Genomic DNA, 72,089 nt, shown 5'->3' with positions numbered 1-72,089 from the left:
GAAACAAATCGTTCCCAAATGAAAAGTAAAAGTCGTACTGACAAAATTCTTTCACTGTGAGCGACAGCAATGTCTAGTCTACCAAATTCTCAGTTTTCATGTCTGTGGAGTTTATTATATGGACGTGGTGACAGTGGAAAGACACCATGCTCTTCTGATTTTCAAACGAACCTTCTGAGCCATTTTAACATTAGAGTCTATGGAAGAGTTGGAGGGAGGAGGCTGTGCATTGGTGACATTTATGAAAGAACCATAACACCTAGGACAATAGTAAACACATTGGATGAAAGAGGACAGCCATGGCTACGTTTTGAGGGTAAAATCATACCTGTAGAGCAAACGCTGCGGACACAGCAGCAGTTTTAAAAAAGATTTTAAGATTATTTTTTTTGCTCCTCTCACTCTAGCAGTTGAGCTGCCTCACTCTAGCCCCAACATTCCGTCCCATACACACCCATTATAAACTCTGAAACGGGTGAAAAAACATCATGAAACTTAAACTGGAACTGAAGAAAAAGTATAATAGATATTGAAAAGATAAATACAAGTTGAATAGTTGAATGTCTTGTCTTCGTTTTAAAGTTTGAATGGTGGCTCTATGTGAACGTATGTTGAAGTAGTAAGAGTTTAAAAATGAGTAAGTTGAATGAGAATTTGAAGGGTCTCCCCATTGAAATACATGGGAAATTTTTGTTGAATAAAGTTGAATAAAATTAAAAATATAAATGTTAAAAATGAGAAAAATACAAGCAATCATGTCCAAAAGAATAGGAATCTAACGATGTTTGAATGGTTTTTCTAAGTTGAACGGTTTTGAAGGAGTAGGCTTTCAAAAAACGTACGGAATAGATAAAATATAATAACTAGAAAGTGCATTTTCTGAAGAAACTGCAGTGTGAATGCTTGAATCTGAATGTATGCATTGAAATGAAATAATTACTGAATTTAAGTTAAAAATTTTGAATGAGATAAAAAAAAAAAACCCGAATTTAACCTGAAAACAAAAGTGCTGAACTGCTAAGCTGAAGGTTACACAGAAGAAGAAGTTGGAAAAAAGCTGAAAATGTTTTAATTGTAAATTAGAAAAACCTAAGAAATGAGAAAAGAACATTTAGAGTCAGAAAACATCTGAATGAATATTAAAAGGTCATATTCTTTGAATCACTGAATGACTAAAATGTGATCCCTCCACTTGGACCCACACAGTTTAAAAAGTTTACATCTCTGAGCTTTGAAAGACAAGATGTTGGAAAAAGAACAACGATGGTGACGTTTTGAGGGTAAAATGATGGCTTTAACACTGTGGACACAGCAGCAGTTGAAAGAGAAGTGTTTAAGATTAATTTTGGCAGAGTGGCAGAGAGAGCTCGTTAAGCAGGCAGGTGTGAGCCTGGTTGCTATAGTGACCGCACCCAATGGCTCCATACACACGGACACAGACATGCACCTCACTTTTGCTGCTTAAAATGAACAGAAAAGTCAGGCCGAAACAAATCGTTCCCAAATGAAAAGTAAAAGTCGTATTGACAAAATTCTTTCACTGTGAGCGACAGCAATGTCTAGTCTACCAAATTCTCAGTTTTCATGTCTGTGGAGTTTATTATATGGACGTGGTGACAGTGGAAAGACACCATGCTCTTCTGATTTTCAAACGAACCTTCTGAGCCATTTTAACATTAGAGTCTATGGAAGAGTTGGAGGGAGGAGGCTGTGCATTGGTGACATTTATGAAAGAACCATAACACCTAGTACAATAGTAAACACATTGGATGAAAGAGGACAGCCATGGCTACGTTTTGAGGGTAAAATCATACCTGTAGAGCAAACGCTGCGGACACAGCAGCAGTTTTAAAAAAGATTTTAAGATTATTTTTTTTGCTCCTCTCACTCTAGCAGTTGAGCTGCCTCACTCTAGCCCCAACATTCCGTCCCATACACACCCATTATAAACTCTGAAACGGGTGAAAAAACATCATGAAACTTAAACTGGAACTGAAGAAAAAGTATAATAGATATTGAAAAGATAAATACAAGTTGAATAGTTGAATGTCTTGTCTTCGTTTTAAAGTTTGAATGGTGGCTCTATGTGAACGTATGTTGAAGTAGTAAGAGTTTAAAAATGAGTAAGTTGAATGAGAATTTGAAGGGTCTCCCCATTGAAATACATGGGAAATTTTTGTTGAATAAAGTTGAATAAAATTAAAAATATAAATGTTAAAAATGAGAAAAATACAAGCAATCATGTCCAAAAGAATAGGAATCTAATGGTGTTTGAATGGTTTTTCTAAGTTGAACGGTTTTGAAGGAGTAGGCTTTCAAAAAACGTACGGAATAGATAATAATAAAATAGAAGAATAAAGATTAGAAGAACAATACTGTGAATGCTTTTCAAGCATTCACACTAACTAGAAAGTGCATTTTCTGAAGAAACTGCAGTGTGAATGCTTGAATCTGAATGTATGCACTGAAATGAATTAGTTACTGAATTTAAGTTAAAAATCTTGAATGAGATAAAAAAAAAACCCCGAATTTAACCTAAAAACAAAAGTGCTGAACTGCTAAAAGCTGAAGGTTACACAGAAGAAGAAGTTGGAAAAAAGCTGAAAATGTTTTAATTGTAAATTAGAAAAACCTAAGAAATGAGAAAAGAACATTTAGAGTCAGAAAACATCTGAAAGAATATTAAAAGGTCATATTCTTTGAATCACTGAATGACTAAAATGTGATCCCTCCACTTGGACCCACACAGTTTAAAAAGTTTACATCTCTGAGCTTTGAAAGACAAGATGTTGGAAAAAGAACAACGATGGCGACGTTTTGAGGGTAAAATGATGGCTGTGACACTGTGGACACAGCAGCAGTTGAAAGAGAAGTGTTTAAGATGAATTTTGGCAGAGTGGCAGAGAGAGCTCGTTAAGCAGGCAGGTGTGAGCCTGGTTGCTATAGTGACCGCACCCAATGGCTCCATACACACGTACACAGACATGCACCTCACTTTTGCTGCTTAAAATGAACAGAAAAGTCAGGCCGAAACAAATCGCTCCCAAATGAAAAGTAAAAGTCGTATTGACAAAATTCTTTCACCGTGAGCGACAGCAATGTCTAGTCTACCTAATTCTCAGTTTTCATGCCTGTGGAGCTTATTATATGGACGTGGTGACAGTGGAAAGACACCATGCTCTTCTGATTTTCAAACGAACCTTCTGAGCCATTTTAACATTAGAGTCTATGGAAGAGTTGGAGGGAGGAGGCTGTGCATTGGTGACATTTATGAAAGAACCATAACACCTAGTACAATAGTAAACACATTGGATGAAAGAGGACAGCCATGGCTACGTTTTGAGGGTAAAATCATACCTGTAGAGCAAACGCTGCGGACACAGCAGCAGTTTTAAAAAAGATTTTAAGATTAATTTTTTTGCTCCTCTCACTCTAGCAGTTGAGCTGCCTCACTCTAGCCCCAACATTCCGTCCCATACACACCCATTATAAACTCTGAAACGGGTGAAAAAACATCATGAAACTTAAACTGGAACTGAAGAAAAAGTATAATAGATATTGAAAAGATAAATACAAGTTGAATAGTTGAATGTCTTGTCTTCGTTTTAAAGTTTGAATGGTGGCTCTATGTGAATGTATGTTGAAGTAGTAAGAGTTTAAAAATGAGTAAGTTGAATGAGAATTTGAAGGGTCTCCCCATTGAAATACATGGGAAATTTTTGTTGAATAAAGTTGAATAAAATTAAAAATATAAATGTTAAAAATGAGAAAAGTAGAAGCACACCATTCCAAAAGAAGAGGAATCTAATGGTGTTTGAATGGTTTTTCTAAGTTGAACGGTTTTGAAGGAGATAGTCGGCGAAAAACGTACGGAATAGGAAAAAATAATAATAAAGATTAGAAGAACAATACTGTGAATGCTTTTCAAGCATTCACACTAATAAAGATTAGAAGAACAATACTGTGAATGCTTTTCAAGCATTCACACTAATAATAAAGATTAGAAGAACAATACTGTGAATGCTTTTCAAGCATTCACACTAATTAGAAGAACAATACTGTGAATGCTTTTCAAGCATTCACACTAATAATAAAGATTAGAATAACAATACTGTGAATGCTTTTCAAGCATTCACACTAACTAGAAAGTGCATTTTCTGAAGAAACTGCAGTGTGAATGCTTGAATCTGAATGTATGCATTGAAATGAAATAATTACTGAATTTAAGTTAAAAATTTTGAATGAGATAAAAAAAAAAACCCGAATTTAACCTGAAAACAAAAGTGCTGAACTGCTAAAAGCTGAAGGTTACACAGAAGAAGAAGTTGGAAAAAAGCTGAAAATGTTTTAATTGTAAATTAGAAAAACCTAAGAAATGAGAAAAGAACATTTAGAGTCAGAAAACATGTGAAAGAATATTAAAAGGTCATATTCTTTGAATCACTGAATGACTAAAATGTGATCCCTCCACTTGGACCCACACAGTTTAAAAAGTTGACATCTCTGAGCTTTGAAAGACAAGATGTTGGAAAAAGAACAACGATGGCGACGTTTTGAGGGTAAAATGATGGCTTTAACACTGTGGACACAGCAGCAGTTGAAAGAGAAGTGTTTAAGATTAATTTTGGCAGAGTGGCAGAGAGAGCTCGTTAAGCAGGCAGGTGTGAGCCTGGTTGCTATAGTGACCGCACCCAATGGCTCCATACACACGGACACAGACATGCACCTCACTTTTGCTGCTTAAAATGAACAGAAAAGTCAGGCCGAAACAAATCGTTCCCAAATGAAAAGTAAAAGTCGTATTGACAAAATTCTTTCACTGTGAGCGACAGCAATGTCTAGTCTACCAAATTCTCAGTTTTCATGTCTGTGGAGTTTATTATATGGACGTGGTGACAGTGGAAAGACACCATGCTCTTCTGATTTTCAAACGAACCTTCTGAGCCATTTTAACATTAGAGTCTATGGAAGAGTTGGAGGGAGGAGGCTGTGCATTGGTGACATTTATGAAAGAACCATAACACCTAGTACAATAGTAAACACATTGGATGAAAGAGGACAGCCATGGCTACGTTTTGAGGGTAAAATCATACCTGTAGAGCAAACGCTGCGGACACAGCAGCAGTTTTAAAAAAGATTTTAAGATTAATTTTTTTGCTCCTCTCACTCTAGCAGTTGAGCTGCCTCACTCTAGCCCCAACATTCCGTCCCATACACACCCATTATAAACTCTGAAACGGGTGAAAAAACATCATGAAACTTAAACTGGAACTGAAGAAAAAGTATAATAGATATTGAAAAGATAAATACAAGTTGAATAGTTGAATGTCTTGTCTTCGTTTTAAAGTTTGAATGGTGGCTCTATGTGAACGTATGTTGAAGTAGTAAGAGTTTAAAAATGAGTAAGTTGAATGAGAATTTGAAGGGTCTCCCCATTGAAATACATGGGAAATTTTTGTTGAATAAAGTTGAATAAAATTAAAAATATAAATGTTAAAAATGAGAAAAATACAAGCAATCATGTCCAAAAGAATAGGAATCTAATGGTGTTTGAATGGTTTTTCTAAGTTGAACGGTTTTGAAGGAGTAGGCTTTCAAAAAACGTACGGAATAGATAATAAAATATTACTAGAAAGTGCATTTTCTGAAGAAACTGCAGTGTGAATGCTTGAATCTGAATGTATGCACTGAAATGAATTAATTGCTGAATTTTGAGTTAAAAATATTGAATGAGATAAAAAAACAAAAAAAAAACAAAACAAACGAATTTAACCTGAAAACAAAGGTGCTGAACTGCTAAAAGCTAAAGGTTACACAGAAGAAGGAGTTGGAAAAAAACTGAAAATGTTTTAAATGTAAATTAGAAAACCCTAAGAAATGAGAAAAGAACATTTAGAGTCAGAAAACATCTGAATGAATATTAAAAGGTCATATTCTTTGAATCACTGAATGACTAAAATGTGATCCCTCCACTTGGACCCACACAGTTTAAAAAGTTTACATCTCTGAGCTTTGAAAGACAAGATGTTGGAAAAAGAACAACGATGGCGACGTTTTGAGGGTAAAATGATGGCTTTAACACTGTGGACACAGCAGCAGTTGAAAGAGAAGTGTTTAAGATGAATCTTGGTACAGTGGCAGGCAGAGCTCGTTAAGCAGGCAGGTGTGAGCCTGGTTGCTATAGTGACCGCACCCAAGGGCTCCATACACACGTACACAGACATGCGCCTCACTTTTGCTGCTTAAAATGAACAGAAAAGTCAGGCCGAAACAAATCGTTCCCATATGAAAAGTACAAGTCGTATTGACAAAATTCTTTCACCGTGAGCGACAGCAATGTCTAGTCTACTGAATTCTCAGTTTTCATGCCTGTGGAGTTTATTGTATGGACGTGGTGACAGTGGAAAGACACCATGCTCTTCTGATTTTCAAAAGAACCTTCTGAGCCATTTTAACATTAGAGTCTATGGAAGAGTTGGAGGGAGGAGGCTGTGCATTGGTGACATTTATGAAAGAACCATAACACCTAGGACAATAGTAAACACATTGGATGAAAGAGGACAGCCATGGCTACGTTTTGATGGTAAAATCATACCTGTAGAGCAAACGCTGCGGACACAGCAGCAGTTTTAAAAAATATTTTAAGATTAATTTTTTTGCTCCTCTCACTCTAGCAGTTGAGCTGTCTCACTCTAGCCCCAACATTCCGTCCCATACACACCCATTATAAACTCTGAAACGGGTGAAAAAACATCATGAAACTTAAACTGGAACTGAAGACAAAGTATAATAGATATTGAAAAGATAAATACAAGTTGAATAGTTGAATATCTTGTCTTCGTTTTAAAGTTTGAATGGTGGCTCTATGTCAACGTATGTGGAAGTAGTAAGAGTTTAAAAATGAGTGAATTGAATGAGAATTTGAAGGGTCTCCCCATTGAAATACATGGGAAATTTTTGTTGAAAAAAGTTAAATAAAATTAAAAATATAAATGTTAAAAATGAGAAAAATAGAAGCACACCATTCCAAAAGAAGAGGAATCTAATGGTATTTGAATGGTTTTTCTAAGTTGAACGGTTTTGAAGGAGATAGTCGGCGAAAAACGTACGGAATAGGAAAAAATAACTAGAAAGTGCATTTTCTGAAGAAACTGCAGTGTGAATGCTTGAATCTGAATGTATGCACTGAAATGAATTAATTGCTGAATGTTAAGTTAAAAATCTGAATGAGCTGGAAAATACAGAATTTTTAACCTGAAAATAAAAGTGCAGAACTTTTGAAAGCTGATGTTTACACAGAAGAAGTTGGAAAAAGCTAAGCATGTTTAAAATGTAAATAATAAAAAGATGAGTAATGACAAAAGAAAATTTAGAGTCAGAAAACCTCTGAATGAATATTAAAAGTTCATATTCTTCTAATTGAAATGAACTTAAAAGATGAACAAACATTCTGCAGAAAATACAAACTTTAATATACAGCATGATGTTTTTCAGACATATACACATGTGTATATCATGTTTAATAGTATTACAAACATCAATTTGTTTTGTATGTCATAGAAAATAACATAAAAATCTTAAGTCATATTTTACAGCTTCTTTCTGAAAAGGACTGGTAGAATAAAGAAAAATAACTAAATTAAATAACTAAATAAAAAATAATGAGCAACATATGAAATACATGAAAATTCAACTTTTAAAACCACAATCCTGAACCTTTAAATTGTGTTGGTTTCTTAGAACATGGCTGAACAGCTTTTTCTATCGGTCTACTTAATCTTCTGATCTGTCTACACATCTTTTTATTACTCATTCTTTTTTATGTTTTAATGTAAACAGAGTCCACACAGTGGTAAAAGAGAACTGTATAGAGATTTGTGAGTAAACTCAAATGAAAGCCTAAGGTGGTGACACAGTTTAACACATGCAAATAATCAAATAAACACATTAGTCCTTTTTGTGAACATGGATAAATAAGTATCAATACAGCATTGTTCAGCCATGCCACTAAATGCTTTTTTACACATTGTTTTAACCTGGGCTCAGACACAAAGTCCCAAATTTAGTTAGTCCCTGACTTTGAGTTGTGGTTATGACTAATTATTATACACAAGGCTTTATCTATCTAAACTCTAAGGACACAAATATGAAAAAACCTATACTTACCAGCTGATACCCCACACTACACACTAGGTGTGCCATGTGACCTGAAACTTTGGTACAAAATCATCATAATCATTCTGTTAACACTGTTTTTTAACACTGTTTGTGTTGCTGTTCAGCAGTTTAAAATGTTTTAGATTGGATTACATGGAATGAATTTGAATTTTCTTGGGGGGTTTTTGTATGTGTTTCGTTCTCAGCAGATTTTTTCTTCCATACTGTTGAATTCCAGTTACCACATTTCTGGTCATATGACATCCCAAGTGCCCACTTAAAAAAATCCCCACAGTTAATTCAACATTAAAACAAAATAAAAAAAATGTTAAATAAATAAAGGTTTGCTCTGTGATGAAATATTAAATAAGCATACATTGTACAGAGCACTAACAATGAAAACAATCCTTTAGCCTGTTGATCAGAGAGAGGCAGTCATTATGTCCATTTAAAACCTGTAATCACAGAGCACAATGTTTCTGTGAAACTATGAAGTCCCATATGATCCTCATCACGTCCAGTGACTTCAGAGTGGATCCTCCCTGTCATCCGGCCAGTGTTTGATGTGTGGCAAGCAGCACAGAAGCAGGATAGCTGAGGACTTTAAAAGAAGAGCAGAAAACGGGAACATATGTAGTTGTAAATGTAAATATCAGTGATACTTGTCTTGTCAAAGGGAATAAAATAATGAAAATGTTAACTTACACACTCATTTAGAGAGGATCTTGACACTGCACAGAGGAGGCACAGTCAGTCTGACAATGATGGTGATCTCCAGGGATGCTTTCCTGCAGCAACATTCCTGCCAACTGGCCGTATGATCCAGAGTAGTTGGTTTGTAATGAACAGAAAGGTGTATATGTTAGGTAGTGTGCACTCAGAGCTGGTCCTAAGAAACAAACACATCCTGTAATAAACTGAATACCTGTAGTAGTGCTGCTGCAAATATGAAGCCCTTCTATCATGAGTGGTTTCAAAGAAGGTGTTTTGGAGGCTCAGTCACAGAAACTGTGCAGTCTGTTCAGTCCTGAGTGTCTCAGCTCTGATGGGGATGGATCACAGAGGGAAACACCTGAGTACAGACATTACAATACACTCTAACACTCCTAAGGTCAAGTGAAAACACAATTTAAACACTTCACAAAGAATGAATACATGTTTTCATGGAAATAATGTCATTAACCCTTTTTGTTGTGAGTAAATCTCACCGACTGCTTGTGGGACAAGCTAGAAGGAGGACTTATCACAGAATGTCTCCTGTGCTCCAGATGTGAAGTCTCACGCTCTGATCGTACGGCGATGAAGATGGTGATGATGAAGCCTCTCTGATCTGTGGCATTACAGTTTCTAGCTGCTATGTGCTTCACATTGTTGGATCTTACATGTGAAGCTTGGAGAAGACACAGGAGGACTGTGTCTCTCTTAAAAAAGAAAAAGAAAAAAGGAAACCTAACACCCCCCCCCCCCTCAGCTCCCACCGTAAACCCCCCCCCCCCCCCCCCCCCCCACTCAACTCCCCAACCTCACACTATCCAATGTCTATACAAATGTAGGGTATCAGCTGGTAACAGAAAGCAAGTGTTACATATGTACTACTTATGTAACACTGCTGAAACATTTCTGGCCAGAAATGTGCAGTTATCAACCCAGACCCACCCTGATGATTGCACTGGCCAGAAACATGATAAAAGCTCATAAAAATTTATGTTTCATAGAAAAATTTGTCCAAAAATATAATCGTATACTTTTGAAAAAGTTTAAAGTTTATAACAAACCAAAATAATAACATTTTTGTAAATAGTATTTCAAAATAGAGGCACACATAAAGTGGCTTAACTGTCATTATTGCTGTAATTAGGTTTGTTTGTTTTTTTAAAAAGCAACCTTTAGTCATTGTTGTTCTCTCAGAAACAATGAAGAAGCTGTTGAACATTTGTGTTGTGTAGGCAATCCTCTGGTCCACCCTCCCTCCCTCCCAGCCACAGTGAGACTGGGGCAGCCTGGCAGGATGTTGAAGCCTGGCTGCAGAGAGGATATGCCTACACTATTCATTTTAAACTGCTATATTTGATTTTTCTGACATTTATAGGTTACTGTTAGTGAATTTTAGATTTTCTGTGATAAATAAAATTGTCATCTTTTACTGATATCATTACTTAATTCATGTAATTGTATTTTATGTAAACAATTCAAACATTATACTGCAATGCAGGGCGTCAACTTTTAAATATCGCTCTACTTTCTTAAGTCATTCAAAAATATAGAAATTACTTACTGTATTCAAAGATCTAGATCATGAATCATCACAGGACAATACACAGTATACTGGGTCATGGTAACTATGGTATGTCTTCATGACTCCAGAATGGAGACATCGATCTGACTGAGAAATGAAAATTAGGTCAAGCAGTGTGTTCTTCTCTGTGGTAGGGGCAGTGATGACCTGTGCGTATCCCCTAGACTCAAACAGCTCCAGGATTGGTTTGTTTGCACTGGATAAAACATTCTCATTAAAATCACCACAAACTATGATGGGATGACAGTCCATGATCTCCAATGAGTCTAATAGGCTTACCAGGTTTTTCAGGAATGGCCTCAGAGTGTAGTCTGGAGGTCTGTATACAACTGCAATCAGAGCACTGACTGGTGCTTCAACCTTTAAAGCCAGAAATTCAAGGTCAGTTACATTATGGATGTACTGTTTTTCATGCACTTGAATGTCACTTTTCACATAAACAGCAACTCCACCACCACTTCTGTTTGCCATCTGGGGAAAGTTTGTGTAGGACAGGTGTCTGTTGCGTTTGAACAAATTGTAATTTTCCAAGTGGAGACTCTCTGCGACAAAAGAGCCCCGCAGGTGTGTTTCTGTTAGGCACAAAACATCTGCTAGACACAATTCATGGTGACTTTTGATGTCATTAATGTGAGCTGGCAGTCCCTCTGTATTATGATGAACAATGGTGAAAACCTCTGACCTGCTCAGTGTTTGCCTCACGTGTAGAAGAGGCATCATGTCATCAAGGTTGGCTTGTCTCATGTTCTCAAGCGCTGCAGTGATTTCTGGGTTGGTGAATATTTTTTTCTCTTCCATATCAAGAAGATACAGTCCACTGAGAGACGTCACTCTACTGACAGCTACGTAGGCCATGCCGGGCTCAAAAATGCTCTTAAGAGAGACAACAGCTGATGTAGTTGTCATACCCTGTACCTTATGTATTGTACATGCAAAGGCCAGCTTCACTGGGAACTGTCTTCGTACCACTCCTTTCTGCTTCAGATTCTCCTCTGCTCTCTCAATGTACACCATGTCGTCTGCTGGTGTGCGGTTATTCTTTCCAGATGTCTCATTATCCATTTTAAGTCCAAGCTTGATGATGTGTTGGTCGTTTTCAGAGTGAACTACTCTAAGTAGTATTCCAAAAGCTCCATTAACCAAACCATTTTGTATGTCAATGTTTCTGGTGAGCATGACACGAGCTCCTTCTGCAACTTTCAGTGTGTCTGGTAACTCGTTTTTACCTCCTTTCAACGGTCTGTCTTGAAGTGCCATTCTGCCAGTTCTAGGATCTTTTCTATAATCATCTGCATGGATGTCAATGATATGAGTGTGGAGCAGAGCCAGTGTTGCAGAGTTGTGTGCATCCACTTCTTTATTAGTTGCAAAAATGTGCAACGCATCAGTTGGACAATGGGCTGGTTCAGTTATGGCCTGTGACAACAAATTTCTATCTGCTTCGCAAAGCTCATCCAACTTTCCTTTCACACGAATTCTGTTCAGCATCTCTGCAAAGACAACATCATCTTTCTGACGCATAATCTCAGTCAGAGTGATCATCTGAAAATGCTCCCGCCACAGGTCGATCTCAGACGGGTCGTGCACACAGAGAGGTTTAGACTGTCGCACTGGGGGTAGCTGATAGAAGTCTCCGACAGCAATGACTGACATGCCTCCAAAGGGTCTCCGAGTCCCTTTGATCTGTTTGAGTCTTGCATCTACATATGCAAACAGATGTCTTGACACCATAGACACTTCGTCAATGACGATTATTTCAGCATTCAAAAGTTCTGATCTGACTTCATCCAGCTGATTGCCAAGTCCCTGAATGGGAGGTTTTAAGCTTCTAGGCAGCTTGAGAAGAGAATGCAGTGTTGTTCCAGAAATGTTAAAAGCTGCAGTCCCAGTGAAAGCAGTTAACAGGACAGTGGGTTTTGATATGTCAACGTCGTCTGCATATCTGGGCACTTTGCTCAGTATCTTAGATGCTTCTGAGTAGATGCATTTGATAAGATGTGATTTTCCTGTTCCAGCACCACCATTAATATAAAAGAAAAACTGCTCTGGATTTAGAGCACAGACTCTTTTAATGCACCAGTCTCTAACTGCATAAAATATGCAGGCTTGCTTCTTGTTCAGATTCTGAAACATCTGACGTAACAATGTGGGATCAATAGCAGGGGGTTCCCTGATGGCTCTGACTTCTGTTGAAGCATCAGCCTGACGGCTGTAGTCGGGCACATCTTCCTGTTCATTTTCATTGTCTCGCTCTCTTTCTTGTTCAACAAGTGGCAACCTTACGAGATCTGATTCAGGTGCCAGATTACACCATTCGTCAGTCACACCTCTGTTCTGCTCATATTCCTCAACAGCGCTCTCGATCTCCTCACTGTTTTTCTCATATTTTTCTCTGTTTCTTTTGACAATGTGTTGCACGTACTCAAGACGGTCAGTACCTGGCAGCTGTACACAGCCAGCACCATAGAAAGCCTGATAGGTTGGCAACGATGGTGTTTTCAGTTCGTGGTCTGAACGATGAGGAAGGTACAGTTTAAGCAGTCTTCCGTAATATTGCTCTGGATGTTTTTCTTGTGAGCAGCGGTGAAATCTGATGATAGCAGGCTTATTGTTTTTGCGCCTTTGCACAAACCCCATCTCATTGAGAAGGGGCAAAACATCTTTACCTTTTTTCTGTTGGCCATAGACAATCCTGCAAGTAGCAGCAAAGTCTGCCATGCACATCTCCTCATACTCTGGTGTTTCAGGTCTGGCTTTGTATTTGTCATTCAAAGATGTCATCCAAACATTGGAAGACTCAGGTGTTGTGTTGTCCAGAACTGACAGGGGACGACTCATTTTCACAGGATTATCATCAGTTGGAATGAATATTACAGCACGTGAGCATTGCTTCATGTGAAGACCACATGCACGAGCAACACACTCCTGTGCACTGATCTCTCGCTTCTTTGAATATGCCTGCATGACGGCTCTCATTTCATCGCACTCATTTACACTGTCCTTATGGGAGTTCTCAATGACAGTTTTCAGGTACTCAGATAGCCCGCCCTCTTTTTTTGATATATATTTCATTAAATAATTTGCAGCACCAAAAGCATCTAAAACAAAGCTTATGTCAATATTACTGTTCCAGGCTTCAAGCAGATGTGGATTATAGCCGTTTATCCAAGAGTCTTTTGGATCACGCTTTAGTATGATCGTACTCCTCATGTTCATTTTATTCAGGTATCTCTGATATTCTGCATGTGTCAACTTGCATCTTTCCAAGAGCTGCTCTAAACTCATGGAAGCAGTTTCAGGTTCATTCAGCAGCTGGTTCAGTGGTCTGAGCTTGTTCTTTGCCGTTTCTACTTCCAGTGCATCATCCTCACTGGGTCTTGTGATCATTGTCTCATTGCAGGGTGGTTTGGGAAAACCAAAACGGCACCCGGAGCTTAAACTCCTAAAGCACGTCTTTGTGTGGTTCTTACTGTGTTTTTGCACTTCTGTTACTTTTTTGTACAGTTCAGGTTGTTTATGTGGATCAGGCAGCTGAGCTGTGATGTATTTGTTTATAAAATCAACAACAGTTTGCTCATCATCCTCCTCAAACACAGGAGCACCTTCTACCCACAGGAGGCAGTGTATGTGTGGGCTTCCTCTGTGCTGAAACTCAACTCTGTAAAAGTAGTCAATGACTTTGCCAAGTGGCTCTGCGGGAGATAAGAGTAAATCTCTGAATAATGCTTCAACTCTCTTGTCAAACATGCGCATTGTTGTGACAGGATTGCTTCTCAGGATGTCACACTTTGCTGACCAGTCGAGTCCTTCAAAATTCACTTGTTCACCTTGCTGCCTTGTTATTGCCTCGATCACTTCAGGCCAGCGCATTTCAGCAGCTGAAAATGTGCAAAAGAACGTGGGAGTTCCCAACTGTCTGATCATGGCAAAAAGATCTCTTGTTGTTTTCTCCCAATAGGCTGGGGTTCCTCTCAGAGGCTGCATGAATCTCACTGCATCTTTATTTCGCACCAGTTTCTCCACCTCATGTTTATCTTGTAACATGCCTGAGGTTATTTTTCTACCATCTCTGGTCAGAGGCTTTGCCTTCCTTAACTGTACTGTCATGCTGGATGTAGCCAAGTGTATTTCAGTCACAAACTGTGCAAAGAATAAATAGTTTGTGTCTTTGGCAAAACGATCATCAATGCAGAAAAGTCTTGATTTGAAATACCCACTGGGGGATACTTTGATCAGCCTTCTTTCATCAAGTGTGTTTTGGCCTGTAGGAAACTGCACAGGGAAGGCCATGGCCTCCAGTTTAGGTGTTTTGAAAAAACTTATTGGATTGTTTCTCTCTGCAGGAGCAACAGAGTAGATTCCTTCACTGAAACATAATATCTCCTCAGCCACATCAGGGGGCTGCAAACAGGACTCGAGTGCAAAACCACCATTAGTCAGTCCATCTGCTTGCTCTGAATCATCTCTCATCTGTTCATGCGATTGTTCACCATCACAGGGTAACATGTCAATGTCCTGTTCATTTATATTTTGTGCTTCACTCAGTGCATTTTTCTCACAGCTGTCAATTTCCATTAAATCAGCCTCATCATAATCGTCCTCATTCATGTTTTCATCATCATCATCCTCATCATCTTCATCAGGAAGAGTTGGATCACACAGCTCAGCATCATCTCTGATGCTCACATCCTTATACTGTGGATGAATCTGCTTGAGTTTATGCAGTGCTTGCACAAGTTTAGACCAGCTTACAGTCTGAAACAGCTGATGACCTTTGTAAGACAAGCGTCTCTTCAGCTTTACTCTGATCACCTGAGAATTAATTCTCAATCGAGGTAGTGTTTCAACAGTTTCCTGTACCTCTGATGGGACACAGACCACATTTCCTCTAATTGCTCTTTGTCTGCCTTTGGGAAGAGGAATGATCTTGGCAAATGGTATGCACTTGGCTATGAGATGTCTCTCCAGTATGTTGAGATCAGAAAGTTCAGCTGGAATATCAGCAAGATCCAACTTATTGGCAACAGCAAGTGCTGGCATGGATCCATTTTTAAGATGATCGTGGCAGGTGTGACATATCCACTCTCTCTTTCTCTCATCAGGCACTTTGCACTGCTCATTTCTGCAGTTTTCATCACAAACATGAACAAACTTTCCTGTCAAACATGTTGCAACTACATGTGGGTTTTTGACATACTTTGACCTTGTGCAGGGTCGCACTTGGTTTGGAAATGAAGCCTTGAAGCATACAGTACATGGGTATGATGGTCCAGCTTTGATTTGTGATTTGAACACAGATATGGCCTCGTTGATCACACTGTTGTCACTCTCTTGGGTTTGTCTGTTCACCCATCTGTATTTCCTTTTTATTTTCATTGCACATCTCATGTTGTGCATAATCCTGAATGCAAGATTACTTTGATACCTGTCTCGCATTAGTTGTTTCATTAGTTGTCTGTGTCTTACTCTGAATGCATTGTCACGTGCATAACGCTGAGTCACTCGAGATCTCTGTCTCTCTCTGAATTCAGGGTTTTCTTGATACCTTTTAGTTATATAGTTTTTTTGTTTTTGTCTGAATTCATCGTTCTCACAGTAGCGTCTTTTAATATATTGTTGTTGTTTCTTTCTAACTGTAGCATTCTCAGAAAAACGTTTTTTAACATATTGTTTTTGTTTCTTTCTGAATTCATCATTCTCACAGTAACGTCTTTTCATATACTGTTGTTGCTTCCGTTTAACTTCAGGGTTCTTTTTAAATGCCTCGCTTGTGCAAGACTTTTTCTTTTCTTTGTACTCTTTGTTTGAAGCATACTTTTGTCGTTCTTTCCTTTTTTGGTTTTCTTTTCTCTGATTTCTGGGTTTCTCTGATGCCATTAATCTTCTTCTCATTTTTTGCCTTTGTTGTTTATTAACTTTTTTCACTTTTTGTAAAACTATATCAGAAAGGTCACAGGCAGCAACATTTGTTATGGCAGCATTTGATTGACATGAAAAAGCATCACTTGATGGAAGGAAACTTAATTCACTGCATAGTTCTTCAGTTGGTATATTAGGAGGTTCATTCTGATCTTCATATGATGTGAACTGAGTCACGTGGACTTCTTTTTGTTTCACCGGTGGCATACAAATGGACATTTGACAAAAGATGTTCTCAGTCAGATCAGTCGTTGTGTTTCTCCTTGGAGTAGAGGGGTTTGCTTCATCAACAGTTGTATCAGAGTGAGTAGATGCCACAGCAGTGGCAGCTGTTGGTCTGCAGACTGTGTCTGTGATAGTATCACTCAGGTTGACTGTGCTCATACTGTAGAACTGCACAGGCTTCAGTTCATAGTTACAAGAGGGTGATATCTCCATCATTTCATAAGAATCTTGGATCCTCTTAATCATGTCACTGAGGAGTGTGAATTTCAGCATCACTGCTGTACCACGATTACGTGACTGTAGTAGTAGAGGAAGACCACTGGGTGTTCTGGAGTGTGGATCAAAGAAACCATATTTGCCTGATGTGGATCTGAACACTGCAATACACAATCCACTCATAATCAATAAGGCATACTGCACATCTGACAACAGGCAGCTCAGTCCTGCTTCTAAGCTGAGAAAGGTATCTACTGCTTCCTCTGGAGGTTCTTCAAATGTCCCATACCGGGAAGGCTGTGTCATGTCGACATCATACATAGACCAGCGAGCATCAACTTTGTCTGGCAGCTCATCGGTTGCCAAATGAATATTTTTAGGAAATCTTTTCTTGGCCTCTTTGTACATCACATCACCTTTATCCAAGACCAGATTAAGGTCAGCTGTAGTCATGTTATCATTCTCATGAAGGAAAGCAAGAAATGTGAGTGAGTTACATGTGCACTGCTTGTTTCTGGAGTCTCCATATTTGGGATGAGCCTGGCTGTGAGATGCACAGATATGTGTAACAGAGGGCTGGTTTTCAAAGTTCACTCTTTCTGCATGAGATGGTCCTGCCACATCACTGTGACGGCCTCTTTTTACAATATCAGCATAACCCACCTGTGGGGCACTTGACACCTCAGGTTGGTCTCTATGGTTTACCTGATGATCATTAAATTCATGCTGCAATCCAATCTTTACAGCATCTGCATAGGATACCTGTTGTACATGTGCAGGAACATGTTGACCTGCCTGTTTGACACCATCAGCATTGGTCTTTGCAGACACAAAGTCTTCTGCAGAGCTCTGAGGAAAATCACACTCAGCTTGTTCACATGTTGGTACTTCATGAAACTCATGGAACTTCTTCCAGCGTTGTTTTGCAGCTTGTGACTTTTTCTGCTTCCTTGGCATTTTTACACAAGTGTTTCTCTTAGTCTTTAGAAAATATGTTTATAAAATAAGAGTGGCACAGAGCAGGAGATGTTTTCTTTGTCTTTATATTTCAGTTTTTATTTCTCAGAAACAGATGTCTTTGTTTGTTTGACAGTTTGTCAGTCGAGAGAATAATATGCACTCTCTTTATTGGCTTGGCACAACTTAGCAGCAAGCGCAAAGTGAAAAACAGCTAGAGAGAAAATTTAGAAGAGAGAACAGACAGAGCAGGAGAAACACGGCTGGGAAATCACAATCAAACCGTGAATTAGAGTTTTCTTTATTTGTTCAGTTTGTTCTCAGGTAGAGGCAATATGCACTCTTTATTGCTTTAATGGCTTGGCATTTTTCAGCAGCAAGCCAAGAGTGAAAAACAGGTAGAGAGAAAATTTAGCAGAGAGAACAGACAGAGCAGGAGAGACACGGCTTTAAATCAAACCGCAGAGTTTTCTTTGTTTGTTCAGTTTGTTCTCAGGTTGAGGCAAAATATGCACTCTTTATTGTTTTATTGGCTTGTGCATTTTTCAGCAGCAAGCCAAAGAGTGAAAAACAGGTAGAGAGAAAATTTAGCAGAGAGAACAGACAGAGCAGGAGAGACGCGGCTTTAAATCAAACCGCAATAAGATTCTTGGTTTGGCAAAATTTCTCACAAACCACAGGGTGAAATACAGATGGAAAGAAGGCAGAGACAACAGGTGGAGTAGGACAGAAGATAGAGGGGTTGGGGGGTTGGGATGTGAGATAGAAGACTGGAGATCTGGTCCTTGTTCTTCTTCTGCACACTGTGAACAAAAAACAAGAAAAAAAATAATTTTAATAAAATTATATCACATGGTAATTGTATGAACTAATTGTGACTACTGAAAAAGGACAAAACAAATATTCAAGCTAAACTGTTGTCGGCTGCCATGTGCAAAAAGTTGCACAATTTGGCACTTTTTAAAAGAATAAATATTTAATTAAATTCAGCAATAATATTTTTAAATACAAATATGATTGAGTGAATTGTTAACTAATCACATGTAATGTGCAAAAATGTACGAAAAAAATATTTTAGCCCAATTGTTAAGCTGAACTTATGTGTATTTATTATAAAAATGTGTTTAAAAGGTCTAGCACAAAGTTTGAACCCATCACTTTAAAGCTTATATTAGTCAGACTCTTTTTTTAAAAATTTGGTGTACTTCTCTAACAGTATGTGCACACCTACCAGGCAAAGCACAGATGTGAGTCAAGTTCCTGAAAGTGTAAGACAAGAAATAACATGTTAGTTGTCTGTACAGTGTTATCAGACTAACAAAAAAACAAAGCCCACACGACATGATACACTGAACTTATAGTCAGCAGGGTAATTATAGAGTAATATAGCACACCAGCTGATACAGCAGCCATTTTATAATTCAAACTAATTAACTGAAGTATTTATTTAAGTACTTATATAAGGCTACTGTTAGACTGTTACTAGCCTTAGCATCACTGCTAACGCTAGCATTCCTGCTAGCGTTAGCACTTCAGTTAGTGTTAGCACTGCTGGTAGAACTAGCACTCTTACTGTTAAAACTGAGGCACAATGGCAATAATAAAGCTCATTTGTTACTTTTGTCTCACTGACCGCCAATAAATATCACAGGAATATCACAGGAATATTCTTTTTGTCAGTTAAAAACTGCTAAGGCTAGTGTTGGCACTATAGCTAGCGTTAGCATTGATGCTAGCATTAGCATCGAAGCTAGCATTAGCACTGCTACTAACAGCAAAAGTCATAAAGTACTCTTACTGTTAAAACTGAGGCACAATGGCAATAATAAATCTCATTTGTTACTTTTGTCTCACTGACCGCCAATAAATATCACAGGAATATCACAAGAATATTCTTTTTGTCAGTTAACAACTGCTAAGGCTAGTGTTAGCACTATAGCTAGCATTAGCATTGAAGCTAGCGTTAGCACTGCTGCTAACAGCAAAAGTCATAAACCTATATAAATGGTAGCAAAGGTTATTCTTTTTTTGCTTTCTTTATTCTTTGAACTCTGTTGAACTTTAAAAAGACTTGATATGTGAGTTTAAATGTCAAACATGTATTTTTACCATCATAAAATTAAAACCGTGCTGTACTGAGTGTATTGTACTTACCACAGCAGAGAGCAAAGCGGAATGACGGCAGTTGGTGCAGTGATTAGTTAAAGACTGATGAGGCGTTCAGGTGGTGCTTGGAAATTTGAGCATCAGTTTGAACATCAATAATGAGCATATATATTTCTCTGTCATAGAGAGACAGAGAAAAAAATACACAAGACTCACCAGCATACAAATTGGTACTTTTTCTCTTTATGTCACTCATTCGCTTATACTCAGGAAAGAGGGCAACTGGCATTAAATTAGCAAATAAAAAGTATGTCATCTTGAACTGTTTTATGGATTTTATTTTAAGACTACTTTGAGCGTATTCGTGGGGAGATAAACTATACAGACTAAAAACAGAGACATTAAATGAGATTCGATTATTTAAAATGTGGGAAAATACACTACAGACAGGTAGATGCTGTGAGCTTTAATTATCCAGTCAGAAAAGATTATTTTAAAGTCATCAACTGACTAAAACTGCCGAGGTATGAAAAACCTGTGTGGAGAAGACAAGTCCACCAATACACAATCAACTTGAATTTAACAGGGCAATAATTCAGGGCTCTATTCAGTTAGCCTATATTAACTACTGACATACTGTTAATCTGTGGCAAAAGCCTGTCAAACCTGTCTTATTGTACCTATTGAAAAAGTTAATCTTACTACAACTGCTTAGATGTAACACACATTTTTGATTTAATCTTGGCAGAGTGAGAGACAGAGCTCGTTAAGCAGGCAGGTGTGAGCCTGGTTGCTATAGTGACTGCACCCAAGGGCTCCATACACACGGACACAGACATGTGGACTGAAATGAATTAATTGCTGAATTTTGAGTTAAAAATTTTGAATGAGATAAAAAAACAAAAAAAACAACCTGAATTTAACCTGAAAACAACAGTGCTGAACTGCTAAAAGCTGAAGGTTACACAGAAGAAGAAGTTGGAAAAAAGCTGAAAATGTTTTAATTGTAAATTAGAAAAACCTAAGAAATGAGAAAAGAACATTTAGAGTCAGAAAACATCTGAATGAATATTAAAAGGTCATATTCTTTGAATCACTGAATGACTAAAATGTGATCCCTCCACTTGGACCCACACAGTTTAAAAAGTTGACATCTCTGAGCTTTGAAAGACAAGATGTTGGAAAAAGAACAACGATGGCGACGTTTTGAGGGTAAAATGATGGCTTTAACACTGTGGACACAGCAGCAGTTGAAAGAGAAGTGTTTAAGATTAATTTTGGCAGAGTGGCAGAGAGAGCTCGTTAAGCAGGCAGGTGTGAGCCTGGTTGCTATAGTGACCGCACCCAATGGCTCCATACACACGGACACAGACATGCACCTCACTTTTGCTGCTTAAAATGAACAGAAAAGTCAGGCCGAAACAAATCGTTCCCAAATGAAAAGTAAAAGTCGTATTGACAAAATTCTTTCACTGTGAGCGACAGCAATGTCTAGTCTACCAAATTCTCAGTTTTCATGTCTGTGGAGTTTATTATATGGACGTGGTGACAGTGGAAAGACACCATGCTCTTCTGATTTTCAAACGAACCTTCTGAGCCATTTTAACATTAGAGTCTATGGAAGAGTTGGAGGGAGGAGGCTGTGCATTGGTGACATTTATGAAAGAACCATAACACCTAGTACAATAGTAAACACATTGGATGAAAGAGGACAGCCATGGCTACGTTTTGAGGGTAAAATCATACCTGTAGAGCAAACGCTGCGGACACAGCAGCAGTTTTAAAAAAGATTTTAAGATTAATTTTTTTGCTCCTCTCACTCTAGCAGTTGAGCTGCCTCACTCTAGCCCCAACATTCCGTCCCATACACACCCATTATAAACTCTGAAACGGGTGAAAAAACATCATGAAACTTAAACTGGAACTGAAGAAAAAGTATAATAGATATTGAAAAGATAAATACAAGTTGAATAGTTGAATGTCTTGTCTTCGTTTTAAAGTTTGAATGGTGGCTCTATGTGAACGTATGTTGAAGTAGTAAGAGTTTAAAAATGAGTAAGTTGAATGAGAATTTGAAGGGTCTCCCCATTGAAATACATGGGAAATTTTTGTTGAATAAAGTTGAATAAAATTAAAAATATAAATGTTAAAAATGAGAAAAATACAAGCAATCATGTCCAAAAGAATAGGAATCTAATGGTGTTTGAATGGTTTTTCTAAGTTGAACGGTTTTGAAGGAGTAGGCTTTCAAAAAACGTACGGAATAGATAATAAAATATTACTAGAAAGTGCATTTTCTGAAGAAACTGCAGTGTGAATGCTTGAATCTGAATGTATGCACTGAAATGAATTAATTGCTGAATTTTGAGTTAAAAATATTGAATGAGATAAAAAAACAAAAAAAAAACAAAACAAACGAATTTAACCTGAAAACAAAGGTGCTGAACTGCTAAAAGCTAAAGGTTACACAGAAGAAGGAGTTGGAAAAAAACTGAAAATGTTTTAAATGTAAATTAGAAAACCCTAAGAAATGAGAAAAGAACATTTAGAGTCAGAAAACATCTGAATGAATATTAAAAGGTCATATTCTTTGAATCACTGAATGACTAAAATGTGATCCCTCCACTTGGACCCACACAGTTTAAAAAGTTTACATCTCTGAGCTTTGAAAGACAAGATGTTGGAAAAAGAACAACGATGGCGACGTTTTGAGGGTAAAATGATGGCTTTAACACTGTGGACACAGCAGCAGTTGAAAGAGAAGTGTTTAAGATGAATCTTGGTACAGTGGCAGGCAGAGCTCGTTAAGCAGGCAGGTGTGAGCCTGGTTGCTATAGTGACCGCACCCAAGGGCTCCATACACACGTACACAGACATGCGCCTCACTTTTGCTGCTTAAAATGAACAGAAAAGTCAGGCCGAAACAAATCGTTCCCATATGAAAAGTACAAGTCGTATTGACAAAATTCTTTCACCGTGAGCGACAGCAATGTCTAGTCTACTGAATTCTCAGTTTTCATGCCTGTGGAGTTTATTGTATGGACGTGGTGACAGTGGAAAGACACCATGCTCTTCTGATTTTCAAAAGAACCTTCTGAGCCATTTTAACATTAGAGTCTATGGAAGAGTTGGAGGGAGGAGGCTGTGCATTGGTGACATTTATGAAAGAACCATAACACCTAGGACAATAGTAAACACATTGGATGAAAGAGGACAGCCATGGCTACGTTTTGATGGTAAAATCATACCTGTAGAGCAAACGCTGCGGACACAGCAGCAGTTTTAAAAAATATTTTAAGATTAATTTTTTTGCTCCTCTCACTCTAGCAGTTGAGCTGTCTCACTCTAGCCCCAACATTCCGTCCCATACACACCCATTATAAACTCTGAAACGGGTGAAAAAACATCATGAAACTTAAACTGGAACTGAAGACAAAGTATAATAGATATTGAAAAGATAAATACAAGTTGAATAGTTGAATATCTTGTCTTCGTTTTAAAGTTTGAATGGTGGCTCTATGTCAACGTATGTGGAAGTAGTAAGAGTTTAAAAATGAGTGAATTGAATGAGAATTTGAAGGGTCTCCCCATTGAAATACATGGGAAATTTTTGTTGAAAAAAGTTAAATAAAATTAAAAATATAAATGTTAAAAATGAGAAAAATAGAAGCACACCATTCCAAAAGAAGAGGAATCTAATGGTATTTGAATGGTTTTTCTAAGTTGAACGGTTTTGAAGGAGATAGTCGGCGAAAAACGTACGGAATAGGAAAAAATAACTAGAAAGTGCATTTTCTGAAGAAACTGCAGTGTGAATGCTTGAATCTGAATGTATGCATTGAAATGAAATAATTACTGAATTTAAGTTAAAAATTTTGAATGAGATAAAAAAAAAAACCCGAATTTAACCTGAAAACAAAGGTGCTGAACTGCTAAAAGCTGAAGGTTACACAGAAGAAGAAGTTGGAAAAAAGCTGAAAATGTTTTAATTGTAAATTAGAAAAACCTAAGAAATGAGAAAAGAACATTTAGAGTCAGAAAACATCTGAAAGAATATTAAAAGGTCATATTCTTTGAATCACTGAATGACTCAAATGTGATCCCTCCACTTTGATCCACACAGTTTAAAAAGTTTAAATGCCTGAGCTTTGAAAGACAAGATGTTGGAAAGAGAACAATAATGGCGACAATTTGAGGGTAAAATGATGGCTGTAACACTGTGGACACAGCAGCAGTTGAAAGAGAAGTGCTTAAGATGAATCTTGGCACAGTGGCAGGCAGAGCTCGTTAAGCAGGCAGGTGTGAGCCTGGTTGCTATAGTGACTGCACCCAATGGCTCCATACACACGTACACAGACATGCGCCTCACTTTTGCTGCTTAAAATGAACAGAAAAGTCAGGCCGAAACAAATCGCTCCCAAATGAAAAGTATAGGTCGTATTGACGAAATTCTTTCACCGTGAGCGGCAGCAATGTCCACTCTACCTAATTCTCAGTTTTCATGCCTGTGGAGTTTATTATATGGACGTGGTGACAGTGTAAAAACACCATGCTCTTCTGATTTTCAAACCAACCTTCTGAGCCGTTTTAACATTAGAGTCTATGGAAGAGTTGGAGGGAGGAGGCTGTGCATTGGTGACATTTATGAAAGAACCGTAACACCTAGGACAATAGTAAACACATTGGATGAAAGAGGACAGCCATGGCTACGTTTTGAGGGTAAAATCATACCTGTAGAGCAAACGCTGTGGACACAGCAGCAGTTTTAAAAAAGATTTTAAGATTAATTTTTTTGCTCCTCTCACTCTAGCAGTTGAGCTGCCTCACTCTAGCCCCAACATTCCGTCCCATACACACCCATTATAAACTCTGAAACGGGTGAAAAAACATCATGAAACTTAAACTGGAACTGAAGAAAAAGTATAATAGATATTGAAAAGATAAATACAAGTTGAATAGTTGAATGTCTTGTCTTCGTTTTAAAGTTTGAATGGTGGCTCTATGTCAATGTATGTGGAAGTAGATACAGTTTAAAGAGGAGGAAGTTGAATGAGAATTTGAAGGGTCTCCCCATTGAAATACATTATAAATTTTTGTTGAAAAAAGTTGAATAAAATTAAAAATATAAATGTTAAAAATGAGAAAAAATAGAAGCAATGTTGTCCAAAAGAATAGGAATCTAATGGTGTTTGAATGGTTTTTCTAAGTTGAACGGTTTTGAAGGAGTAGGCTTTCAAAAAACGTACGGAATAGATAATAATAATAATAAAATATAACTAGAAAGTGCATTTTCTGAAGAAACTGCAGTGTGAATGCTTGAATCTGAATGTATGCACTGAAATGAATAAAATGCTGAATTTAATTTAAAAATTTTGAATTAGATAAAAAGAAAAGAAAATTTAATCTGAAAACAAAAGTACTAAAAGCTGATGTTCACACAGAAGTTGGAAAAAAGCTGAAAATGTTTTAATTGTAAATTAGAAAAACCTAAGAAATGAGAAAAGAACATTTAGAGTCAGAAAACATCTGAAAGAATATTAAAAGGTCATATTCTTTGAATCACTGAATGACTAAAATGTGATCCCTCCACTTGGACCCACACAGTTTAAAAGTTTACATCTCTGAGCTTTGAAAGACAAGATGTTGGAAAAAGAACAACGATGGCGACGTTTTGAGGGTAAAATGATGGCTTTAACACTGTGGACACAGCAGCAGTTGAAAGAGAAGTGTTTAAGATTAATTTTGGCAGAGTGGCAGAGAGAGCTCGTTAAGCAGGCAGGTGTGAGCCTGGTTGCTATAGTGACCGCACCCAATGGCTCCATACACACGGACACAGACATGCACCTCACTTTTGCTGCTTAAAATGAACAGAAAAGTCAGGCCGAAACAAATCGTTCCCAAATGAAAAGTAAAAGTCGTATTGACAAAATTCTTTCACTGTGAGCGACAGCAATGTCTAGTCTACCAAATTCTCAGTTTTCATGTCTGTGGAGTTTATTATATGGACGTGGTGACAGTGGAAAGATACCATGCTCTTCTGATTTTCAAACGAACCTTCTGAGCCATTTTAACATTAGAGTCTATGGAAGAGTTGGAGGGAGGAGGCTGTGCATTGGTGACATTTATGAAAGAACCATAACACCTAGGACAATAGTAAACACATTGGATGAAAGAGGACAGCCATGGCTACGTTTTGAGGGTAAAATCATACCTGTAGAGCAAACGCTGTGGACACAGCAGCAGTTTTAAAAAAGATTTTAAGATTAATTTTTTTGCTCCTCTCACTCTAGCAGTTGAGCTGTCTCACTCTAGCCCCAACATTCCGTCCCATACACACCCATTATAAACTCTGAAACGGGTGAAAAAACATCATGAAACTTAAACTGGAACTGAAGAAAAAGTATAATAGATATTGAAAAGATAAATACAAGTTGAATAGTTGAATGTCTTGTCTTCGTTTTAAAGTTTGAATGGTGGCTCTATGTCAATGTATGTGGAAGTAGTAAGAGTTTAAAAATGAGTAAGTTGAATGAGGATTTGAAGGGTCTCCCCATTGAAATACATTATAAATTTTTGTTGAAAAAAGTTGAATAAAATTAAAAATATAAATGTTAAAAATGAGAAAAATAGAAGCAATGTTGTCCAAAATAATAGGAATCTAACGGTGTTTGAATGGTTTTTCTAAGTTGAACGGTTTTGAAGGAGTAGGCTTTCAAAAAACGTACGGAAAAATAAAATATAATAATAATAAAGATTAGAATAACAATACTGTGAATGCTTTTCAAGCATTCACACTAATAATAATAAAGATTAGAATAACAATACTGTGAATGCTTTTCAAGCATTCACACTAATAATAATAAAGATTCGAATAACAATACTGTGAATGCTTTTCAAGCATTCACACTAATTACTGTCAGAAAACAGACAAAATGCAAACAAATTAATTGTGCTGGACAAAAGCACAAATAACACTGGAACACTCACACTAAAAGTTTCTTGTGGAGAGACTGGACCTTTGGTGACATTTTAAGGATGTCAAGCTCAAGAAACAGCTTCTGAAATACCTCAAACGTATATTTCAGTTTCAGTGGGTAACTTAAGTTGACAGCATAGATGACACCCATGAGCAGGAGGCAAGCGTTTGTCACACTTCCGCAGTCCTCCAGAATTTCTGTCCCCTCAATGATGACCGACACGTTCACAGGATCTTGGTTTTCCTGTGCCACATTGGGATGGATTACGATGATCTTCATCATGTGATTACTGCAGTCCTCTTTCAATGCTTCTTGGCTGACGTCCTCCTGTGAAAACAAACAAACCACAATTAGAAATAACTAGAATAGATTCCAAGTAAAAGAAAAGGTTAAGAGAAAAAAAATGTAAAAATAAAAAAGAGGTATACCCAATTTTCATACGTAAAGTTACAGAACGTGCTTCACAGAGGCTGACCCTGAGACAAAGAAAATCACTTTTGGGGGCCATCCAGCCTGGAGCTGTCCATGGGACGGCACGCGTGTTGGTAGACCAGAACCATTAAATCATTAAAATAGGTTATAAAGGTATAATCAAATTAAATACTCTTTTGCTCATAAAATAAAGTTAATAAGTGATCGTTAAATAGTCAGAAAAAAACCAGACAAAAGGCAAGTTAAAGTTTAAGGCAGATAAGATAAAGATTAAATATGATTTAAAAAATAAAGGGTAAGAGCATAAAGATTTAAGAAATTAGTTAAAAGCCTGATTGAAAATATTAATCTTGAGTCTTTTTTAAAAAAACATCACGAGTGTAGAGAATCTTTGACCTTCAATATATCATCACAAGTGAAGACCAGATTATAAGGTTAGACAATTTTAATACAGTCATTATGATCATCAGATACCTGATGGTCTTTGATCAGCTCCTCTCCACTCTCTCCAAGATACTCAACTAAGCAACGAATGATAATGTCCCTTCTGCCATCGACATGATGCTATTAAACCCAAAAAGAAAATTTATTGCAGAAAATACACAACATAACATATGTAACATACATACATAACAGCACATACAGATGTAAACAGAAAGTTACCCATGGAGAATGTAAGCCTGCAGCTACATTCTAACGTTGTGAAGTGTACAACTTAACATGAATTTCTCAACGATGTGACAAGAGTCCAGTGCATGTCATAATCTGTGGGTCCAGAAACTGTCTCTGCCCAGTGAGGAAAGTTTTCTGCCTCATCACTGGACATGCAAATGAATTTTTTGCAACATATCAGTACCTCCTATCACAATATTAACCAGTCAAGGACAGGAATTCCCACACACAAGAGTAATATTTTGGGAAATAATTGTATTGGAGTCTATGGGCAGCAGGAAGGGATCTCGCTGCACTCAGAGGGTCACTTTGAAAATTCTGTAAATTTCTCTGCTTTTGAGCGCATATTAAGGGAGAGATGACAGGTTTGTATACACTTGTAGAGACAATCATGTGCATAAATTGTTAATTGTGGCCACAGTGTCAGGATCAGGAGAACAGTTTCAGCCAACACAGACACTGATCAGAATAAAGGACAAGTTCAGTATTTTACACTTAAAGCCCTGTTTTCAGTTTATGATGAAATCGAACGATTTTGATTGAAATTTGGACACATGCTGCTGGCCCGAGCTTTTTTGGTTTCTGTGGTAGCACATCCCCACCTCCACAATGGCTTCATAGGTGCACTGGAACAATCCTTCCTAAAATGCATAAAACTGTCGTTTACAAAGACGTGAAACTCACCGAGTGGTCAGAAGTGTTCACTGATATGTTCACACAAAAATCGCTGCAAAAGATACTTTCCAACTGGTTTTTATTGTAGTTTTTGTCCAACTCCATTGACTTGTATTAGATGTGCTGTGATGTACGGTATTAGTCCGCCGCTATTCCATTCTATTATTCAAGCTCTCGGCGGAAGAATGTACAGGTGTAAGGCGTTTGAAAAAATAGGTCCAGTTTTACAACAAATGGTAAAACACCTGTTGGAAAGCATTTTTGCAACGATTTGTGTGTGAACATATCAGTGAACACCCCTGACCACTCGGTGAGTTTCACGTCTTTGTATGAAGCCATTGTGGAGGTGGGGGTGTGCTACCACAGAAACCAAAAAAGCTCCGGCCAGCAGCATGTGTCCAAATTTCAATCAAAATCGTTCGATTTCATCATAAACAATCTGAAAACAAAGCTTTAAGTTTAAAATAACAAACTTGTCAACTTGTCCTTTAAATAAGAGTGATACATTCTCAGTGTGTATGACCTCATCTTTTCCATTAGATTATGTAATTAAAATAATTTAAAATTTTACCTTATTGAGTGAGTCCAACATTGGTTTTATTTTGGTCCCTGCAGTCCCGCCCTTCCTTCGAAATATCTCCAGGAGTTTGGTGGTGTACCTGTCCAATCTGGACAAAAACGTTCGCTCCAGATGAATTGTGGTTATTCGCTTAAACTCCTCTTTGATCTGAAATGAGAGATAAAACACAAAATCATGTCAAAGATGACTCATGAGATCTCACATACACTTAGTTGCTGCATGAACAAGAACTGGATTTACCTGATTTTCACAGAACAGAGAAGGCCACCTTTCTAAGAGGTCTTGGATTGCGGGGCAATCCTTGACAACCTCTTTTCTTCTCATAGCGAAAGACTTCTCCATTTTCTCATTAATTGCCCTCTCATTGTTCTTCTTCTTCATTTCCTTCAGCAAATCTAGTCTATCCATCTCTAAGGTTTCCTCAGTCTCACCGAATGGCAGTGGTGGCAGATAGTTGACTTCAGCTTTTTTGGCCCTTTTAAAGCCTTTAAGTGAACCCTCTTCACTGGAGCATCGTCTCTTCAGTGTGTTCACCTCGAGCTCTGGAATGGCTAATTGGCGACCTCTTAACTTTGCCCTGTAGTTGCCCATTTTATACTTTATCCTCTGTTGCCAACCATATAGGCCATTAAAAGAACCTGGCTCTTTGAGGCATGGGTATTTTGCTACCAAGGCTTCAGCAACAGCTAAAATCTGGACACCAGTTGGATATGCTGTGAAGCCAAATATAGTCTCTGCAAGCTTCTCAAGAATGCTACTAGTTACGCTTGGGTTGTTCAAAAGTGTGCCATCATTTTCATAAGCTTGCTTTCCTGCTTCCAGTGCAAGGTCTATATCATAAGAGAAGTCTGGTATTTCAAACTTAAATGGCCATGGCTTAGACCTGTAGGATGGTCCACTCTCATCTGGGGAGGACAACAGGATTGTGTCGCATGCAGATGAGGAGGAGCTTGCTTCTGTAGATAGTGGAACTGGAGATTCGACTTCTGACATGTCCACAGTAGTGAGACTTAAGATTACTGGTTCAGTTTTTACTACTTTGAGGTTAGCTTTATCTTGTACTTCCTCAATCGAGGTCAAAGTGAAGAACTGACCATCGAAATCCATGTCCTGGTACATAACAGTGAATGGTCCTGTAATATCAAATGTCTCTCGAAGAACATCATTGAGGTCCTGAAGTGTGCTTGGGATGCCTGCAGGTAAAAGTAGTTTGTGGACATCATCCTCCCCAAAAATTATCCGCAGTTTCGCTGAGGGTGCCATATCAACAGGAAGAAGCTGCAACAACAGAAGAGAAATACAGACATTTATTCACAAGCTTCTCTCCTCACATTTCAAAAAGATAGGCAAATGTGGTGCTTTAAAGTTGTCAGGCGTCTTCCTGCAAGGGTGTATGAAGCCAAAGGATAAAAATCTTTAAGCTCTCTTTGCTCAAGTAACTGCACACTCCCTGTGTTCTCCAGCTCATAACTCCTCAGGTGTTCATTGTACCATGTATTTTGTTGTCTCACGAAAAAAGTCAGTTTGTTACAAATCACCATTATCTGTAACACTTCAGAAAAGTCAGGCAGTCCTGCAGTGGAACCACAACACAACAACATTCCCACTGCATAGTTGGTGCCTAAACTGCACACATTATTGGCAACATGCACAGCTGTAACAGCAGGGAATCTGCATTTCACCAGGTCTTTTAGATCATCCTTAAGCACATCTAAAGAGACCTCTGTTGTTTTTGTGACCGCAAGTGATGGTTTGACAGAATGTGATTGATGATATGCAACCATGAGCTGGTGCTTATTTGCAAGAGACAGCAAAATATTCCTGAAACAACCAGTGTGTCTTACCACCTTCTTGAAAAAGCTGTGTTTGGCCTCGAATCTCATTGTCCAGAGGGCAGCTAGGGGGCCAAATTCCCGAATGAGCTGAGGATAGTGCTCAAGGAAATGGTGCTTGGGAATGAGCTTATGTTGGGGGAAAACATCAAGGAATCTGCTTCGGTGTTCTGAAATGATGCTGTCAAGATAGCAAATGCTTTCTTCAGTATGGGCTCGAGACATGACAAGGTCCACAATGTCTTTCAGTGTCATCAGCATCTGCCATACAGGCTCTTGTTGGGGTACTTTTAAACCTATAATCAGAGGCAAAAGACGTAATAAGCACCAATTTTCATGTGCGTTGCCCCCTACTGATTTTCGAGTCGAAAAGTTAGCAGGAATGAGATGAGGGCGATTTGTTTTATCACTCCACTTGTATGGGAAATTGGAAATGGCATCATTCAGTTCCATGAGAGAAAAATATTTTTTCTTGATCAAGTTATCAAATGCCAAAGCCAGTTCCACTGGAACAATACCCTCCAGCAGATCATGTAAAACATCTGGAGGGTAACCAGATGTAACATGAAAATGCTCAAGTTTTTCTGACAATGCACACTGTTTTTTTACACCATAACAATGAGGGTGATCTGGACTAGACACAGCTGTCTGTACATGCAGTGTATGTTGATCTTTGGTTCTTTGATGAAAAGACCCAGATCTCACTTCATTGGACTGAAACTTGGATCGCTCCCCAACACAAAACCGGCAGATGTATGACCCTGCAAAGCTTTCGACAAATCCTGCCACAGAGTGCGCCCCCAAATTATCTGCCACCACACTGACCACAGTCCCTTTAATGGCTTTCCCTAACGCTGGAACAAAAAGACCATCTTTCTCCAAGCTTTGGATATCTGTTAACAGTGGCTCTAAAACTCGCTGGAATCCAAACTGCTTGGTGTCTTCAGCCTTACACAGAATTGCAAGGTAGATTGATGTCAATGTGGAACGTAATTGCACCGGAATGTTTCCCAACACCCAATAGACAGCTGTGACTTTGTGCTTTTTTCGAGATGTCCCAAGAGGATTACATACCTCAAAGTCATCAATGTACAGGATGAGACTCACTCTGTTCTCCTCTACAGAGAAAAACTTGTTGTTTTGATAGTGAGATCCATCACGAAATGTCTGGTACTTAAAGTCATTTTCAGTTTTTTTTTCACCTTCAAATGTGTTTTCTTGAAAAGACTTACTTAGGACCTGCACCAAGGAGGGCAATATTGGGACATACTGGAAGGTTTTGCCCTTTTTTTTATCAAGTATGTGTTCTTCTGGTTCAACAACTGAAAAATGCTTCTTCATAAATTCTCTTCTCTTGTAATAAGTTGTGAAAGGGCCACCTGTCCCCAAGGCAGTACTTATAGGGTGTGTCTCACAAAGATTTTTCACTAAATCTGAGATAATGGCTGGATCCAGATCACAGTTATGGCTTTTCAAGGTGGACACCACCACATCTCTTAAAAGTGGACCAGATGCAGAGGTGGATATAAACTGAAGCTCATCTACTATTTCATCAATGCATTTGTTTGGGACATTGAACATGCTTTCTAACTTTAAAAATAGATGGCCAAATTTCTCTTTTATATCTTGAGACAACTCCTGTGGTTCCCCATCCCAAAGCTCTAAGCTCTCTTCCACATAGGTCTCATCCTGAGCAAACATGGGTTCATTAGGTTTGCTTTTTAATACTTCAGTTTTAAAATCCTCAAGGGTGTGTGACTGGTGTTTTCTGTGTCTATGTGTAGCAAAGGTGGAATAAATATTTGTACTGAAGTTGCAGTCTTTGAAGACACATGCAACTACTTCAAACTTCCTTAAGTGGTTGTTAAGATGCTCAAAATACTGCTTCTCTGAATTAAAAAAAACAGAGCAGCAAAGTAGACAAGTAAATGAAAGAGGTCCACTTTGTGTGACCATCTTCACATGGTGTCGAGACAAATGGGTCTTAAGGGCATTAAATGTTTTAAACGAGCAAGGGCAATCAGTGTGAAGACAAGGGACTGACTGGCTGCGACCACCATTTCCATGCTTTAGTCTGTAGTGTTTTAACAATCCCAACCTCTTCTCTGACTCAAAGCTACATATCTTACACATCCATCTCATGTTGTGGCACCTTAAACAGACAAATTATGTGACAAGTTAAACCTAATCGTTACTAATTTGATCTTACCTTGTGGAGTTCAAATTAGCAGTCAGAAGGTCCTATGTTCTGTAAAAAAAAAAGAAAAAAAAAAGAAAAAAGGTTATCTATATGCTTTTCAACTAATTTCTACTAACTCAAGGATGCACACTGATATTATTATTGTTTTTTTTACATATGTTAGTTCGGTGGCAAATTTAAAACAGGTCAATATGAAGACTTGAGTGAAATCGAGTGCGTATATCGTTTTTTGTTTTGTTATTTTTCAAAATACACCTCATGGCAGCTGTGCAGCAATTATTTTAAACTGGACCGTGGTCGTTTTATTCACAAAGACGTTAGTTAAGGCAGCAGGCGTGTGTTGTTTAGGTGGCCATCTAAGCTGTAAAGTGCTGTGGGAAATTCTGGACATACCTCCTGCCAGGAAAGTTAGTCAGCAAATCTAGCAGGAAAATACACTATTTGCTAGCGCAGCTTCTTTCAGTGCGGAGAAACTGACTTAAGTAGGTGAGCCAACAGGAACGTACAAAGTTTGTTCCGCTTAAAACTTACATTCATGGTTCTACTTCTTCCCGTTTCCGTCAAGTCTGCCAACCGTCGAAATGTGGACCATGGTATGTCTGAAGAAAGACCGCTCAAATGTGGGGAGGGGCTTTGACGTCATGCTCCGAATGCAGAGAAGGTGGCCATATTCACTGATGTCACTCCATTACATTTTACTTGGAAATATCAACTAATTAAGCCAATGAATTGGTTTAGTGAATATTACTTGGATCGAATGATTCAATTTACATACAAAACTGAGGACACATAATTACAAACAATCCTCAAGTAATGCACTACAAGAAAAACTGCTATTTTAAAGTAATAGCACTGAATTTGTAATTTTTTGTAAAATTTATATAGCTAATTGAAATAATAATTACAGGGCCAAAAAAACATTTTTTTCAGTGCAGTATATCGAATTTTCACAGTTCTATTTGTGCACAATGGTGAAACGTAGGAGCATCATCCTAACACAATGACCACTATCAGTTTTTGTCAGCATCCACATTAAATGAAAAATTTCATTTAACCGATAGCCTGTTTCCCCAAAGCTTATTTTGCTGAGGTTATTCATCAGAAATAGTGCACAGAGCAGCTGTTATCAGGTTGTGCAAACAAATTAAATCTTGTATGTGGTCTTAAAAAAGGGAAAAAAGGTGCTGTTCTGGTGCCTGCTGGGCTTGTTTTTAAGTGTCAGTTCTTTCTTTAGGTACTTTCTTTATGATTTTTGGCCATTTTATTAGGCTGTACCACGTTATCTGCTGACAAATAAGAATGCAAGCAGATTTTTTCATGGATTTTTATCATAATTATGGTATGTCATCCATTCTTGCTTCTCAAAGGATTTTCATTAGGAACGGGGCAGGAGGGTGAGCAGATGTGGTTTTCTCCAATTTTTGCATCAGTTTTAAACTCCATAAAATGCTGCCTCTGAACTTAATCCAGCCAGAGATTATGTCTGCCAGTCACATATCTGGGAAAAAAATGAAACACAATTAGTCATCCTGAATATTCAAATGTATTATAAGTCTTATTCTTTGTAAAACTGCTTAATTTTGTCGATAAACGTCGATAAACACAAATGATCAGGAAGGATTGGGAAAGCGTTTGTCTGGAGACAAAATGTGTCTTGATTTTCTGATTAAACCTGAAGAGGAAGCAGCTGTGAACTTCATTTCACAATACTTTGCCTGATTTTGCAATTATGCCTGAATAAATGCAGTGTTGGACAGAGCAGCATTAGTCCATGTTGGGATTAAGGAATTGTGAGAAGTGCTTGAAGTAATGAAGCGTCAAAGACAAAAATCTCAAGTTTTCATCAGATGAAAATTGCCAATTAAATAATAACAAAAGATAATTTTATGTGAGACTTCACATGATGAAATGATTACTTACTGTAAAAAACGAAGAGTACTGCTTCATAAAGCACCAGGAAGAGAAGAGATAGAAGTCCCTGCCAAATGTTTTTACTTAACAATTCACCTCATGAAATGTAGCTGACATTATTAAGGCTTTTTAACACATCCGATTTACACAGACGAAGAAAGAAAAAAAATCAGCACATCTATAATGAAAAGAGTAGGTACCCATGATTCCATATTAAGGACTTTGATGTCTGATTTGCTTGTTCACAGACTGAACAAAAGGCTTAATGTGCAAGTTTCAGTTAAACATCAGTTGCAAATGAACTTAAATGCCTCTCAGATGTATCCTGGATGGCACACCAAGCCAACATCCCCTTTCATAGTGAACCACTGTTTACTTTGAATTAGAATAGTGGCTTTGCTTTATTTCTAAATCAGCATAATTCAATCAAGAGTTACTAATTCTATATTTCTAGTTCCCGTTTCTCTTACTTACTGCTTTATTTGACGATTCTTTTTCATTGTGCTTCAGTTTCTGTCATTTCTCATGAATTTCATGTGCCACTTGTCTTCTGTCACCTCAGTACTCAGCTGTTGTTCACCTTTCAGCTGCCTGTTTTTGTTTCTTCTTGTGGTCAAGCATTGGAGCTGAATTCAAGTTTGTGTTCCTTATGTTTTGTCTCTAGTTTGATCTTCTCCTTGTGTAACTGTATTTTATTGCGTTTCAATTTGCCTTCCCAATGTAAGATTTTTTCTTTAGTTTTATGGACCTTTCCTATATTGTTTGCTTTACGTTTTGACCTCCTGTGTATGCATTCCAGACTGAACAATTTTATTTTTATTTTTTTCTTTCACTTAGGTCCACTCTTTACATGTCTTAATAATAAGTATGTGTGCTGAATGTGTTGTATTTAGCACGAAGAGCTGCAGAAGAATATCATTCAAGACTAGATTTTGTTGTTGTTAATGATTAGCAGAAAGTGTCACCATTGCTAAATCACAATGAACTATATTGCATGACCACAAAGAATGACTTCTGGAACAGTTGTGTTTGGAAAGGCAAGGACAAAGTGAAGATGTTTGTCCATAATGCACAGCACCATGCAAAAAACACAACAGATCAACATGAATGTTAAGCATGGTGGTGGAGGGGTAATGATTTGGGTTTGTTTTGCAGCCATACCTGGGCACCTTGCAGTCATTGAGTTGACCATAAACTCCTCTGAATACCAAAGAATTCTGGAGTCAAAAGGGAGGCAGTCTATCTGATAGCTGTAGCTTAGATGAAATTGGGTCATGCAACAACACAATCATCCCAAGCACATCAGCAAATCTACATCAGAATGGTTGAAAAAGAAAAGAATCAAGGAGTTGCAATGGTCCAATCAAAGACTGAAGTGGTGTAGTGGGGCCTTCAGACTACTATGCTTAAAGCAATGCCTGCAAGCCAGAACTGAAGCAACACTACAAAGAAGAGAGGGTTAAAATTCCTCAACAATGATGTGAGAGACTGAAGAAGTCATAAAGTGAGTATTTCAAGTTATTGCTGATAAAGGTGAGTCTCTAAGGTACTGAATCATGGGGTGTATGTGATTTTTCACAGGACTAGTTAGAGTCTGGTGAAAACTCTTTTTCTCATGGCTGCAGTACTTCAGGAAGTCTACAGCTACTCGGCTGCTAAAACGATACTTTCCTTGTTCTTGACATCTTTTACGCTTATTATTTGACTCCTTCCCTTAAACGGGGTGAAAACAGTAGGGGTCTGATGTTAGATGAGTAAGCCACAGAGGGCATGTGAGCGTTTAATGGCGGTCCAAGGGTGCGCTATATCCACTGTATAAGTGCTCTTCATATCAGGACTGAAACCAGTTTAGGACAAAATCAATTAATGCTGACCAGACTGTTTTGCTGTTATGGCTGATTGCAGCAGCCTCCACTGCAAATAATATTGTTCCACAGTTAGTGCTCATTTTATTGTCTTCCATGATGAGCTCAGTCTCTGCGCTATGATGTGGTTCAGCTGAAGAATATAACCTGATCAATTTTATTTATTTATGCATGTGCAGTATTTGTACAGTTGGAATGTCACATGCTTTTTCCAAGGCAATGCACTCTTTCAATATGATTTTTTTAAAATCATACTGTTATAATACGTGGAGTTTTCATTATGGTGGCTGTTTATGTATAATATTTACATTTGTGTGTGTGTGCGTGTGTATGTAAGTGTGTGTGTGTGTTAAGAAAAAACCCCATATCAAAGTTGGAAATTTCAAAGACTCTAGCGCATCATACATGCACTTTGACCCATGGCTGTATGAGATGAGTTACTTTAGACACACATTTTGCTTCAGTCCACTTTTCCTTGAAAACATGTTTAAACAAGTTATATCAGCTCTATAGTTGGTAGATGACTACTGGGAATTATGTAGCAACATCTACAGTTATTTGAAGAGGCACTGAAGATAAAGGAAAAAGTAGTAGTTTTGTAATTTTGTAGCACTATACTGCTGAATCACAGCATAACTATGCACTTTATTATTATCGCTAATTGTTAGCTTCTTTTTATAGGTTTGGTACTACTATATATATATATATATATATATATATATATATATATATATATATATATATATATATATATATATATATATATTAGGGGTGCAACGATATTCGTATCGATATTGAACCGTTCGATACAGTGCTTTCGGTTCGGTACGCATATGTATCGAACAATACAACATTTGTAATTTATTTTATCAACTTTCCTTCTGACGATGCTGTCTTTGTTGAGCGCTCAGTGAATCTGCGTTCGACTACTCCGCCTAGGCTGCACTGTCGAGCGCAGATCCACTGAGCGCTCAACACAGACAGCATCGTCAGAAGGAAGAGCGCAGGGCACCTCCCCCACCCTCATTCAGATCTGGCGTTTGGAATTATTTTGGTTTTCATGTGACGTATGACCCTGAAGGTAAGCGAGTCATGGACTAAAGTAAAACAGTATGTTGGATGTGCCATGCAATGCTCAATTACATTGGTGGGAACTAGTGTGTTAGCGCAGTTAGCTCGTTAACGTGTTGGCCGTCTAGCCCCATGCACGGGGCGATCGGCGGTAGCTCGTTAACGGAGATTTGCCGTGTTGTGGCGTTAAGGTCATTTCAACGAGATCAACCTGAAAGCACTAGTGGGAACACAACGAATATGACTGCACATTTACGCCGACATCATCCTAGTGCAAAGACAAAAACAACAAGCATGCTACTAACTTTAGCCGAGTCATTTAGACAGCTGTTAGCACATGATTCTCCTTATGCTGCTGAGAATATAGCCCAGAAGAAGCGGATAGTATAGCTTTTATTTTGGAAAGAGCCATTTCTCTGTAATAAACTCTCTTTTCCAAAGATGCATGATTCCTCAATCAGATACAGGGCTTGCAATATCGCTAGCCTGACGTCCTGGGGCTAGCGATTTTTTCAGTCGGGCTACCAAAATCTATCTCTTCCCTGCCCGTCGGGCTATTGTAGGAAAAATATATGTCAATGCTTTTGCATTCTTTCAGAAATGTAGCTGGGTAATTATGTCATTGGCATCGGTGAGCCACTGTCAATATGTGACATATTGAAATCGCGTTTGAATTTGCGCTTGTTTTTTTGCTTTCACTTTGCAATCGTGCGAACTGTGTATAGAGAGCGACAGCACTGATCTGTGAGTGATGATAATTTGCGCACCAATTCCTCTGACATAGTCTTATTAATCGTTAGCTTACTATGCAAACATGACAAGTGAAATCTCCCGCAGCTTAAACATGTGAGAGGTTGATCGCGCAGAGAATCGCTGAGCTTATGTGAGTGTGTGTGTAAAAGCAGCAGGATTTATATTTGACTACGATGACCTGGATGACTGAGAACCTTCACAGACAGATATATATTTTAGTTCTGCTGAGCCAAATAAGACAGGTCAGGGTGAAGAAGTGACAGCCAAAGAAAAGCTTACCACAAAACGGAGAAGTTATGACAAATCAGACTATAAGGCAAAAAGAAAGTGCAGCTTTATGGTTTCATGGACAAAATAATTTCTGTGGCTGCAATATGACGAGCTAAATAACCAGGGCTGCACATAAGTGGTCCGCAGGTGCGCATTCGCTGTCAAAATAAAAAACGCGCACAAGGGTTAGGGTTAAATTTAAAAACTGTACTTTTGAGTTAAAATATATATTTATAATTTTAATAAATGACAAATTAAAAAGGCATGAACATTTTTTTTGTATCGAAAAAATATCGAACCGTGACACCAAAGTATCGAACCGAACCGTGAATTTTGTGTATCGTTGCACCCCTAATATATATATATATATATATATATATGTATAAATTAATATTAGGGGTGCAACAATACACAAAATTCACGGTTCGGTTCGATACTTTGGTGTCATGGTTCGATATTTTTTCGATACAAAAAAAATGTTCATGCCTTTTTAATTTGTCATTTATTAAATTTTCACGGCACATTCCGCACCACATCTCTGTGCGTTCATCATTTGTTTGAAGCCAGCTCACCTCCTGCAACTACTTTTCCGAGAATACGTGCTTCTTTTGTGGTTCGGACTCCTTCTGACATTTCTTTGGAGGTGGAGGAACATCACAGTAATTGCTTAAAGGAGCTTCTTCGACATCTTTAAGAGTTCTAAACAAATGTCTGTCCTCCTCCTGAAAATCTTACGTATGCAAACACGCGTTGCAACTTCTTATCTTGTGCCCGTTTTTTATTTTGACAGCGAATGGCGAACAGTGTTAATTGTATTTATGCGCCCTGCTACAGACAGATGGAGTAGAGACCATCTGTCCAAATCCTGCCTAACTTCCTCAACAAGTGGGTCGAAATTAAGCTTGAAAAGAGCATGAAATTGACTTGTAATTTTAACCCCTAAATAATAATAATGGATTGGATTTATATAGCGCTTTTCAAGGCACCCAAAGCGCTTTACAATACCACTATTCATTCACTCTCACATTCATACACTGGTGGAGGCAAGCTACAGTTGTAGCCACAGCTGCCCTGGGGCAGACTGACAGAAGCGAGGCTGCCATATCGCGCCATCGGCCCCTCTGGCCAACACCAGTAGGCAAGTAGGGTAAAGTGTCTTGCCCAGGGACACAACGACCAGGACAGAGAGCCCAGGGATCGAACCGGCGACCTTCCGGTTACAGATGCGATTCCCAACCCCCTGAGCCACGGTCAGGGGGTATGTGAAGTTGTCCGATACAACTTGAAAAGGCAGTGCTGTGCACTGATATTTCTGTGCAGCAGCATTCAGGGGGAACAGTTCACTCTTAGCGAGATTCAGCTTATAGCCAGAAACAAGGCTAAACTGTTCAAGTATTGAGAGCACCAAAGGAAATGAGGATGCTGGTTCTGAGATATAAAGAAGCAAATCATCTGTGTATAAGGACCCTTTGTTCTATACCATTTCTAGTAACCCCGGTGATACCTGGGTTTGATCTCAGCGATATGGCCAGGGGCTCAATTGCAATTGCAAAGAGCAACGGTGACATGGGACAGCCCTGCCTAGTCCCCCTAAACAGAGGAAAAAAGTCAGAACATGTGCCATTTGTTTTGACAGCGGCAAGCGGGGAAGTATAAAGAAGTTTCAACCAGAGATGATTATTTTACCAAAGCCGAATTTATCCAAAACATAAAAAAGGTAGTCAGAAGGAAAGTTGATAAAATAAATTAAAAATGTATTTTGTATTGTTCGATACATATGCGTACCGAACCGCAGAGGTGGGACCAAGTCATTGTTTTGCAAGTCTCAAGTAAGTCTCAAGTCTTTATCCTCAAGTCTCAAGTCAAGTCTCAAGTAATGTCAGGCAAGTCAGAGTCGAGTCTCAAGTCACTGGTGTAAAAGTCCGAGTCAAGTCACAAGTCTGAAATTTTGAATGTCAAGTCCTTTCGAGTCTTTAAAAAAAAACGAAAAAAAGCATGTTGCAGTTATATGCTAAATGTAAATATTAGACCATGTAATTTTTAAATCTGTGTTTTTCTCAACACATGACAAAATAGTGAACGTAGAAAATATACACAAATTGTGAAATTGCACCTCTTTAAAATGCAGCTCAATTAAACCTAGCTCCTAGAATAATTTTCACCGACAGTTCTGAGATAAGCTGCATGTTATTCTTGGATGCGGTTGTAGGACCGGCTTTAAAATCGCATGACAAAAATATCATACATATTAAAAAAAACTGCATCACCAACGTAGCCTGGACAACATTTGCTAGTTAGATGAAGTCAACTATCTCATCTTAGCATATTTATATGCATATTTATAATTATACGGTTCTTGGAGTGAGTGCACACACTCATGAAGTTTAGTAACTTCAGGTCACTGCAACAAGCCCAGGTACAGTTTACCGACGGATGGGTACAGGACCTTGAAATGCACCGTGTAGAACGAAAGACCATCGTACGTATCATAAGTTTACCAGTCTCACAAATTGTCGTCATAAATACACATTCGTTAACCGTTTATTAATAGGACCTTTGAGCTCAATGGTAATTAATTAGCAGTGGAAATAATTTCTGGTACGCATTACAGAAATGTAGCAGTGACAATAATATTGTATCCTGTAATCGTACTGGACAAACAAAAAACCTGTTTTATCCTGTGAATAAAAGTATATGTTTTTGTCAATGTACCATAATAACAGAAGCGAAACACAATATTGTGTCAGGACAATTCACTATTTATGCACAATAAATAAAGGAGCATAGCGCGACAATTTCGGTTCAGCGCCAGACTTGCTTGTAACCTATATCACTAATTATGTTATGAAAATGACGTATTAACTACTAAAAAACACTACTGACCTTCGTGTAAATGCTTGGAGCAGACTAACCTGTGAGCTGGAGTGTTCTGAGACATTATATTTGATCTTTGAATGGCTGCAATCCAGGCCATCCATCGCCTGTTTGTCACTTCGGAAACATGGCTCGAACAATTTCTCTTCAACGACGTGATCCGATAACAACCGATCTCTTTACCCGTCGGCTTCCCGTGGCTGTCATGCGACCGGCTATTGCAGTTAATAATACAACAGCTTCTTGACATTTTTGTGTTTCTTTTTATCGCTGTGTAACTGATTTCAATTGAAAGCCTGCGTGCGCTAGTACCGCTTGCCACGAGTTCCCAGAATCCTTTGCGGTTCTACCCGTGAATGACGTCACATTTTCAATCTCTATATAATATGCATGTTAAATTTTATATTTGGGGTAAAATATCAAGTCTTTTCAAGTAAACCGGTTCAAGTCCCAGGTCATTGGTGTAAAAGTCCAAGTCAAGTCACAAGTCTTAGAACATTTTTTCAAGTCAAGTCTAAAGTCATAAAATTAATGACTCGAGTCTGACTGGAGTCCAAGTCATGTGACTCGAGTCCACACCTCTGCCGAACCGAAAGCACTGTATCGAACGGTTCAATATCGATACGAGTATCGTTGCGCCCCTAATATATATGTGTATGTATGTATTTAGATTTTAAAATAGTACAGTGTTTTTGCACTGCTATGAGGTTGACACAAAAAATAAATATACAGCGCAACATATAATTAGAAGCATTTATGAAAGCAGTTGACAGGCTTGCATAGACATGATTAAGATCCAAGACACAATTCTGGTACTGGTCCTAAAGTGGAACCAGTTTGTGACTCCTATTGTCACTCTTATTATTGGGATGGGATCAATGTGAGTTTTTTTATTTCGGTTTTTTTTATCTTTATACAGGCAGAAGAATGCTTTGCTCCTCTTTCTTTATAACATATTATCAGAATGCCGTACCACTAGAGAAGCCATCTGTGTATAAATTGATTATTTCAGCCCCAGAGATAATGAGTGTCGATTGAGAACCCAACGGAGAAGCAGTTGCTTTCCAAAAATCAACAATCTGTTTGGCTCTCTGTCTCCCTCTAGCAAAATATTGACTGTAGCAACTGTGTCTGTGCTGTTGGACCCCTCAAAACCCCTGCTACCATTTGTCACCATCCCCCTGGAAAGCTGTGTGTGTTGTGTGTCTTTGTACATGTAGCTGGTCATTTATGCAAAATTACTTTTCCTGAATAAATTACTTTACCCAACCAGGTCCGTGGCGTATTTGCCAGTACAACTCCTCCAAGATTGTGTGTAATAGATTAGCCTCCGCTCACTGCACTGTAGTAAATGCATTTCCACAGGATTCCCCAACAGGGCAAAGCAATAACAAAAATAATTCTGTATCATGAGCTGATTCATAATTGTTGTGATGCAGTATTGATAAAAGAATTCACGTTAATATAATCACTTCAAGAGAAATGAGAGAACTACCAAATTTATATTCTCAGTTTTATGAAAAGAAAAAGAAAAAACAGAGAAGAGAAAGATTTGTATGCATTACGCTTTAAAGAGTGAGTTTGGAGGCATACAATGATGCAGCTCGGTGAAAAGATGCCATTTGAAGCACGTTTTTTGTTGTTCGTATTGCTTTAAATTAGCGCTGGTGCCTTTGCTGGGTGGAAGGGAAATGAAAAGGTAGACCTTCTTTGTCTTACAATGAGTTATACTATCTGAAAGTGGTTTACAAGATTAATACTTGGACGGCAGCTTTGAGAAAGATTTTGTGAGCAGGTTTTACACACTGCTGCACCACCCCCCACTCTAATACAAAAAGCTGATGTGTGAGAAAACTAGTCTACATGTCATCCATTTGCTCTCGATTGAACAACATTCCTGACAAAAGAAAGAACCCGGCGGGGAGGAGATATGGCAGGTTGCTGCACTGACCTGACAGCTTTGGCAGAGATGACCTAATGAACTTTCAAGGAGAGAAATGTGAAAGAAACCACGAACAACAGAAATACAATTTAAAAATACACTTTTTGTAGGTTATATGGCTTTTACATTACATCGATGTGATTTCTCCCCATCCTTCACACCAGTCACACCAATCACTGAACACAGTTATACGTATGACAGCTTACAGTAGCATTACATTTTGATTCTATTGCCACATCTTCTACAGATATTTCTAATCTGTACCGTGTATGCCATTCAATATTATTCTATTCTTATAACTAGTGCTCTGGTAATTGCTTTAACTTACCAGATTAGACATGGTGCACCTCCTCTCCTCTGCAGTCAGACTGAGCATCTGTTGTTAACACAGATAAGAAGCGTGGCATTGTGAGCGGCTGACAGGATTGGCTGTCATTCCAACTCAAAGCACATGGCATGTACTGTGCGTGTTTGAATTGGCTCAATGGAGGCTTGCTTCCTCACCTGTGACAGTCGCGCCTACTGCATGAGGGAGGGAGACTCAGCGCATACACGCATTCAGAATCATGCCAAACCTGATTGTTGGTGCCCTACCTATGAAAATGAATCTATAAAGCCTTGTATTAGATGATTATGGTGTACTCATTTTTAAAGAAATGCAGTAGTACAATGATGAGCCGCTTTGTCAGTAACAATTTTTATTTCAATAAAGGGTGGGTTTGCATTGTAAAAGAATAATTTATTAGAACTTTGCGAAGTAAATGTGAGTGTTATGTTCTTTAAAAGGTTTATATATTTGGCAAACAATAGCAAAGCATCAGTGATTTCTGGTGTCTTGGATGATAAAATGTCTCCGATTTATACTAAAAAGATTAAGAACCAATAAATGTGAAATACATGACACAATGGAAGGACATTATTGTTGCTTTGTTCATGGTGATATTCTTACATTATGTTCAGCAGTCAGTGCCAGGCTGACAGCTCTTCCAAAAAAATGCCAATACAAAAAGCGAGTGCGTGTGCATGCCGGTGCCAAGACGGCCCCATCCTCTGTATTTGTTGTTCTATTAACAGAAAATGTGCATGAAATGCAATGTTTGATAAAAGCAGAAACGTGCCAAAAAATGCTTGTGCCTAAAATGTGGAACCTCACCTTGTATTAATCACATATTTCCACGGGCCAGGGCCAAGCCACATTTCACTGAAGTCTCACCTGACGTTTTTGCTATACCCTGTTAACGACTGAAATGACAAACGCGACTGTAAGCATAACCTCAGTGGCAGAAGTAATTACACCCAAGGTATAAGGGAGGGAGGAGAGCTCATAATCAGTTTGTCAGCTCTAATAAGATCTCGCTCCCACTGAGAAGAAGTAATCTACTGGAAGCTGATTTGACTGATGAACCTCCAAAGTAACCACCAAGCCAGAGAATTTATCATATTATACAGTGCATTATTTCAGCGTTATTATGGTGATCACAGGGGTTACAGCCTGTAATAATTCAGGCAGTTCATATGGTAATATTACACTATATTATTTTATGCATGCAACCATTTAGTGCTAAAATTAAGTAGATTACAAAGAGTCCTGTAACAGTAACTTTGTCGTCAGGGTTGTTAGGGTTAGGGTCAGTGGGAAAGTGTATAGTTTTATCAGCCACTTTATAGTATACCGTTTCAATTGGTGATGCTACAGTCACACAATAGATGAGACTCAAGCGTGACCAAAATTATCGCAACAAATTAGTTGCCATCTAATTATAAAACCACCAATCTTTGTCTAGTCGCAAAGAGAATGCAATCCTATTTTTACTCTGACTGACTAAGCCATAATGCAAACATTTAATCAGCCAAACACATTGCAAATGCATCAGACTGAACAGTGATTTAAGTGACTCTAAAAATGGCAGGTTTGTTGGTTTCAGACAAGCTGGTCTGAGTGTTTCAGAAACTGCTGATCTACTGGGATTTACCCATCCTAATGTCTTTGGGGTTTACAGAAAATGGTCCAAAAAATGAGCAGCAGTCCTCTGGGTGAAAATGCCTTGTTGATTTCAGAGTTCGGAGGAGAATGGCTGGACTTCTTTGAGCTAACAGGAAGGCAACTCAAATAACTATGCATTACAACAAGTGTGCATAAGAGCTTCTCTGAATGAACCTTGAAGAAGATGGGCTGCAGCAGTGGACCCCAACCCCCCGGGCCGTGAACTGGTATTGGTCTGTGAGGCGTTTGGTACTGGGCCACGAGAGTTGAGGCTCGGGTGTCAAATTTATGGTTTTCAGGGTTTTAATTGGTTTTTAGCGTTATTTTTTCAATTGTTTTTATCATTAACTCGGTTTCCCCAGGTCTTTTCACGTGTGTTATGAATAAATCTTCGGGGTTTTTTTGACCGGTACTGGTTTTCTTTTGTTGTATTTATCCGCGACACCTTAAAGGCTGGTCCGTGAAAATGTTGTAGGACATACACCAGTCGTTCAACCGGGCCTTGTAAGGTTGATGAGGAGAAGGTGCATTAAAGGATAAAGCTGTGGAATTCCCAGTAACAGTATGCTCGTGTATTCTTCCAACTATCCTGCTAAGTGTTTCCTCTCAACCACTGAGTACAACCCAGCGTTACAACAGCTAACCTGAGTATTGTCACTGACCATGCACATCCCTTTATGACCACAGTGTACCTATCTTCTGATGGCTGCTAGCAGCACCATAGGGTACTCAAAGCTCAAATCATCATGATGTGTTTACTGTACTTGAATGGCCTCAATCTAATTGGACACACTTTTGGAGTGTGGTGGAAAAGCAGATCATGCATGTTCAACTCGCAAATCTGCAGCAACTGTGTGATGCTATCGTGTCAGTGAGGACCAGAATCTCTGAGGAATGTTTCCAGCACCTTGTTGAATCTATGCCATAAATGATTAAGGCAGTTCAGAAGGCAACAAGGGTCCAACTCGGTACTGGCAAAGTGTCATCTAATAAAGTCTATAATTAATTCATAAAAAAGGTTAATCTATAGTGTTTTAAGAGTGACCTGCCATGACATTTATGAAGATGTCAAAGACTGACTTTGAGAGTAAGGGCCAGATGATATGATATTTAAAAAAAAAAATCTCCCTGTTTCCTCTTTAATACTCGCAATGTTGGCAAAACACTGTTCTATATTATGGTTATAATGGGGCCCTGTGTATCATAATTACTTAAATTATAATACAGAGACCACTGCAAGGGCTTGCACAAAATTAAGAGCTAGCTGAATGTGCAGTGTAACATGATAAACATGCAGTAAAGGGACCATCTGTGCATATGGTGGGAAATTACATTATAGCTCCATCTCTAAAATGGTGATTGAATAGAAGAGAGCAATACAAAGACAGACAGTGGCAGGTAAACGTCCCCAGTGGACACTGTGTTTTGTAGGATGATTCTAAAGCTTTACTTTTCTACTCATTTAGAAGCATCTGATTTTTTTCATGTCAGTTGATTCAACTCTTGTGCACCCACAATCCAAGCCTTTCACTGAGACACTGATCCAAGTGAATGGGACTTGTTAGAGTGAGAATGTCATGTGGCAAATTGTGACAATTGTTTTGCACAGGGCACCGTTGCCCCTGTCCTGGCAGTGTTACACAGGACAGCCATCTGCATCCCACATGTCAGAGAGCAGCAGCCAACATGGTGACAGATAATTGGTAAGGGAAGAGGGCTGGAGTGAGAGCCAGGGTCTAAACCTTCTGAAATCAATTTGCACAAACTAAACTAACAAAACAGTCACATTTGTGTGCATGTGCACTCTCCTGCAGATGCAGAGTATGAGCACATTACCATTTACATACCCACCGTGTACTCTATAGTGTAAAGAACCCTTCAGATCGATTCAAAGACTGTGAAGGTCTCTGAGTTATTCATGCCTCGAGGGCGTTATCATTCTAATATATCTCACTGCACCATCTGCTTACATTTAACATTACTCATGTGATGTAATGACAAAAGTCAATATGTAAAAAGAAACAAGCCATGGATGTAACGGTGCTGTTACCTTGCACAGTCTGCAATCACATTTGTACTAAAGTGCAGTGCACAATGCCGTTGCATTTAATTAAGCATTTGATCGTGGCTCAAGAGTTAGGAGTTCGCCTTGTAATCGGAAGGTTGCCGGTTCGAGCCCCGGCTCGGACAGTCTCGGTCGTTGTGTCCTTGGGCAAGACACTTCACCTGTTGCCTACTGGTGGTGGTCAGAGGGCCCGGTGGCGCCAGTGTCCGGCAGCCTCGCCTCTGTCAGTGCGCCCCAGGGTGGCTGTGGTTACAATGTAGCTTGCCATCACCAGTGTGCGAATGTGTGTGTGAATGGGTGGATGACTGGATATGTAAAGCGCTTTGGGGTCCTTAGGGACTAGTAAAGCGCTATATAAATACAGGCCATTTACCATTTGCATAGAGTATGTGTTCTGTGCTGGCTCAGAATAACAAACCATAACGATAAATAATAGATTACCCATGTTGTGTTAAAACTGACTCGTGTCTTCTTTCGAGGTACTTTTTAAAGCAAGGAAACGTTCGTTTTAGTTGACATTTTTTGTTGTTGCGTTTGTTGTTGATGGAATATTTTCCACCAGATCCAGACAAACACACAAACACGAGCATGCACTCCAAACTGACACAAACTGAATGACAGACAATCCGTCAAAACTTTCATACGTCTCATTTGTCTGGGAATTAAAGCACGAAGACAGCTGAGGAATCTCAGACAGCAATCTATTCCTTAGACAATATGCTTCCACTACTTGTATGAGCCAAATGATTATTTAGCGCCTGCTGTCAGCACTGAAAGTATGAATAAATTCATGCGAGTGCTTTGGACTGCATGAGGTGCTAGAATTAACTTGCCCACTGTCCATGCATGCATTTGAGATTATTGAATCACAGATGAGAGTCATGTTCTCTATTTCATCTTCCAATTACAAGTGGAAACTCATCTTGTATAATTTTTTATTTGCTGTTATTTTTGATCAATATTTCTTTTCTTTGCCTAGACTACAAATAATTTGTTTTATTTATTCAATTATTTTACGATTTGAACCTGTAATTTCAAGATTCTACTTCCTGCATCTTTTTCCATTTTTTCACCGAGTAGCCATTGGTGTTGTTTTCTTTTTGGCAGCATTGCCAGTCTTATGTTGAAATGACAGTATCTTGGGTCCAGTGGTCCTCTTGAGGGTATGATGTCTTCCAGGTATCAGTGATGACAGGCAGAACAGTGATACATCCCAGACAACAAACTTTCATCATCCAGCAGCTCAGGGCTGCTTTCGCCCTATAAACAATACCTGGAAGTCAATAATTATAACAGTGCAGGCAAGGGTTAAAAGATTCAGAAAAATTAATGTTCACTTTATCCCCTAATCTGCTTTTTAATTTTTTTTTATTCTTTTTTATTTCCTGCATTTCCTCTCTGGCAGGAAATACAGAAAACCACAGTTTAGTAGGAAAGCAAAAGCTGTTAGCAAGTCAGGGGATTATCATTTGTGACGGTGTCTCTAAATTTAGAAAGACGCAATCCCGGTTTCAGATGTAATCTTTTGCTCTGCTGAAACCCACAGACCAGATGACACTGAGTGCATAAGGTGATATGTATATAGTGTGTAGGAAAAACAATCAGGATGAATAGATATTTCTCAAAGTGAGAGATAACCTTGAATGCATTTTCTTTTTAAGGTCATTTAGAGGTATTTCACTCTAATAGCTCTATAAATGGAACCCTTCACTGCGCTGGTTGTGATTTTTCTGTTTATGCTGCAGGAACTATGTACTCTTCTGAAAGTCAGCCAAAAATCTTGTTGTGTGACGTTCCCTTTATCACAACTTGCAGCCATTTGATACAACAAATGCAAAGCACAAAGAGAAAGAATCATACTCTTCACATTGTGGATTATAATCAACACTATACAGTGACTTCTGGATGCATAAATCTTATACTGCTGGTGTATATTCAAGGGCAACCGTTAAGACTGCAGTTATCTGTTATGGCATTCCTGATTGTCTGGTAGATACATTTCTTAGGCTGTACATAATAAGTCAGGATTTGTACCCATTCAGCCTTTAAACGAGAAAACACAAGAACTGCATGATTTTTTTTAGCATTTCAAATTTCTGCATTTACAATAGATTTATGATTTTTGATAATTCCCACCATCATGAGCAAGTTTACAAAACAATATGATAAGTATGCTGACAACGTTATACCATCTTTACCACAACAATTGCATTTTAAGGGGCACCTCAGTGCATCCTTGTGAAAAAGTATTGCACTCATAATACTTGGGATAGTGCATATGTTTCCAAGGGGGGGAAAAGACAAGGAATGCTACTGTCATTGTCATGAAGAGAAAAAAAACCTTCCTTATCTACTTAAAATGTGTCATGAGGTGACCAAATACCTGAATGTTTAGGGCACATACCACATGCCAGTCGGCCGAATCATAGCTTGTTTGCTTAAATCCCTGTCACTGTTCCTGTTTTCTCTTTGTCTCTTTTCACTCCAACTACAACAACAGAGCCCCAAAACACAACAAAATGAGCTTTAGGTACTTATTTTCTAACAACCTGACTTTTATATTTTTTGCTTGTAGCGACGGTTAATGTGGGTAATAATTAAAAACTGGACACTGGAAAAAATGGTTTTGCAGACAGGTGACAACTAATCATGGTAAACGGTAAATGTAAATAGTAAATGGACTGGTTCTTACAGAGTGATTTTCTACTCTACTTGAGTGGTTTATTCAACGTGCCTCATTCACCCATTAACACAAGTACTTTTTCTACACCAAAGTACTTTCTATCTAACATTCTCACACATTTATATTCCAATGAACATATCAAAGGGCAACGTGGGATTCTGAACCTTTTGGGATACATAGGCATGCAGACTGGAGAATGGAGCAGCAAGGAATCGAACAACCTTCTGACTTATAGCACCCCCCCCCTCATGTGACATTAAAAGTCTTACATTCTGGACATGTTACAGTCATGTTGACAATGTAGGATCAAATGATAAGACACTAGTCACACAGGCCAAGTTACTGGTCTATGACCAGTGTGGCGGGCGTGGTCTGCGGTGCTGTACGGACGTACCTGCACGGCATCTGCAATCATGCCTGCCTGTTAAAACACGGGGACTTAGGGGTTGGTGAGTTATTGTGGTGTGGTGTATTTGCGGCTGGCAGCTTGAGAGCTGCAGCCGCGTGTAATAAGATGGCTCAAAACACTGATCCCTGGACCCGCCGTGTCTAATTCACACCACACTGGTGCCGAAACCCAGGAGGTGGCACGACAAGTCCAGGGAAGGGAGGAGCTGGCCCAGATAGTGGCCGAAATGGGGGCCACCCAGTGGGAGCAGGCGGCGGAGGTGCGAATGCCACCTAGGGAGGATGGAGGAGCTGCTCCATTCCTGGGTGACCTTGTCGCCGCCACCCCCACCGGGGTATCCTGACGGTGGGAAAGCAGTGGAGGGAAAGCAGTGGAGGCACAGTGGGGAACCTCGGCAGCCGGAGGTGGTGGATGAGGCGCGTGGGGGTCCGCGCCTACCGGAGGAGGGGGAACAGCTGGGTGAAGGTGACATCCAATATGGTCGCTAACTCTCAAGCAATGTGCACACAATGCCACATACTGTAAGAAACTTCAATACAGCCATTAACCTCTCTGACACCTATCTGAGGCAGATTATTTAGTTACAACTTTCGTAATTATTAATTTAGTGGTAACTTCAAACTCTCAAAATATCTCTAGGTTTTATTTATTTATGTCTTTTGAGTGATCACTTCACACTTCCTTTTTAAAGAAACAGAAGCAGCAGTCCCAACCTTAGTAGCTGCTTCCAGTAGTGCCCTCAGCTTTGAGCTCTTTGACAGCTGTGCTGAAATATGGATGTAGTTCAAGAGAAACATAAAGAGAAGGCATTCATTGTCTATCCCAACATCAGTTCAATACTAATTCAGTCAGAGGCAGAAGGTAATCCTACTATATTGCAGAATAGAAACCACACACACAGTAAACTCATCCTCTAGCTTTGACTAATGACCTACCCTTTCCTGTGGCCATTCAGACGGCTGCAGCATATGGATGAGAAAGGTTCACTGGGGATTGTGTGTGTGTGTATGTGTGCATGCCTGTTTATATGTGTGTCTTGACATTCTTTCACCATATGGTAAGAACTATATCTAGCCATGGCTTTCTGTCTCTTATGTTAGAGGAATGACCAGGAACAGAATGGGTTCTGTTCTTGCCTTATGTGACACTTTCTGGAAATATATTAGAGTGGATTAAGGGGGACACTGAGACTGATATATTGTCTGTCATAATTTGTCATGACTCATTCTTCAACAAAGTTCAGAGTTTTTACAAATTACAAAGATTCTCAATGCATAAAAATACCATTTTAAAGGTCTTATAACAAAATTTTATAAACAATGTTATAATATTTAAAATATTTGATACAACATGACAGGTGTCATGGTCCAGCAGTCCTCACCACTCGACCTGCCTGTTGTGTTCGAGTGCGGTGTTTGTTTCTACTCCCCTCCCGTCTCTCTCTCCCTGTTGTGGGTGTTTTGTGTGGGATGTTCATATCCCCGGACGTTTTGGCGGTGCGTATTGTTTGACCTGGAAGTGTTCACTCGCTGGAGTCAGCCACACCTGCGGCTTGGCTGCCACTCATAGATGGAGCTGATTACAATCATCCGCAGCATCCCTACTTAACCGTGTGGTTAAGCTTCAGTCGATGCTGGATCGCTGAGTTGAATGCGTTGGTACGCCCGTGGATTACGTTGAGAAAACGTTGTTTATTAGAGGATTGCTTAGTCATCACTTGTGTGTTTTTCTTCACTAGGAATCAGGAGCGGAGTTGTTTTCACGGGAGCGGAGCCACTGTTAGGAATTGGAGTTGCTGTTTCACGATTCACACCACGGACATGAGCACTGTGGGATTTGGGAGAAATTGCCACGGCAGCCATAGTGCTGGGACTTGTATTTTACACTGTTTTACACCATAAATAAATTCACTTTCTTTTCTTGGAGGAGTTCTGTGTTTACCTCTGACCTGACAGAAGGATCCACCCAGTGATGGACCCAGAGGACTTGAGCCCCGTTCAGTGTGAGTTATTGCTACTGGCGGATTTGTTAGAACGCCACGAGAAGATGTTGCAGCACATCACTAAGGAACAGAGCGCGCAGCTCCAGGTGGTCACTGACCCTAAAGGTATGTTTCAACCTCACTGCGGTGGAGCAGAAAGTGTTTCATCTTCTCTGCCTTCGCTAAGTGTTGCTGCTGCCTGCCCTCTCCCTCCCTCTCCTCCACCTCAACCTCAGGAACACCCACTACCGGTGTCGGAGAAATTCTCAGGGAAATTGCATAAGATTTTCTAGTGCGCTCTGGTCTTCAGGCAGCAGAATTGAGCTTATGCCACAGATTGTGCAAAGATTTCCTTTATGGTTGAGCTGCTGACGGGACAAGCGCTGAAATCATGAATTTCAAGATCCTGTACTTTCCTATCAGGATTTTCTGTCTTAGTTTCACTGTGTTTTCGACAAAGGTTCCTGCCCTGACATGACCGTGCATCGGATGTTCACCCTTAAGCAAGGGAGGAGAACCGTGGCAGATTTCTCGGTGGATTTCTGGATTTTAACCGAGGAGACCGGCTGGGATGAAAAAGCGCTCTGTGGAGAATTGTTGAACAGCCTGAATGAGCAAATAAAATGTGAGTTGGCCACAAAAGAACTGCCAAAGACTTTAGATGCTCTTATTTATATTTGTGTTTGGTTGGGTGACCTTATGCATGAGTATGGGAAACGAACCAGTGACCCTCGGTGGGCTGACAGAGAATCGAGCTCTTGGACGGGGTTTCAGTTTACAGAATGGCATATGGTGGAACACGAGCAACCTGACGATGAGGAACAGCTCGTGCACCTGGGCTATGCCAAGCTCACCCTCTCTGATCAGAGAAGAAGGCATGTGGCAGGTTTTGCCTGTGGGAATAAGGGATATTTTGCAGATACCAGTCCTTCCCAGCTAAAAGATGCTGCCTGTCAGTAGTGGTAGGGATACTGATGGACGCAGCTGACAAAACGGCATTCAACACTCATCTGGGTCAGTTTGAGTATCTTGTAATGCTTTTCGGTCTCACCAATGCTCCCGCTGTTTTTCAGGCCATGGTGAACGAGATTTCATTGACCACTTTGTGTTTGTCTACCTGGACAACATTCTCATTTTCTCCAAGAATCAAGCAGATCATGTGAAACAGGTCCGGCTCATCCTGCAATGACTGCTTGAGAGTCGTCTATTTGTGAAAGGAGAAAAACAGAAATTCCAAGTGCAGACAGTGTCCTTCCTGGGGTTTATTGTGGAACAGGGGCGGATGCGGGCAGATCCGGCCAAGGTCCGGGCCATGGTGGAGTGGCCCGAGCCCAAGACCCGGAAGGAACTACAGAGGTTCCTGGGATTTGCGAATTTCTACCTGCGATTCATAAGAGACTACTGCAAAGTGGTAATCTCCTCAGTCAGCTTACTTCTCCTAAAGTGTTGTTTCACTGGTCTTCCACTGCTCAACAGGCCTTCGACCGTCTCAAGCAGCTGTTCTCCTCCTGTTACGACCCGGCTCTGCTAGGCGACAGAGGATGTAACATAAATGAGCCCAGAGGCAGGAGGGTTAGATAAAAAGAAAAACAGAAGGTTTATTACCACAACTGAAAACCGTTAGTGAAACAACTCACAAGGCAATGGGGTGATTTAAACAAACAAAAAAACTCATATATTCAAATAACACTAATAACACTAGTGGAACACTAATCATCTAAACATCTCACAGGCAGCTACTCAAAAAACAAAGGTTCAAAAGGCAGCAATGCAAAGGCAAATGCAAAGGCAAATGCAAAGGCAAATGCAAATGCAAAGGCAAAGGCAAATGCAAAGGCAGGAGGGACAGCCTGCACAGTCTATTCAAATCAACAAGTCCCCCACGAATGAAGGATCCTCAGCCTTTTATACTCCCAGGTAAACGCAGGCAGCCGCATCATTGGTCCACCGTGTTCAAGGATCCTGCAGCAGCCAATGGTGTGTGTGGACTGCCACACTCCGATCTGAAGTTCGGCGGGCATAGGTCCCTGGCCAGCCAATCACCTGCGAGTCCTGGAACGCTTGGATTTCCATAGACGAAACCTATTCTTGTCCAAGCAGACCTCAACTGACCCTTTGTGGTGGAGGTGGATGCCTCCAACTAAGGCGTGGCAGCCATCCTGTCTCAACAAGTAGGAAGTAAATTACATTCCTTTGGCTTTTTCTCCCATTTTTTCACACAGGCTGAGCAGAATTATGACGTGGGGGATTGCGAGCTATTGGCCATAAAGCTGCCCCTGGAGGAATGGTGGCATTGGTGAAGGGCAGTGAGCACCTGGTCTTGATCTGGACGGATCAGAAGAACCTGGCCGTATCTGAAGGTGGCTAAATGCCCGGCAAGCCAGGTGGGTGTTGTTTTTCGCCCACATCAGGAGTCATTGGAGAAGGAAAAGCCCATTCTGCTTTTACATCCATTGTGGGTTCCCTGACCTGGGAGATAGAGAGGCTGACCCGGGAGGCACAGCAGCATGAACTTGACCTGGGGTCTAGTCCCACCGACCGGTTGTACGTTCCCACAGCAGTCTGGGGTAAGGTCTTTCACCCAGGTAAGAACAGCACAACCCAATTCTTCCAACGTCTGTTTTGGTGGCTGTCACTGGTTAAAGATGCTCAAGAATATGCAGCGGCCCGCTCGAACAAGGTGCCGAACACCCTGCCGGCGGGCCTGATCTGACCACTGCCTACCCCCAAGAGGCCGTGGTCACACATTGCTCTGGACTTCGTCACAGGCCTGCCACCTTCTTCAGGTAATACCACCATCCTCACCATAACTAATCGGTTTTCCAAGGCGGCTTACTTTGTTGCTTTGCCTACCCGCGGCCTTGGAAATGGCTAAATTACTCATGGCCTGTGGCCTGTATTTATATAGCGCTTTACTAGTCCCTAAGGACCCCAAAGCGCTTTACATATCCAGTCATCCACCCATTCACACACACATTCACACACTGGTGATGGCAAGCTACATTGTAGCCACAGCCACCCTGGTGCGCACTGACAGAGGCGAGGCTGCCGGACACTGGCGCCACCGGGCCCTCTGACCACCACCAGTAGGCAACGGGTGAAGTGTCTTGCCCAAGGACACAACGACCGAGACTGTCCAAGCTCGAACCGGCAACCTTCCGATTACAAGGCGAACTCCCAACTCTTGAGCCACGATCGCCCCAAACTCATCAATCATATGTTCCATTTGCATGGTATCCCATAGGATATTGTTTGGGACCAGGGTTCACTTCTCGGGTGTGCAAGGAGTTTAGTTTGGAACAGGGGGCCCAAGTCAGTTTGTCCTCTGGTTTCCACCCTCAGACCAACAACCAGGTGGGGAGGGCTAATCAGGAGCTGGAAGCCGTCCTCTATTGTGTAGCCTCCTCAAATCAGTCCACATGGAATGCTCAATTGGCGTGGGTGGAGTATGCTCAGAACTCTAATACGTTGGCTGACACTGGAATCTCTCCTTTTGAGGAATCCCTGAGTTACCAACCTCCTCTACTGTCCATCAGGGAGGGAGAACTGGCCATACCCTCCATGCAGCACCATATGCGTTGCTGCCATTGCGTGTGGCAGACCACACGGGCTGCTTACCTCAGGTTAGTGGAACAAAACAAGTGTCTTGCTGACGTCATGTTCTGGCCCCAGCCTACCAAGTCGCCAGAAATTTTGACTTTCCTCCAGGTACATTCCACTGTGGATGGATTTTCAAAAAACTATCACCTCGATTCATTGGCCTATTTGAAATACAATCTATAATCAACCCAGTAACTGTTCAACTGAGTCTTTCTCGCAACATGAAGTTTCACAATGTGCTTCATGTTTCTCAGGTGAAGCTGGTACGGACGAGCTTCACCTGAGAAGTTCCGCTCCCGGTTCTTTATTCTACGTTTGGGTCCGCTCATTACCTCTGACCTGACAGAAGGGGACCAACACCTGTGATTCAACAGTTCAACCCCGCAGTAGTTTATCATGTTTCACAGTTCAAAAAAATTCATATTTATGCAACAGTGGGCATTGCTGCAGACTCAAATTCAAATTTCAAATTCAAATTTTATTTGTCACGTACACAGTCATACACAGTACGATATGTAGTGAAATGCTTGGAAATGCATCTGCATTCTAAAATCTTTGAAAGTATAAAAGCTGTAGCTAGCTACCAATACATCACCCATTGGTTTCTGAAACTTTGACATCAACGTTTTTACTGTTGCCATCTTGGCTGGTTGGAGGAATGGCAGGTCTGACTGATTGACAAAGTGTTAGCCAGTACGTTTTTGTTAAAAATTTCAAATTTGCATTTTTAAACATGGTAACATTTAAGATTTACAGAAAAAAAATGTCTATTAAACATGACCCAATGAGAAACTGAGCCCATACCTGAGCACAGGAACCTAAAGTGATCAAGACAGAAGGCTGTTTTCCCATTGGACTAGAAAGCTTTTGGCAACAACAGCTATGGCCATCTGGTGGCCTATGGATAAAATACCAGTTTAAAGCACTTCCACAATGGCTGCATTTTTCCAACTCAGAAGCTATGCCAATGTTTTATACCATGCTTGAAATAAGCAATTTTTGTCTCTTCCTTCTTCCTTTTAGATTGTCTTTTGTAGTGGTAATAGTAAACATGAGAGTTTGAATAGTGTGTACCGCAGTAGAAAATATTTAATAGTAACATATAGCAAACAAGGCCAGGACACTTTTAATGTTGGTTTGTTCCACTGGTTATCAGATAGTTAGCATTAGCACCACAAATGCCACTGACGATGCTTCCTGCTCTTAGTGGCTGGAAATCTGATGGTGCTCCCTCCACTTTCGCAAACCAAGAGAATGAACATTTATAATGAGATACAGTGTTTTTTTTTTTAATTTCTATTCCATGGGGACCACACTCTCTGAGTAGTCATTGTGCACTTCATTTAGCCATGCATTTCATATGGCAGTTAGTCTTATTTGTAATGCACATGTACATAAAAATCAATATGTGAGAATGTGATCATGAAACTAAACTGTGCTCTCTATGATTTTTGTTTTTTTACAGTTGTTCACACAAAATTCTTAAATGCACCTATTTAAAGTGATATAATTACTCAATTATAAATATGCAAAGTCATGAGATTGACTTGGCTAGTTACAGTTATTAAAGTGTCATTTTTTTATGACACTTTAACCACAGAGTTTCATATGAACAATACCCTTATTTGACCTAGTTTAACCCCAATTAAGTGCTTCTCTGCATGCTGAACAGGGTGAGCTGTAAATCTCGGGGTGTAATTGTTCTCATAGGCTTTCCCAGAACACAAAGATGCTGAAAACCTTGCCAATTATTACAGCAGCAGCAAGCTTGTGGAGCTTGATGGGCTACTAGAAAACTTTTGCACATCTGAAAAGCGTCAGCCAGGATTTACTTAATGAGTACAATGCAATAACTATGCTGCTGGACTCACTTAGGCACTAACCACTTTCACCTGTCATGGTAAAAGCCAAGTAAAGTGGTGTGTAGTGATTCGCTGTGAAACTGGCTTTTTATTATTATCATATGGGGTATGGGCAGTAAGCTAAAACGGGAATTGGGTAAACATGTTAAAATGTGCCCCTGAGAATGGGATTGTCAGACTTAAATAGGCTTACTGTATGTTTGACGCTTGGATGGTGCCTTATTTGACACATTTCTAGGTGAATATTTAGACAAGTCCTTAATCGTAGTCTTGTTGCTTAGTTAGCCTGAAGCCAGGGGGAATGTATATGGGGAATTATTTTTGATTGAATTACAAATAAGGCAATTTGCAAAACCCTACACATGAGATAACAAAGTGTTTAGCCCATTCCGTTATTCTAAAAAAGGCACACAGGTACATCAATTGCTATAATTCCCAAATGGTTAATGCAATAGTTTTATTTTACCCCATGAAATAAACTGGATGCCTGCACTTCAATCACATCTCGATTCTTTGATTTGAAATCAACTCTGGTTGTGTGCAGAATTACAAAAAGTCACTGTTGTCCGAATACTATCTGCATTTGACAAAGAGCTAGATTAGTATTAATACACTTTCTGTGATTTGTTCTAAAACGATTAACAAGAAATATTTTTCACTACATAGTGTTCTCATTTTTATACACAGTGAAACACAACACTCAAAGGAGCAGATGAAGGAAAGCATTTCTCTGAGCGATTCTCTTCCATCAGTTCATGTGCCAGTTGGATACTGTTCGTTTGCCTCCAGACAATGTGCATGTGGGAGAGAAAAGAAAACGAGTTGGGGAGTCTCAGACGGTGAGCAAGAAATGAGAAGAACTGAGGGGTTTGCGACTGAGAGATTGCACAAATCACAAAAAGATGGGCCTCTCTGCTCTTGAAGCCTCCCTTTTCTCACTTAGAAGTATAATATTCCACAGATGCTGTCTTGATTTCAAGTCCCTTTTACCAATTTATCTACTTCTCCCCTTGCTTGAGTAAATTTACTGCCCCTTTGTGCCCCCTGTGTCTGATGACTTGGTAAGTGGTCTTGAAATTAATTTGAGCTCCACAGCTTTCATCCCTCCAGCTTCTCGCTCCTTCCTGCTGGTTTCTCCTGCCGTTTTGGAGGGTTAAATAGTTTGAGAGATTTCTGGCAGTAGCAGAGAAGTATGCTGACAATGGGAGGCAGAAACCAAGGGCTGGTATGATCGGTGGGGTGGGGGGGTTCTTTGCTCTGTAAATACTACAGTGATGCAATCATCTGATAAAGCTGCTTACATATGGTTCTAAACAGGAGCCATGAACAAAAAGCTTGAGAAATTACCCAGGATCTCCTGCTGACAGAGGGCAAAGAAACTTCTGGTAAGCAGTCACATGTATGAGACTAGCGTATATTCCAGTATTATTTCATGTTGATGAATAAAAATTGTTCCAGCTCATGCATAATTTCAAACTGCTTATCTTAACATTAAGTACGTCCTTACATATGGTCAGATGCACACAATGATAAGCACAGCTGAGAATCCAGCTTTGCATTTTTATAAGAATTACACATAATAAATTAAAATAAATTGATCATGCCTTTTGGAAATTTAAGTTCACACTAATACATCAAAACATTCTCAAAGGCTCACATTTGGTACACAGGCTTGGTCAACATTACAAGTTTAATCCCACTGGGTCTTCACATTAGAGACACCGCAGATGTGTTTGTCCATTTATTATAGGCATTTCAAATGTAGAAAACACAATATATCGACCGATGCACCGATGCACGGGGAACACAGCTGACTGGGATGAACATAATGATACCACAGGGGAAGTGAAACTAAACACAATGACCATTGGACACCAGACCTCTTCAAAAACAAAAGACGAAACATAATGGGACGCAGACATGGCAACGTGAGCCTCATGACATAGAACACGCGGACATGAAATACATGACAGACTAAGATGCGGACTTAACAGAGGGAAAAGGGGACTGGAGATGAGACATGGACATAACTAAGCAAAAACAGAACATGATGGCTGGGGTGGGACACATGACAGAAGAAATGGGTCACAAGGGGTAAACAAGAGGAGGAGACGGGAGACAAAAACATTACAGAAACACATGAATCTAATAAACAATGGACTGTAACAGGGCAACCTAGGGAAAACAGACTGAGCTTAAGATAACTAAATGAACTTAAACATAAATCATAAACCATCAAAATATTTTCAAACTCAAAGTGCTTGGTCAAATGATCCAGGACCATGAAAACAGGACTGTTTCACAGGGAAAGTCGACCCTTGCTGGTTCATTAGGAATTAGGAGGATAAATGGCAGTCAGGTGCTGCTAATCAAAAACACTTAATTAAATGACCATCAGCAAGTTTGAGCACCTCTATAAAAGCAGACATTTCAGCAGTTTGCTGTTTAGGACGTTCAGGTGTGTGTTAACACAGTGCCGCAATCTTACCAGGAGTGGACGGCCCAGCAAATTTAACTCATGGTCAGACCATGCAGTGCTTGGAGAAAATGAAATAAAGAGCTTCAGACTCAGGCCTCAGTTAGCTGTTTAGGTTTATGAAGGTATAATTATAAAATGAACAAACAACCGTGGCTTGTTTGGAAGTGTTCCAAGGAGAAAGCCCCTTCTCTCTCTAAAAAAAGAAGAAGAAGAAGAACATGGCTGCACAACTTGCAAGTTGCATCTGAACAAACCACAAGACCTCTGGACCAATGTCCTTGTTTAGCATGTTAGAAATGAAAGCGTTAATGCTGGAGAGGGGAACTCCAGCCTTGTCCAGTTTAACGAAACAACTCCACCGTGACTTTCAGATTAGCATCTGTGAGAAAAATGTGGTTAACTAAATGTGGAAAGTGAAACCAGCTATTTTAATAAGACACCAGCTTCACTTTTCATTCATTTTTAATCTCCCTGTAGATGTATACAGATAACCATGTTGCACAGTACTCAAGTCTGTTAATTTAATTGTAATTTTTTTATTCATAAATATATTTAAAACACAGTGTGTCTCTGATTAAAAGCTGCCATAGTCGTCACAGGACAGCTATTATAAACTAATTACTGCAGATTAAACTAAAAGTAATATAAAATGAGCACAGTCTCAATCATCTGGAGCAGTAATAATGATCCAGCACAGATGAGAAACACGTTTCTTTAAATACTTTATTTTTATACTTTATGTCAAATTTGCCCATAATATAGTTTTATGTGTAGTGAGGTGATATGTTACTGATTCTTTTGCTAAAGCAATAGTTCTATAAAATTCATCTACCACTCGTCATTGTCACCTGTTAGTAAATAGTTAGATGACTAAGAAATTTATAGTTCTTCAGCCAGGATGGAGTGGCAAGAGGTGAAGACTTCCAGAAAGTGTAGAAAGAGGCTGTTAAAAACTTTCCTTTTCACATTACTTTATGATGTAATAAATGGTAACGTTATTTCTTTCTGAAGCATCTCCTTCAGATGCTACATGATGTCACAGGAATCTGCAGTAGTGTGAAGCAGAAGTCACCGTTTGGTCTCTGCTCACAGCGCACATTTAAAGGGGACAAATAAGCAGTGAAGTAAAAATAGCAGCTATGCTGAGATCTGTCTGATCTCAGCACAGCTGATTATCAAAATCATCTTATTATGTGGAAAACCAACCGGTTTAACTGTTCAACTTTAATTGTTGAGACGTTCTATTTGCATTATTTATTTTCTTTCTTTATTGCAGTTTAGGAGACCTGTGAGACAGCTTTTTAAAGCTCTTTAAAGATTGTCTGTCATGTCAGCTGTTAATTGTTATAGAAACACTCAGTAAAACAACTGTATGAATTGACATTGATTTTACGATACACTTTATCCTCAGTCAATGAGCTGGAAGAATGGTTTTGACTTTTCTGAGGTATTTGAGTTAGGTGGACAAAATTTAGTTGTCATGAATCGCTGTGCGGCAGGCGGGAGTTGGACCCAAAATGCAGGACTCACAGACTCGAGGGAATGAACTCAAAACACAGCTTTATTTGCCGGTAGAACAAACATACAAACTAAACTAAACTGGGAAACCACAAACTAAGAACTCACAGCGAGACACAGGGAGATCCACACACAGCATGAGGGACGACGCAACACTGACTCAGAGAAACACAGGGTTTAAATACACTGGGGAGTAACGAGGGGAATGAGACACAGAAGGAGGGCACAGCTGGGAGAAATCAGGACTGACGAGACAAGCAAAGCAGGACACATTCACATAAGAAACGGACCTTCAAAGTAAAACAGGAAGGATCACACAGAGACGCGAACTTGACAGTGGAGACAGCAACTAAGAAACACAGAGACATAACCTATAAGGCAGAGGACTCTAAGAACCGAGAGACACAGAGGGGAACTCAAATATGCAGACACAGACTTACACAGAACAGAGGGGACACAGAGCAACATGAAGGGCAAGGGATCGAAACTAGAAACCATAGAATAACTCACACAAGTACAATAATACAAACATCACACAAAGAACTAAAAACGCTGGGTCAGGAGACCCAGGACCGTGACATTAGTGTCATTCTGGTCCTTCAACTGGCTCTCATTCTCTGTAATTGTGAATGTATATGAATTAAATTTGTGTGTATCTCGTATTTTTACTTTTTACATTATAAATGCTATTACCTAGTCATAGAAGAATGATGGCGTGAAAGTAAATATTTTTCCACCAAAATTTTATTTCAATTCAGATGATCAAACATCTGATCTGTGCTGCATCTTCTAGGGGTTTCAGCAGCAGCAGCCACAATCACTAAAAGCATCATTTTTTGTTGCAGTGCTACAGGTGGGCAGTATGCAGGTATTTAAAGCCTTAAAGGGAGAGGTATTCACTATGCACTTTTTACATTTATGACCTAGCATATTTCCTTTTGCATAGCCTACCATGCAGCACCATTTGTTATCCTTATCACATGAAAGATGACTGCTATATGCTGGTCTAAAAATGAAATGATACCAGTATGCACTCTTCACACCAGTGATTTCAAAATCCACATCACACTGTGAAAAATGAATTTCGAAGCCACAGATCAATCATCGCACCCATCTTTATTTGAATTTTTGCAGTCAGAATTTGTCTTCCTGGTTAGTAGAGTTGGATGTCTCCGGTCTCGAGACCACTTTTACGTGGTCTTGGTCTTATCTTGGTCTCGACGGACTTTGGTCTTGGTCTTGTCTTGGTTTCGCTGTCTCGGTCTTGCTGTCTCCGATCGACATAGTGGTTGGGAGATTTGAAGTCAACAGTATCCATGTCACACAACGTAACGTTCGATAATGTGTCATGAGCAAAAGCAAAAGCTCTAAGAGCCGTGCTTAGAGAGTGCTTTGTAGTGAATCAGCTGCTGCTCAGCTCTCACATAGTGGCTCAGCTATGCTCCAATTCCTCCATATTGTGGCCAATCACATGCAAGGATATAGGATAATATCATTATGTGAAAAACAGAGAGGGTGAGAGATGCGACAGTTAAGTGGAGCATGCGTCTGTCCTCTCAGTAAGTGAGTGAGACAGTACACAGCGATGAGGAGGGCTGTGTGAGTGCATCGCAAAAACATATAAATATGCCTGACTAGGGATGGGTATTGATAAGATTCTCACGATTCCGATTCCATTTTCGATTCTGTTTAACGATTCGATTCTTTATCGATTCTCTTATCAATTCTTATTTTTAAAAAAGGAGAACACTAAGGTTGATTAGCTTAGAACTTTGTTTTATATCTTCTCTTTGAACAAGACAGACATTTAGGAGTAACATGGCCTTACAAACCCAACAGTGAGATCTTAAGAGATCCACAGCCTACGGCTCTTCGATGGGGTGTCACAGGGTCCCCAGGAAACAAAAGTTGTAAATGTAAAATAATAAAATAAATATTCTTCTGTAGCAATAACAAAGTATAACATAAATTATTCTGTAGCAATTAACACAAGAATATCCAGTAATGTCCCTGCCTACAATTAAACACATTCACTTACTGAAAATCGGGGGCATCTGCTCTGGCAAATGGGTGCAAGCCTTTTACCACAAACTTAGTCACTGCTCGGTGACATTCGTCTATCTTGGCCTGAAAGGAAATGCTACCGGTAGACTGCAGCGAGAACTGCCAGCATCTGAGCCAGCCAGACTCTGTCTCTCTCACCATGGTCACCTAAATGCACAGTAATGGCAGGTTTTGTAATAAGGCAGATCGCGCTAACATAATATGCACTGTTAGTTGATTATTTACCTGCCGCATTAACGGCAGAGGACATGCAGACGTTACCGCTGCTGCTGGGTTGAGATTCACGAGTCCGGAGCGGAATTAAAAACATGACATTCATTTAAGGTTATCGCGTGTTTTGTGAGCAAATGCTTTTGCATACTCGTAGTGTTTCCTCCCTTAAATGAAATATCTACTTTTCAAGTATTGCAAGTTGCCCTGTTGTCATCCGTTCTCGTAAAGTATAACCAAACTTTTGAGCGTTTGAGCCGCTTAGGCGCCGTGTTTCCTGCCAGGTAAATGACGCTCCGCAACGTGGTGACGTCATTCGGGACGACTGGAATCAATAAGGGAATCGTTTGCAAAAATGCCAAACAATTCCAAGGAATTGAAACAGTGGGAACCGGTTCTCAACAAGAACCGGGTTTCGATACCCATCCCTATGCCTGACACCCATAAACGAAGCAGCATCTGGCTGCAGTTGAAAGACTTTTTTGTCTCGGTCTCGTCTTGACTTTATCTTGTTCTGTCTTGGTCTTGGTTTAGGTGGTCTTGACTACAAGTGTACTTTTTGATAATGAGTTTAGAAAAAGACATCCCATTTGAATTTGTTTGAAAATGAAAAGCACATTTGTCCTCCCTGAACGCTCTACAAACCCATTAGACAACCTGCACATTCAACCTATCTCTGTACTAACCCTACTTGTGTGTTCTAGAAAGTTCTGAATCAATGCCCATTGTTACACAGGTAAGTTGCGGTCTGTTGCAACTGTTCTGTGACCAATTTTTGTGACTGGACTTACCCTTCTCTCCTCGGTGCTGATGCCAGCAGCCTCAGGAAATCCTGTGAAGAAAGATTAATGGAATCAAGAAATTTCTGTGTGGAAGAGAAATCAGTTTGGAGGAAAACCTCTTCTTGGAATTGTGGCGAATTTAGTTTTGACATATTGCAATATGTGTCTGCAATAAACTGACTTAACTTTGAATTTATATGTCCTATGCTTGTGTCCATGCTTGGTTTAAGACAAGAATGATTTGCTGTAAGGCATCAGCTCTTACCACAGCACAACTGCATTGCCCTGCATTGCAAACAGGAACACATGTTGGTTTGTCCAGACTCACTGTCCAGAGGGGAAAACTAAATAAAGCCATAAAAATTTTGCCCATGCCATTAAGCTCCTGGTGCACAGATTTTATACTAATGATAATGCCAGAAGACATTTCGAGTGTTGGTACAGCAGAGCTCCCCACTTTTTGATGTTCACGTGCTCCGCCACTTTGTGATTGAGCTGCTGTGGTTCATAATGCTTAACTCTATAATAACACCACTTGCAGTAAATTGTGGGGGAAGAAATTTACAGAAACTGTTTATGTATATGCATACACATGCACACTGCCTTTGCAGGCATTCTGAAAACCTGGCATGGCGCTATAACAGGATGCAACAAGTCAGTTCTTGAAGTTTTTGTGGGTTAAGGTGACTGTTGGGTCTGTGTTTCCACAAACCCCGCTAATTCTAGAGACTTATTCATCATGAAGAAAACAAGACAGTCGATCGATCGATTATTTGCGCAAGGGAGGCCTCGTCTGTGTCCACCACGAAAAATGACCCCCAGATCTGACCTCCTCCTGCTACCTTTTATTGAGAGACAGTTCACACAAAACACGTCAGAACAAAGCCACGCCCCCTTGGTTCTAAGACAAAGCATTTTATGTATATGTGTTGGTCCTGCTGACCAAAGGGTCGTAAACCCAGGAAGCTTACATCAAAAGAAACAGATCTTTCAGATAGGATGTATCTACAATAAAACCTCCCCCAGCACAGAGTGGTTGGGGAGGTGGTCAGGATCAAAGGAATGGCTTTGATCCTACTGCTTGAACTAAGACTGTACAAATTTAAGAAACACAATGGCAACATTCAACAATTAGACTTAACAGTGACCTTGACATTTTGTGGCTGAATTGCTATCGTTGCCAATCACTTGGGAACACTGTGTCCACCACATTAATTTAACTGAACTAGAAATCATATAAATAAATATGACAATAAAAACTGACAAGATACCAACCTGCAGAAGTCTATTACACAGAGCACCAGGAACAGGGCCAGATATAGAATTACCCCTATTTATTAGCGTTGTTTCTGGGGTATACCAGAAAACCAGGATTCATACCTAGAAACTTTACCAAATAATCAACAATGTGGTTTGTTTTTATTGTTTATATCTCATATTTCCTCTAAGGCAAAAATACAAATGTCAGTGTCACCATGTTTAAAGCCAGTTTTATCAGTAGAAGAGATGTGCCATTCTTTGTATAAAAACTGTAAAAAGTACCTACATGTAGGCCGAAAAGTCAGGCAGTAAAAACCCCCACAAACCTTTAATGACTGTTAACAAAATCCAGAATCATACAAATTAAAATAGAAAATCTAAGCAGAGCAAAAAGAACACAAGTAACTAAGTGTATACTAACCGAGCTACATATCACAGAATGATTAGTGAAGGCAAAGACAGGAAGTTGAGGCACAGGTGAGACATAATCAAGAGCAGATACCAAAGTAAAATAAGAAGTTAAAACAAAAAGACAAGCAAAATACAGACAAACCATGTGTTGACTTTACACATGGCGTATGCGTGTTAAAAACATTTTGGTGTGTGTTCAAGAACATTCTAAACAGTTTCTGTTATTTGGCAGTTGTGTTGTTTTCAATTTTTTAAATTAACTGACCAAAAGAGGAAGATTAGCCGATTAACTGTTCAGTCTGTCAGCTCTTGACATAAAGGACAGGGAAATGTGATTGGCTATTTGCTCTTCAGTGCAATAAAAAGGGAAGTGACAAAGGGAGTGAAAAAAGGCTCAGTGCAAGTTTTAACAGCTGATGTCTCTCAGCCTACTGTAGTGCTACACAGGCCAGCAGACATGGAGACTAATAGCAAAGAAACACTACAAGCAGACTTTGATGTATTTGATATTTCTGAAGAGTTTGGATTTCTACTTGAAGAGCCACTGGTAGGTTTCACCCTTATCTTTTCTCTTCTAATGATGCAATGTTCTCATCTGAGACACATTTTGTTTTGCCATATACTGGATAAATCAAGGAGGTTTGAAACTGAAGGATAATATAACATTGACTATGCTGTATATGTTGTTTATCCTCACACACATACCTTAGCAGCAGCCTTAATTTAAACGTTTGTCCAGCTAGATAACAGTCTCTCTGGCCTAATTATGCTTGTTTTCTAGAAATATAACGAAGGACTACTTATCTGTTGTGAGCCTGTCTCTTTAAGTCTTTAAGTCTGCTACAGCATTTAATAGAATTAATTGAATCTAAGTTGTATAAGTCAACTGATAGAAACTATTGATACATATTTCTCAAATTGGATAGTTGTAGTTCTTTGGGTTTGATTTCTAAATGTAGCAAAATGTAACAGCATTAATCTCTGACGCTCATAAAAAAAATATTAGTCTAATATTGTTTCTGTTTATGGTATAGCCTATAGTTTCCATCTCCCCGCCCTTTTGGACCCTGTTTTCTGCTTGGCAGGGCGTTGCCTTGTTTATTATGGCCTCTTTTAAATTGCTTGCTGTTGCTGATTGATGACTCCAGTCATTTGTTGACATGCAGGTCAGGCACCATGGAAAACATGAGCTGATGATGTTACTGATTACACTCTACATGAAAATCCACCACGCAAAAAACAATCAAAACCCAATGAGCAAGTCATTTTATTCCTATTATTTTCTAGACTCACCTCCCAGACCATTATCAGGTGTGGCTGGACCTCGCAAATAATCTCATACATCTGATAGAATCACGTAAACTACGGGATCTGGTTGATAAGGTCAGAATGAGCAAAGCCTTCCAAGTACAAAAATACTGACAGGCCATACATGTAAATGTGTACAGGTGTATTTTTGAGAGACCTGATGATGATCACCATTCCCAATAAAAATAAATAGATTTAAACAGAAAATCTAATCACAATTCAGATGCCGGTCTTGAGTCCAGATCTTTTGAGTGACCATCGGGAGCTTAGGCTCGCTCACCTAGCACTAGGATTCATCAGCATGGGATATGTATGGCAGGAAGGACAACATGCACCTGCTGAGGTAAGACACACAAATGACAGACAGTAAAATGTTTACATTTCAATCAATAGTGCTCTAGCTGTTTGACCTACAAGTATAGTGCCCCATGCACACATAGAAGTATTTTTACTTTTTGTCCACTTGTCAACTGCATTTTTAGGTCACAGAAAATGGAGATTTTTTTAAAAAGTCCTTTAAGAGTGAACTTTCAGAAATTCAGCTTATGCATTTATATACGGACAAGGAAAAAGAAGACTTTGTAACACTTTATAACCAAACACTATTAAGCATCAGTAAGGTATTAGTTGATGCATAATTCATTCTTTATGAAACATTCAAAGGTGGATTTAGAGGAATTTTCTTAGCGTGGCATGAGGGTGTCATGGAAACCAAATGGAGTGGGACAATCAAAGCCATTTTTTTTTACACATATGCAGATGTTACATTCTGTAATATGAATGATATATGGTTAAAATATATCAAATGCAGTAAGTATACACATGTTTCACATTTCCTTTAGCCCACACAATTAAACATTTCAATTACATAAAAAATGTGAGTTTTGATTTTATGTACTATACAGCCTATACTAAATAAGTATGTAACGAAACAAGTATAAAATCCAGAAAGCTACACAAAATGGGGTGGTTCATTTACAAACACGTCTAACTTATGTTTCACACTCCTTTACTCATTGGAAATAAGAAAATAGTTCCATGCTTAAATTTACACAAAATGCCAGAAATCTGCATGGTCATGGACACATTTTTCATGATAAACCTATATATGTATTTTTTTTTTTTTTTTGCAATGACTCAGTGTGGGTGCAGCTTTTTGCTATGTCAGATTTATTCGGTCAGGTCATTTACAGGTGAAGCACATCTGTTAAACCGAGAGGGTTAATGACGCTTACCTTTGTTCCGTTGCCAGAGTGTATCAACCACCAATGTTGTCTGAAATGCCTTTGTTTGGTGTTGGAACAAAATGTGCTCTTGCATAATTATAGACATCGGTTGCTACTGACAACAACAAACACAGCCAGCCTGCAGTAGGTTTATTATTAAAATAAACAACACTGTTACATGCAAAACTAGGGTGACACTTGGAGTGGGACATACCACCCCATGCCACTGCTGAAAACATCCAACTCCTTTTAATTTTTTTTAATGCATTAGCTTATCTGGCTAAAGCTAGCTAGCTGACTACAGCTGACTACAAACTAAAGCGAAGATAAACTCGAGGAACAAACTAAAAATAAAGTAAAATATATATATAAAATAAAAAATGTTTTATTTTATATGCAGAAGTTTCAATATAAGTTAAAGTACTCTGTTGCTGTCTTAAACCCTCCTACAAACTCTGGTGCTGCTCACATTTCAGTTTTCTGCAAATATTTAGTGAGCAATATTTGCAGCTTCCATTAAATATTAGCATGTTGTATCATTTTGCTCTTTGTTTGTATCCTTTTCTGTTGTGAAGACAGATGAGATGTGTTTGATTCTTAAGGTCCTGGTGACCATGAGATTATTTTATAAATGCTTTGCAAGGTAGAGAGTGTCCTCATTTTAGATGAAATAACACACAATACTTAATTAACAACTATTAACTGCTTGAATTAACCATGAATTACTAAAGATTTAACGTTTATATCTATGTTTATAAATGGCATACGCAGGTGGATTAATGGTTCATAAATGACGAATAAACTATTAATGAATCCATTACTTGTGCTTAATAGTGTGTCGTTATTAGAAATTGACACAGTTTTATCTTGCTATTTCATAACACAAAAAATAAGCATTTGTTAACAAAACATAAACTAAAACTGATGGGAATGTCATCAATGTGGTAGATAGAGGCACATTTACATTTTGACTAATGGTGCTGCAGGGCTTAATTTGACCATGACTAAACCAAATTTATATTAAGCAGGAGGTGACATATTTCACAGCAAAAGTGAAACTTTTCACTAGCTAATGTTAAATAGAAAGTAGAAAGGGAAATCATCAGACAAATCAGCCTGGTCAAAACTGCTGGCGCGGCCAAAAGATAGTCACTACAATCCCTGAAATCTTAGTGAGCCTGCTGGATTGAAACTTCACTGTTATGGTTGTTTGATAGATACTCCCAAAGGCTCTGGCCCTGCCTTTTTGGCTGGTATCACGCAGACTTGGCCTTCCACCGATCCTGACATATGCAGATTCAGTTTTAGCCAACTGGAAGTTAAAGGATCCCACAGGGTAATCCTTTTTCTTATTTAATGCCAAAATATTAGGCAGTCTCGTTAAATGCAATAATAACCTCACAGTGAAATTCTAATAATTGCTACTTCTTTCTTTTACTTTCATTTCAGGGATATGAGAATTGGGTAAGTATCACTCTGGACTGTTATGTAATCTCATGTGTCATGTGGTTTTTACTCATTTGTTTGCTAAATATTATTTTTAAAAATAGGAACATGGACCTGATATTTTCCTTCCCTGGTGGTGACACTTGCAGGGGATTTTTTATTGTGTCACTGCTGGTTGAGATGGCGGCTTCACCCGGCATAATGGTTAGTATTACTTCTTTTGAAGTCTTTCTGAACATTAGCTTGGTGTTTTCAATTTCTCTATTCCCTGGTCCACAAACTGTGTGTGCTTTTGCCACTTGTAACTTGGTAATGCTGTTTAAACCTTTGACTTTAACCAGGGGGCGCTGGAGGTGATGCGCGCCATTAAAGTCTCTGACCTCACTGGGATAAAAAATGGCCTCATCAAAGTAACTCAGTCTTTAAAGAAGATGAAGGAAAAATTCAAATTTATGCACAGTAAGTTTGAATTAAGGCTTGCTCACATGAATTTAATCACTTTACATGCTGTGCTCTTTTATGAAGACAGAGAAATTCAAGGTAATTAGACAACTGAATCTGTGCTATTTCCAGATCACGTGGAGCCAGCTGCATTTCATGGAAAATTGAGAATTTTTGTCTCAGGGTGAGTTTAGCACTGCTACAGTGTTCTCCAAACTAAGGTTTTCAAGGTTTCAGTATTTCTCTCATGCAGATTTATCTCAGTAAAAGTTATCTTTTTATCTGTTTCTATTGGTGCACTTTATATTTTGTAGGATAACATCTGAAATCGTATCATACATATTTAAATTCATGTACATCTATTAAAAGGAGGTTTGCAGTATAGGTTTTTTGTTTGAATTGTTTTAGATGGAGAGACAACCCAATGCTT

At 39.3% G+C, this 72,089-nt stretch overlaps 2 protein-coding genes and 2 long non-coding RNA genes across 5 annotated transcripts in view; 2 read left to right on the top strand and 2 right to left on the bottom strand.

The window, feature by feature from the left end:
• Positions 1–17,840: 17,840 nt before the first annotated feature.
• Positions 17,841–20,107, bottom strand: LOC309720999. Its single transcript, XR_014280623.1, has 4 exons — positions 20,093–20,107; positions 19,925–20,000; positions 19,002–19,030; positions 17,841–18,573 (listed from the first exon to the last, which is right to left on the bottom strand). It is a non-coding gene; the product is annotated as an uncharacterized lncRNA (long non-coding RNA).
• A 6,686-nt stretch (positions 20,108–26,793) lies between these two features.
• Positions 26,794–34,149, bottom strand: LOC309720755 (uncharacterized protein). The gene is made up of 7 exons (XM_082557906.1): positions 33,776–34,149; positions 33,254–33,292; positions 31,057–31,340; positions 29,453–30,490; positions 29,204–29,359; positions 27,760–27,849; positions 26,794–27,180 (listed from the first exon to the last, which is right to left on the bottom strand). Exons 3-7 carry the CDS (start codon positions 31,303–31,305, stop codon positions 26,860–26,862), a joined length of 1,854 nt encoding a protein of 617 aa, XP_082414032.1. The 5' UTR covers positions 31,306–31,340; positions 33,254–33,292; positions 33,776–34,149; the 3' UTR covers positions 26,794–26,859.
• A 3,789-nt stretch (positions 34,150–37,938) lies between these two features.
• On the top strand, positions 37,939–53,868 carry LOC309720433. The gene is made up of 3 exons (XR_014280486.1): positions 37,939–38,101; positions 52,810–53,178; positions 53,513–53,868. It is a non-coding gene; the product is annotated as an uncharacterized lncRNA (long non-coding RNA).
• A 12,985-nt stretch (positions 53,869–66,853) lies between these two features.
• The window catches only part of LOC309720429 (indoleamine 2,3-dioxygenase 2-like), a 7,242-nt gene continuing 2,006 nt past the window's right edge, over positions 66,854–72,089 (top strand). Inside the window, exons 1-9 of one of the 2 annotated variants that reach the window (XM_082557360.1) lie at positions 66,854–67,785; positions 68,526–68,621; positions 68,770–68,889; positions 70,990–71,108; positions 71,222–71,236; positions 71,323–71,422; positions 71,560–71,677; positions 71,792–71,843; positions 72,068–72,089. The exon at positions 72,068–72,089 is cut by the window's right edge and continues 127 nt beyond it. In XM_082557360.1, the coding sequence (XP_082413486.1) occupies positions 67,696–67,785; positions 68,526–68,621; positions 68,770–68,889; positions 70,990–71,108; positions 71,222–71,236; positions 71,323–71,422; positions 71,560–71,677; positions 71,792–71,843; positions 72,068–72,089 (732 nt within the window). In that variant the 5' untranslated portion in view covers positions 66,854–67,695. The remainder of the gene's footprint in view (positions 67,786–68,525; positions 68,622–68,769; positions 68,890–70,989; positions 71,109–71,221; positions 71,237–71,322; positions 71,423–71,559; positions 71,678–71,791; positions 71,844–72,067) is intronic. The other variant, XM_082557361.1, reaches the window with a different exon arrangement.

Source organism: Aulonocara stuartgranti (assembly GCF_965226115.1).
Source record: "Aulonocara stuartgranti genome assembly, chromosome: 13".
NCBI classification, from domain to species: domain Eukaryota; kingdom Metazoa; phylum Chordata; class Actinopteri; order Cichliformes; family Cichlidae; genus Aulonocara; species Aulonocara stuartgranti.
The sequence above is the reverse complement of the archived record's forward strand: the minus strand, read 5'-3'. Positions and strand labels throughout refer to the sequence as shown.

Excerpts from the sequence above, each read along its gene's own strand:
- LOC309720755 (XM_082557906.1), bottom strand. The coding sequence starts at position 31,305 with ATGCTGATGACACTGAAAGACATTGTGGACCTTGTCATGTCTCGAGCC. Across the intron at positions 30,491-31,056 it reads ACAGCTTTTTCAAGAAGGTG|CTTCTTCCTGTTGATATGGC; the intron begins GTAAGACACACT and ends CTGTTGTTGCAG. Across the intron at positions 27,181-27,759 it reads AGCTGATCAAAGACCATCAG|GAGGACGTCAGCCAAGAAGC; the intron begins GTATCTGATGAT and ends TTGTTTTCACAG.